General features: G+C 49.8%; 4 protein-coding genes across 5 annotated transcripts; all 4 read left to right on the top strand.

Annotated features, from left to right (window-relative positions):
• Positions 1-26,416: 26,416 nt before the first annotated feature.
• LOC146543281 (uncharacterized) lies at positions 26,417-32,607 on the top strand. 2 transcript variants are annotated; one of them, XM_085237713.1, is made up of 9 exons: positions 26,417-26,544; positions 27,818-27,889; positions 29,023-29,094; positions 29,311-29,370; positions 29,462-29,551; positions 30,776-30,847; positions 31,112-31,333; positions 31,898-32,045; positions 32,229-32,607. In XM_085237713.1, the coding sequence occupies exons 3-9, from the start codon at positions 29,091-29,093 to the stop codon at positions 32,506-32,508; spliced, it is 876 nt and encodes a 291-aa protein (XP_085093839.1). In that variant the 5' UTR covers positions 26,417-26,544; positions 27,818-27,889; positions 29,023-29,090; the 3' UTR covers positions 32,509-32,607. The 2 variants fall into 2 exon arrangements, with proteins under 2 accessions (XP_085093839.1, XP_085093840.1); XM_085237714.1 differs by lacking the exon at positions 31,898-32,045.
• A 3,153-nt stretch (positions 32,608-35,760) lies between these two features.
• On the top strand, positions 35,761-41,074 carry LOC109364995 (uncharacterized). The gene is made up of 9 exons (XM_085238028.1): positions 35,761-35,872; positions 36,214-36,357; positions 37,491-37,562; positions 37,779-37,838; positions 37,930-38,019; positions 39,242-39,313; positions 39,579-39,800; positions 40,365-40,512; positions 40,696-41,074. Exons 1-9 carry the CDS (start codon positions 35,761-35,763, stop codon positions 40,973-40,975), a joined length of 1,200 nt encoding a protein of 399 aa, XP_085094154.1. The 3' UTR covers positions 40,976-41,074.
• A 3,153-nt stretch (positions 41,075-44,227) lies between these two features.
• LOC146543280 (uncharacterized) lies at positions 44,228-49,541 on the top strand. The gene is made up of 9 exons (XM_085238027.1): positions 44,228-44,339; positions 44,681-44,824; positions 45,958-46,029; positions 46,246-46,305; positions 46,397-46,486; positions 47,710-47,781; positions 48,046-48,267; positions 48,832-48,979; positions 49,163-49,541. The coding sequence occupies exons 1-9, from the start codon at positions 44,228-44,230 to the stop codon at positions 49,440-49,442; spliced, it is 1,200 nt and encodes a 399-aa protein (XP_085094153.1). The 3' UTR covers positions 49,443-49,541.
• A 3,153-nt stretch (positions 49,542-52,694) lies between these two features.
• LOC109364699 (uncharacterized) lies at positions 52,695-58,011 on the top strand. The gene is made up of 9 exons (XM_085238026.1): positions 52,695-52,806; positions 53,148-53,291; positions 54,425-54,496; positions 54,713-54,772; positions 54,864-54,953; positions 56,179-56,250; positions 56,516-56,737; positions 57,302-57,449; positions 57,633-58,011. The coding sequence occupies exons 1-9, from the start codon at positions 52,695-52,697 to the stop codon at positions 57,910-57,912; spliced, it is 1,200 nt and encodes a 399-aa protein (XP_085094152.1). The 3' UTR covers positions 57,913-58,011.
• The last annotated feature ends 10,452 nt before the right edge of the window (positions 58,012-68,463 follow it).

Raw genomic sequence — 68,463 nt, 5'->3', positions numbered from 1 at the left:
TGTAGCAGTGGGACCGCACAGCTCACCGTGCTGAAGGGAAGCCTGACACGGCCAATTCCTCAGCGTTTGTGTGTCTCGGTACGTAATCTCTTGTGTAATTAATAAAGGATTTGAAGTTATGTGTGTTATCTGAAGCTGCTGGAGTGCAGGCTGTGTGCTGCAGTGGGTGAGCTGGGCAGGGGCAGCTTGCTGATGGGCTCAGGGTTGTTGTCTGGTAGGTGCTTAATTTCAGCACACTATTCACAGAATCACAGAATCACAGAATGGCCAGGGTTGGAAGGGACATCAAGGATCATCAAGCTCCAACCCCTGCCATAGGCAGGGCCACCAACTTCCACATCTCATAGCAGTCCAGGCTGACCAGGGCCCCATCCAACCTGGCCTTGAACACCTCCAGAGATGGACGGGGCATCCACAGCCTCTCTGGGCAGCTGTTCCAGCACCTCACCACTCTCTCTGTAAAGAACTCTTATTGAGCAGAAATCAAATTCACTTCACCAGAAGCCAGCCAGGTTGTATCCATGGCCCAGCGCTGCGTTTGGGAAGAGCCCTGCGGATTCCTATGGCTGCTCAGGCACACCAAGGAGTGAGTACGTGTGCCATGCATGTGAGTTTGGTCAGTGGCACTGTTCTGTTGGGGTGTGCACAAGCGTGTGGCTTGCAAAACTAAGCAAAGGTGTAGTCCTTGTGATCTGAGAGCATCTCACCCCTGAGTGTAATGATACAGCATGAAAAGAGTGCTGCAAGTGAGGAGGCGCTGTTAGGACAGGGACCATGACTTTGTTGTGTCACTAAGCAGAGCCATGCATGTCTTTGTGGTTCCACAGTCAATGCAACCACAGCTTCTGTTTGGACGCAAGCAAGGAGCAGCTACAGTGCCGACCCTGCAAAGAAGGTTGCTGTGTAGGAGGCGCCTTGAGGTTGTTCACGTGTTTAAAATGTTGTATAGGACTTTTTGAACTGTACTAAAACTGCTGTCAACATCAGAGGTTAAACGTACTGGGGAAAAAAAAAACACGTTTTTCGTCTGCTTTTTCAGTTCAGAATGCAGCCTTAAAGACTGTTACACTCTACTTGTATGACCAATAAGTGAATGTGTTCCCTTTAAAAAAGAAATCCTTTGAAACTATTCAAACAACCAAGAGAGCTGCATAAAGCAGTGCGTGCATGGCAGAAAGGCTGTAAAGGTTAAAATCCCATGAGTTTAACTCTGCCTGCTTGTTTGTTTTTTCCTGGGTTTTAACCAAAAGTTTTCTTCTCACTATTTCAAAGAGTATAATTTCTTCTCATGCTTCTGCTATAGAGCCAATGAGAAGAGAGATGTTTCAGTGCCTATTGAAAGCGAAGCGGTGATTCCTGGAACCTTCCTTAGGTGGAGTTCAATGCATCAGCAGGGCTGAAAGCATGACTCACTGCTTTGGGTCTGAGTGAAGTTTATCAGCAAAGGGGCACCAGAGAAGGAGCTGGCAGCGGGGCAGTGGCCTGGCTCTGCAGTGCAGCTCATGCACAGCTTCCTGATGAACACAAGTGAAACCCCACAGAAGCTGGAGACTAAGGAGGTTTCCCCATCACCCGTTTTCTATGTGCTTCTGGAACTGTTCTGTCTGGCCTAGTTTGGAACAGCCTGAGCAACAGGACTTCCCCAGAGAGGCTTCTGTAATAGTAGCATCCGTTTGCTCAGAGTTAGAGCTGTGGCTAGGGCACAGTTCAGGGAGCTGCTTGTGTGCTGGGAGCTTTTGGTCGTAAGAAAGAGAATCTTTTCCCATCTTTCTGCCTTGAGCTCTCACTGGAGCGTCCAAGCTGCATGAGGCTCTCTTGCATCTGATGAGCATTGTTTGTATGAGGGCAAAAACTGGAGAATTAGTTCACTGTCACCGGTGCTTCTTCTGGCCTGCCTTGCCAGCAGAGAGGGAAGACAAAACAGATCTCCTGATGGCCTAGTTAACTCGTTTGAAACTCATTGAAGACCTCTGCCTCCCTGCATGCGAATCAACACAGAATGAGACACATTTCATGGTGAGCTAATGCAGAACGGGCCGGGTTTCCAGGTCTGATTTCACAGAATCACAGAATCACCAAGGTTGGAAAAGAGCTTCAAGATCATCCAGTCCAACCATCCACCTATCACCAATAGTTCTCACTAAACCATGTCCCTCAACAGAACGTCCAAATGTTCCTTGAACATCTCCAGGGTCGGTGACTCCACTGCCTCCCTGGGCAGCCCATTCCAGTGCCTGATTTGCTTTTGCTTCACTGAAGTCAAATAAAGGAAGTATTCTGGAATATATCAGAATGAAAGGCCCAAAGTAACTCTGAAGATCGCTCTTGTGTTCAGAATGCAAAAGAAGTTTCGAGGTGGTTTTGTCCTTCAAAGAACTTCAGAGAAGCTTTTGACCTAAATGAAATGATTTTGGTTGTTCCACTCTCTGAATTCTGCAGTAATGGAACCTTAAACATAAAGAAATGTCAATAAAGCCAATGTAAAAACAACCACAACGTGTGCTTCTACTTAAAGTTGCTTATTTTTATCCTCCTTGCTGCTTTATAGCCACTTTCCAAAGCGATGCACTACATAAGAAGTGTGTATATTTTGCTTCCAAACTGCCAGAGCCACTTGAATTGGGTTAGCCTTATATTTTTCAGAGGAACTGAGTCTTCCTGTAACTTTGCAGGCAGCGATCTGAAGAGAAGGAAGCTGGGGTGGCATGTTTGTAACTCACATCCCTTCCTCTTGAGCTGTGGAGCAGAGCAGTGACTTTGAGGGAAGAGAGCAATTGACTGAGAGTGTCTGGAAGGACTGGATGCTGTGTTGGTGAAAGACAGCGGCACGACTGACATGCCTGGCAGACAGCAAAGCTGGGAATGGAAGGCTGGTACATGGCCTGGGTGTGAGGGGGTAGGAGAGGCTGTGGGAAAGATTTTCTTATTTGTGTAGCTGGAGGAATTCATCTCAGAGCTGCTGCAGAGCACATGGTACCTGTAAGATAGACAGGTCTGACGTTATACTTTGTTTTATTACATAGGAGCTTGTCTATAATTTTGCTGCAATTAAACCCATTGCTTCCAAGCATTGTTTTCATTAGATGTTGTAGAGGGACATGGTTTAATGGGAAATATTGGTGGTTGGTGGACAGTTGGACTGAATCACTGAATCACAGAATGGCCAGGATTGGAAGGGACCTCAAGGACCATGAATCTCCAACCCCCCGCCACTCGCAGGGCCACCAGCCTCCCCATTTAATACCAGCCCAGGCTGCCCAGGGCCCCATCCAACCTGGCCTTGAACACCTCCAGGGATGGACGGGGATCCACAGCCTCTCTGGGCAGCTGTTCCAGCACCTCACCACTTTCTTTGTAAAGAACTTATGGAACTTAAGACTGGATGATCTTATGATCTTTTCCATCTTTGTTGATTCTATGATTCTATGCAGAGCAGTTGGGTCAAATTCTAGTCCTTTTGAGTTAAATGGCTGTCTTTGTCAGCAATGTCCTGGAGGTTTCTCCAGGCTTGTAAAGGGAGGAAGACCTTTCTTCATTCTCAGAAGAGCCATTAGAAAGAAATGTCATTATGAAAGTTCTTTACTGGGGCCTCATCAGTGCCTCTAAGCAGACAGGCTCTGGTTTTGCAGGATGGAAGACTTGTTTCCATCCTTAGGCTGGGAAATGGTTGTTGCCCTGTCAGCTGCTGCTCAGGGAAGGCTGCTGGACCAGTCCACAGTGATGTCACAGCTCTTACGGCATGTGATGTTGTTTCATAGCCTGTACCCTCAGGCACCATAGCACTGTAGGTGCCCATTCAGCTCTTCATCCTTTGGTTTCATATCTCCGTGGAGACCCGAGAGCTCCAATAGGTCTCAAACAATGGCTGCAATGGAACGCTGCCAGTCTGGGCCGTCGGAAAACATGTTTAAAGCTTCTAAATGCCTTTTCCCCCCTAAAATTAAATGTTTATTCCCTGAAGTCCCTTTTAGGTTTCATCTGACAAATCTCATTGTAATTCATTTGAGCGCTCTTGTGAGTATACTTTCCAAGGGAACAGAAAACAGATGTGATAAATGCCTGAACAAGAGATTTAACCTGGCATCTGTTGTTTTAAAGAAATGTTACAAAACAAGGGAGCATAACCATGTTTTATTGAGATTTAATTGGTAGCTGATACACCTGATTTTCCACTGTACTCTTTTCAGGTCACAGTGAAAACATGTGGTGGAGATGTACACTGAGGTAAACTCATATGGCCTGTCCACAGCGGTGATGACAAATTTGTGCTGGTTTTTTGCAACAGTCAGCATATCAGATAAAATTAATCCACTAGTCAGAATGGAAAACTCTTTGTTCCAGGCAAGGAAGTAAAGAGAATCAAATGTGGTAGGCAGGATTGCTCTAAGGGTCTGGAATCCCTCAAAGCTTGTGTGATGCACTTGTATGATACTTAACTGTAGAGCTAAGGGGCTAATTCGTATGTTTAGCATAATTATATGCTTAAGTGCTTTGCCAGATTCAGGAATAAATGAGTTGGGATTGTAACATAACTACTTGATGAATACTTCTAAAGATGGAAGCTAATTCGTCCTCTCCTGTGGGGAAAAGGAACCACGTGGGATTCATGTCGTAGAGATTCTTTGCATTTCCTCTACCAAGATTTTTGGAAATTGATTGATAAAGTACTGGAATATTTGTCTTTTAACTTGTTCAGAGAATGCCATGTGGCAGTGTGCAGGCAAATGGAACATGAACTGAAAAGTTCAGCATGTGGGCAGCAGAAAAAGGAGTGAAAATAGATTAGGTTATCTCTTATTTTAAAATAATGGTACCAGTTATTTGTACTAATTATTGCAAAATTGACGCAGGGTTTTCAAATCTGGTTTAGTAGGTAATTTTTCTAAACACCTCGTTTCAGTTTAAAAAAAAAAAGAACTTTGGAATGTGTGCAAACCTCCAGTCTTCTCTACACTTGAATGCAAGAGACAATTCAAAGTGAACGTTGATCACTAGCAACACAACTGAACGTTCACATTCATCATGCTAATATTAGGTATCATCTGAGGATCAAATCACAAGGTTGTGTGCTTTGTTCTGTCCTTTAAGTTTTTTGCATGCAAATGACACGGTTTGGTTAAATTCTCCCTATACATCTCAAGATAACGGTACACAATTTTTCCTTAGATTTGGAGCTCTTCTTCACTTTAACAAATATATAATCCTTCCCCATATTTGCTCGTTGATGCATTTGGATTACTTGGGGGGGGAGGGGGAGAGGGGGAGCTAGGAGTGATGAGTACCAGCAAAATCAATGCTCCTCTTCATGAGAGCTGAGGCTATATGGAGCTGTCGTCACTGGGTGGATGCAAGGCACCCACAGAGCACGGCTTGTCGTGTGCCAGGGCTCTGCTGCTCGTGTGCTTGTCACGGGTGGGCACGAGGACAAGCTGTGCAGCTGCAGAGCTGGGGCTGCAAAGGCAGCCTTCCATCAACCCCCTGTCTGAGAGCTGAGGGAAAGGAACAAGTTGCCCAAGGAGGCTGTGGATGCTCCGTCCCTGCAGGCATTCAAGGCCAGGCTGGATGTGGCTCTGGGCAGCCTGGGCTGCTGGTTGGTGACCTGCACACAGCAGGGGGTTGGAACTGGGTGAGCTCTGTGGTGCTTTTCAACCCAGGGCATTCTATGGTTCTGTGAAAGCCGTGCTGCATCGCCTTCCTTGTGTGTGGGGAGGGCTGGGGCATGGAGAAGTGCAGCTCTGTGAACAGAGGCTGGTGCACACTCTGATCTTTTGGCCAATTAAATAGATTGCAAGGCCCCTCGTTAACTTCTGTCTGTTTCCAAGCAGGCAGCCTGAGCAGAATAAGATTACTTTCTCATTTTACATAAGGCTTTCACATTCTATCCCCCATACTAATTAACTGCATTAAAGGGTCTGGCTTCCTTGAGTTCCTCCTTTCTTGTCTGATACACTTTGAATTAGATGTAGCCATTATGAAAGATATCAGAAGAAAACCATTAATTTTTTTTTCCTGCTTTCTACACATTGTGGGTATTTTTAGATAACACACCCTTCACAAATGTAGCAAAAATACCTCTCTGCAGGCGAATGCTCTATGTGCCATTAAAACCACTGTCCAACTGGCTTTATTTCATTGATATGCAAGATCTTGTTTTAGATTTTCTGCAAGAGTAATTTATCTGTCAGTGGCCATGCATTTTCCTGCTTTTTAAAATATTTTTTTTGTTCTGGATCCAGAGAGTCGGTACTTATTCAAGAAACAGTGCCATGAGAAATGTTAACGAGCTCATACCCAGTCTTACTGCCATGTAGTACCACTGAGTGTGTCTTAATGTCTGTTGCTTTACTTCGGAGTGCACGAGGCAGAAGAAGAATCAGACTGAGTTAACCGAAGATTTACTGTAATCCAGGAAGGCGGTGAGAGCGCAACAAGGAAGCGCTACGCAGTCAGAAATCCAGCAATGCAGCCTCTCGGTGCCTCTTGTTACTGATATCTCATGTATGTCCAAGCCTTCACTGGGGGCACGGTGAGCAGTTGCCAAGGGAAAAGCAATGAGATCGGTAGTGTGTTTGAGCCCTGAGACTAAGAATGGCTTTGATTAAATTCATGTCATTTTACAGGGCTCTGATATCCTTATGTTTATTTTGCATCTCACCCACCTCTGTCTACACCGTGAGCAAAATACACTGGAACACATTGCAGAGGGAAAAAAAAAAGAAAAGGAAGGAAACAAACAGAAAATCGAACTTGCCAGTATTACCAGGGAGAGTGGTGTAACTGCAAAGGAACGGATGTATTTCAGCTCGATGGGGACAGTCGTGCAATCCTCTGGGCATGGTGCAGAGCTGCAGTCAGCCTATCTGCTGCGTGGGACCAGATTCATTAGCTTCAGTAAGATTGCTTCGCTGAGTAGGATGAGTAGGACCCGGCTTTTAGAAAACCACAGAGAGTATTATTGCAGGGTTCTCAGGTTTTTCTCCCTGTTTAAATTGGCTCAGCAGGCCTTGCAAAAATCCCTGTTGGTTTGAACAAAAAATGATTTGCAGTTTCCTAGAGGCCGACAACTGTTTCTCTTCTAATCCGATATTCCCCCGAAGGGAGGTTTGATCTCCCTGTGGACCAGGCAGCAGTAATCCAAAGGTACTTACATGGGGCCAAATCCTGCTTGCCACCACATTTAGGAGATGGTTTAGTAGTTTGTTTTACATCTAAGTCCACAGTGGCTCTGGATGATATACAGAGTGCGGTAAGATTACATGGCAAAAATGACTGTCCTCGATGATATTAGTGCTTGGGCATACTTTTGACAAAGACATATAGCTGTGATTTTCCTACCTTGAACTTGAAAGAGAAGTCAGGATTTAATTTTATGTCAGCACCCGGAGGCTCTTTATTTCTTGCCTTTGCTCTTTATTGCTCCCACACTGCAAAAACATACACCAAACTGAAGTCTCTAATAATACGGCCTATGGAAATCACAAATGCAGGGTCACACAGTGCTTGCTATTGGCCTCTGAAGTCCAAGTTGGGCGCTGCTGTAAAAGCAGAGATTCTTCTGCCATACTCTTCTCTCTTCCTGTGCTGTTGGCCTGGGAGCACAGAGCACTTAAAGAGACTACAGAGCTTTCCTTCCACGTGCATGACAAATGGAACACTGTCTTCCAAAAGGGCCACTGACCATTACCTGGAGTCTGTAGAAGCTGTCAGTGATTAACATTTCCAGGGAAACAGCCAACAGTCATGTGCCTGCTCCTGAAGGTTGATATGTAAGGGCTTTGTCGGATCAATGGCAGAATTAAATTGCTGGGTCAGTCTTGACTTCAGTTTTTTCAGTAAATTTGGGTTTATGTGAAAGGGGAAAGGAAAGCAGTCGGAAGGACTTCGCCCCTTTCCTCTCCCTCTGAACTGGCTGATGCTCCTGGGTCAGACAATAGTTGTGTTAAAGCCCTGTGGATGCACACAAGCACTGACAGAGTATTGCACCAGCACTGAGTTCCCCACAGCCATGGGTTGGATATTCACTCTTTAGTCTTTGAATGAACTTGTGTACTTGTGTACTTCTCCTGCGTGATACTGGTGGTAAATCTTAAAATATGCCTTGGAGAGACGACTGAGTGTGCCCTGTTTTGGGGAGTTTATCCTGTTTTGTAGTGGTTGCACTGTGATGCATGAAATAAGCATTTGCTTTTCAGTTTGAGGTTGCTAATGGATTTCAAAGCTATTTGCTATTGTAATATTTTGCCTAATTGTTTTCTCTCTGTAACCATACGCCTTCCCTTCTAGGATTTACTTGTACATTCCCATGCAGTTAGATTGATGTAGATTCTCTGCACTTCCACAAAATGACTGTGTTCAATAGCAACTGGGGTTGCAGGCAAAGAAGACAAAGGCTGCAAGAAGATTATTTTCATTTGCTACTTGAAATGTAATTTCTAACCTTCTTTTGGAAAAAAAAATGACACCCTGATCTCAGGAGGTGGGTGACATATCATTTTATGTGGCACTCATTTCGAAGCACTGGGCAGCTGACTAATGAAGGTGACAAACAGAGGTGACAAACAGGCTGCACGTGAGCCAAATTTTTGACTCTGCTTTACAAAGGCTTTTTTTTTTTTTTTTTTTTAACCTGGCATCAATTTACAAACAACGTGCTTTTTGGAGGATTTGGTATGGCTTGTAGGAAGGTTCTTGTAGGTTCTGCACCACATCAGAGTGGTATGTGGTTTCTGTAAATATTGATTCTCTTTAAACAGGTTGACTTTAAATTGTTCTTAATTAGTAATGGCAGATGTTCAGATGGAAGCTGGGATCATTATTCTAATAAAGTCCTATTAGCTTTTCAACTTTCCTCTTCGTGTAACTCTGTAATTAGAGTGCTCTGTCTATCTGCTGTAGCCTACCACAAATCCTGTCTGTAAGCCAATACACCGGGATGCCAAAAAGCTGCAGGGATTGTAAATTGTGTCTTATGACTGTGTTTTGGGTAATTGCACTCTGAGGACAAAGCAGAGCGACGCAGCAGAGCTGCAAAACAGCACCTACCTTCCCTGGGCCCACAGGAACAATACTGCATCCTGCAGTGACTCGGAGAGCTGCTCCAACAGCAGGGGCAGCCGGGAGAAGCGAAGGAGCCATGCCATATCCCACCACCACAAACAGACCCATATGCAGAGCAGCGCTTGGTGCTGGTGGTGGTGACCCAGCAGCCCATCCGCACCCCATTGCCGGGGGAAGCAGGGAGCAGGGCAGGTTTGGGATGGGAACAGTCTGGCCAGGTGGGCAGGGGGAGCTCCTGGCCCTGTGAGAGAAGGCTGTTGTCCTCTGGGTTTGGCTGAGGATCCAGCAGCTCCCCTGCTTCACAAGGCCCAGCTGCATGGCTGTGGCACATGTGGTGGTGTTTCCTCTGCTGGGAGCTTCTGGCTTTCTGTGCGTTTGGATGAAGCTTTTCCTCTAAGTGTTGTTTCACCTCCTCACGTGTGTTTGTGCCCCCATTCCCAGCACTGGGCACTCACTCAGTGTTTCCTTCAGGCAATTTTCCATCGGCGCAACTGCACAGAATCTCACCATGCTGTTCAGCACCAGTCTGATGGAAACCAGTGCTGAACCCAGTGTGAGATGTTCCTTCGGTGCCAGCATGTAGAACTTGGCTGGTCTTGTTACTTCATCCTTGTAACTTGTCTCTCACAAACAAGAAAATAGCCTGTTTCATTCACTGCCCTCTGGTGGCATATTCACTTTTCCTCATATTAATCCTTCTCACGTACAAACAATCATCCATTTCGTTTGTTGGTCCCAAAGGAGAAGTTAATGTCATTATTTGCACATGGCAAACGTGCAACAGAAAAACAGATGCGTAGACCTTATTAGCTGCCTGCAGTAACATCAGCAACACCCAGAGCTGTGATGCCCGCAGGGGTCGGGGAACAGCCCCATGGTCCCCTGGCTCCTCCCCACCTACTGTGAGAGATGCTCCTCCTTCCCTAAACGCTCATCCCAGTCACGTTTTCTACTGGAATAGAAAATGCCAGTTATTATCATCAGATAGGAGGGCACCGCATCTGTATGTTTGATGTTTCCCTCAGGAATAGTGTCATTAAACTCCTTCAGTGTTGAGTCTTAATTGTGTACTCACACTGAAATAAAATGGCATTCTAAAAAGCACACTCCAACTTTTCAGTCTTCTGGAATCAAGCCTGGAATGGCATAAATCTGTCATGCTGTCCAGAAGAGGCTTCTTTCTGGGCCAGCAGTTACTCAGACCTGATGGCTTACCTGCAAAGCTTTCCTTCCTTACTGTCTCCCCATGCTGATCACCGTGTCTTTCTTTTCTCCTCCTGAGGGCACATGGCTTGGTTACTGATTCCATTTAAAACAAATGAATGGTCAGACTCTTCTGGATCCCTCCAAAGCAGTTGCCTGACCCATTTCTCTATCTTACAGCCTACACCAGGCAGTCTGCCTGTTCTGATCTGTGCAAATGGACTTAACAGATGGTAAATTGTATACTGATGTGAGACAGGAGTCAACCTCCATATCTGTCTTTGCATTATTTTTACAAAACAGAAGATACTTCTGGAAAGCAGAAGGTCAGTTTGTTGGCCCACAATGCCATACTGCTATGCCCAGATTCATTCCATTAAATTCATGCTCCCTCTACATGTTGTGCAGTCTAACTTGAAGACTATGTAAACTCTTGCTTCTTTAGAGGAAAAGCTGCCAGGGATTTTTTTAATTACCTTGTATTTCTCAGTGTTTGTTTAATTTCATTCTTTCATTCAGACTGTGCTTGTAGCATATCCAGCCTGATGTGACTAAGCTGTTGACTCACTTCTTTTATGGCTGCAATAAAACTGGATCTAATGACCAGTGTCTGGATTTCAACCACCAAAAGCATTTGCAAAATAATCCAGATTGTTCCTACTCAAGATTCTGTGTCCTGGTATAACGTTCACTTAATATGAAATGCCAAGTGAGCACAGCCCACTTGTAATCACAATTTTCTCTTCTTTTCTAGAGATTATCTGCCTGGCTTCAGCGTTATCCCAAATCTTCCAGTTTAGAAGGTTTTAAACAGCATTCTTTTGGAATCTGTCCCTGCAATCATTAGCACTGGTAATTGCACTTAAAGACTTAATGTCAACAATTAGCCTTGCAAAGGGGCTCTAGGGATTTCATAACTTTAGTAATTAGCATGTTGCCTGTGTGTAGCCATCCCTATGCTGTAAGTCAGGTGTTCCTCAGCCCATGCGGGTTTTTGATGGTTGGACTGGATGATCTTATAGGTCTTTTCCAATCTTGGTGTTTCTGTGCTTCTGTGCTTCTGTGATTGTTTTTAGCCCTAAGACATCTGCAATTACAAGGCTTCCAAATTGCAATTGTATCGTAGTACCTGACGCTAAAGTCATTCAAATACATAAGATTCTCAGTCTCATTTAAAAGAAAAGGTAAATTAGCCTGCACAGATGAGTTGAACACCTAGGAGAAGCTCATGGTCCAGTGGACTGAACAGGGGAAGTTGCCCTGAAGTACATGCAGTACTGGCTTCTGCCTTAGTACTAGTATGGAAAAACTTAGCTCTGCTCAGAGTCTGGCCTCCTCTTCTCTGAATAATGCTTTTTAAAGTACTGTGTGCAATTTCATTTGCTTTAACTTTCTTATCTTGCCACAAGCTGAGTTCATCTGAACATCTCACCTTTCCAGGTGTAGTCAGCAAGGAATTAGATGCACATTAAAGCCCTGGTTCAGAATGATTTGTGAGTTTCTACTGAAGCTCTCTGCCAAGCCTAGCAATGCTAGCAGGGAACTCAGCTCCTCTTGCTGCCTCTCTCTTCTCCTCAGGGCCTTCTCTTGCACTTTCACCCCCTACAGATCCTGCCCAGGTCCTGGTGAGGGCTGGGGACAGGTCAAGGCTGCAGAGCCAACTCTGCTCTGTGCAGCACAGCCAGCACTCCATGCCTGGTGGCCCAGAATAGTTTATATCACTGCCATCACTGCCATGGTCATGTCCACTTGCTGAACAACAATGGAAGAGGCAATGGCTGTGCTATGAGCTGCATGTGTGAGAGCAGCCTTTTCTCTTTTTCTCACCCTGACTGCATGGAATGGAAGGTCTCTGGGGGCAGGGATGGGCATCTTCCTTTTGTACAGTGCTGGGAACAAACTAAAGACTTCACGCCTGATGGGTGTCTGCTTGGGACGCTGTTCCTATTAGTGCGTGAGCAGGTACATTGCCTGTGCCAGCGCTGGTACCCATTGCTTTAACTGTTGTCGTAAGCATACAGGAAACATCTGACCCCAGAGAGTACTATATATATGGTTAACCTATTTCCAGAATGATGCTTATTCTTTATCTGCATTATTTCACCTAAAGCTCAACCTCCAAGAGTCATTAAAAGCTAAATATAGCAGAGAGGCAAACAGCCTCCCAATTTGGGAGAGAAAGCAGCATCCCTCTTTCCTCTGACCAAAGCAAGCAATGGTCCCAAGGAGCCATGTGAGGAACCTCTCTGCACACCTGAGCTGCCCTTTGGGTGCCACCAACCGAAGCTGTCCTGCAGTGAGTGTGCCAGGGCTCGGGATGGCTCAGTGGAAGCCAATCCAAGGGTTTTGTCTGACCATGGCACTGCTGCAGCTAACACGGGGTCCACAATTCCTGCAAAAAGGCAGCTACCTTCTCTGGAGCTTGACAAGAAGTTGTTATGCTTGCTGCAAGAGCAGCACTGGCTTTTGCTAAGTGGTTGAGTGGTTTTAAACAATGAAAAATTAAAACAATCATTCAATTAAATGTGAGCAGATGCCCTGAAGTGAACTGGTGTGGCTAACTTTACAGTTTTATTGATGATAGGGCTTGAAAGTATTTGATCATTCTTATTTCATGACTCTCTCTTGCTTGATATTATCTATTTTTTTTAAATAGCTGAGGTGGTTTTAAAACCTGAGATAAATTTTTGTAACAGCAATACGTTTTCCAAGAAAAAATATGCAAATCTCCAAGAGCAGGTTCTTAGAGGATACTTGGCCAGAGGGGTCTTACTTGGTGCTACTTAGAGCAAGATTGTGAAAGATATTTAAGTGTTTACAGAGGAGACTGGCAGCTGGGATTACAGGCTCAGATGTGCAGCACCCCCTGAATATGTGTTCCATAGAGAAACAAAGTTCCTGTTACATGGGAGCCACTTCATGCCCCTCTGCAGGGACCAGCAGAGAAACCTGGCAGTGGAACCGACACCACAATGACAGAGAAAGGCCCCTTTTTAAAAACAAGTGTTTTATTTATCAGTTCTTCTGCATGAGTTAATACCCAGATACCCAACAGAAGGTTGAGGACTCAGAGTAGATGATTCCTCCTACTGCCAACACAGGACAGTACCAAGGTGATATCTCCTAACAGCAGTTTGTCTTGTTGCTGGATGTGACCCCTTGCTTACCTCTCTGGTCCATAATGTTGCTCTCAGTATAATTTCATCCTCATTCCTATATTTACTGTACTGTTTCTGCTTCATTTCTGAATAAACCAGGCAGTTGCTTTGCTCTTGTTGCGAATGAAGAAGACGGTGCAAGTACTGGAAAGCAGAAAGAGTGCAGATAATGTCTTCCCTGGAAAGGTGAAGCATCACTTACCTTATTACAGTAAACTAATTAAAGCTGAGCTCAAATCTTATCCCAGGGGCTATGCATTGGCACCTGGTGATAATATATCTAGGTACACATAAGTCAATCGGAAATAAAAGTCTCCGTTTTTATTAATACAAAAGAATGAACTTTATTCCTTCCGTTTGGGTTTCTAAGACTGGCTATTAACAACCCGGGGGGGTAAACAATGTTCAGATGCTGCTATCTGTCCTTCCACAGTAGCATGTGGCAGTGGGGTGGAGTCTGGAAGGAAATGTGCAGATCAGGACAAGAATTCAGTTTCCTGGAGGCAAAGCCTCTGAAGGTATCACCCCTTCTGAAAGCCAGTGCAGACTTTGGTTCTCATTGGAGCTGCCTTACCCCAGAGTGCTCCACGCTGCTTCTTCGAGTCAGACTGTCATTAAGAAGTTCCAATTCTCCTTCACTATCAGACGAGATAATGACTGGGGAGGTCCTGATTAGGAACTGAAGAGATTACCCAGTCTCTTCCTCGGTCTTCTGCCTTCATTTCCCAAATCCAATATCACAGAGATGCTAAAGATGCTTCAGCAAGTTCCCTGCACATGATGCAGCTTTCTCCTTGGGCAACAGTTGCCCATTGTGTTTATTTCTCTCTTGTCTCTTGATTTCACTGGAATTGTATTTGGTGTTGAAGCAATGTCTAATTGCACGTCCACATTGCTGTATTCGTGGCCTTGGATCCCAAAAGGATGCCGTCGTTGCTTGTTATTTACCAGTAGCAAGCTAGAAATAACTCATCTGTCTGTGCAAGTATAGGAAAATAGATGAGTTGAAGAATAGCATTGAAGCCAGCCAAGAGGTTGCATTTCTGAGAATTGCAGGTGAGCAGAAGGAGCAGCCCGACAAGCTTCTACATGTCCAGAAATGTTATTTTAAAGGTACTGCTGATATCACTGGCTTCTTAACCATGCCACCGCTTAGCTACTGCACATTAAAATGTCCCAAACCTGAGTGTTAAGTTGAAAGAGGAGAAACGGAGATGATAACTTCAAAATAGAAGACATCAGTGCCTAAGGCATCACTTTGAAAACTTGTTGAGAAGGATCATATGTGATGCCTCAGTCACCTAGGGCCAGATTGCCAACCCAGCAGCCGTCTCTCACGGATACACTGGATTCTTTACAGACAGCTGAGACAAAGCCAGGCTGCAAAACATGTGCTGGGCCAATCCACCATGGCTGTGGCACTGCTGTGGTCCGTGGTGCAGCGTTAGCTGTTGCTCTGAGAAGCTGCCTTAGCTGATGGCAGATGCTGACCAGATCCAATCTGAGCCAAGACAGGAGAAAATTAACCAGGGAAAGTGAAGAGCTGTAGAGTTCATGCAGTTCCTGACTGCTGTTCAGGAGGGGCCCTCAGCCTCGTGTGAGAGCCAAGTCCTTACAGAGGAACAGGGAATCACTTGCTCTGTCCAACAGACATTCCAGGGGATTCTTTCTGCGTTGGTAACTCTTCAGCTCCCACTTGTCATAGCTCCCATAATGGAATCATAGAAGAGATGAGGAATGTCATTTTGAATGACTGTGTTGAGGAACTATACGGAAAGATTTCTTAGTATAATTTGGGATCAGATCCTGCAAGGAAATGGAACACTCCTCTAAGGCAAAATGAAAAAGTCAACATGAAATGTAGAGTCTGAAATTAAATATTCTCATTTGTTTTTGAACTCTTTAACTCTGTAATCATCTGGTCCAGCTGGTGGATCTACCACCACCATGTTCACTAAATCATAGAATCATAGAATGTCCTGAGTTGGAAGAAACCCACAAGGATCATCAGGTCTGACTCCTGGCCCCACACAGCACCACCCAATATTTATACTCTACATCTGAGAGCATACCATGTTCCCAAGTGTAACATCTCCATGTCTTTTGAACAGTTCCAGGGACAGCCACTTCCTTGGGCATCCTGTTGGGTTCTTAGTTTTTTTACCTAGGCAGAACTGGTTTGGGTTCATATTTTTGTGAATAACTTTGTACATGTTAGCATGGTATCCTCTGTGTTTTTCCCCTTTTTTGGAATCACAGCACTGATTCCTGTGTTCAGCAGAAGAGATTTTAAAGCATCTTTCAGTGAATGAGAAGCTATAAAAGTCTTCTTGCTGCCAGTTCTTGGTTATTGAAAATGAATTCTCATGAGAAGTCATTCTCTTGGGGTAAGTATATGGGAATTTTTTGGAAATCTGGATCAACAGAGTTTTCTTTAGTTCAGGACTGATCATACTGAATGGACCTGTGTCCATAAGGAAGTACAGCCGTTAGAAATGAAAGATAGGTTAGTGTGGGAGGGAACACTGTGTTGTGAGAAGTTAGAGAACAACCTTAAGTAAGTCCCAAACCTTTCATCTCTGTGATGCATTTTACACGATTAACAGGAATGATGAAGCGACTGAAGGCAGAATCCTCCCATGCAGAGTGTAAGGTGAAATGATCCCTGTGTACTTATTGAATCTAATAATTTACATCTCATTGAATCCAATCAAGTTAGCAGTTTATCGCATTAAGATTGTATTAAGTTGGCTGTCTCCAGCGCGGCTATATTACTGCTGGAAGGGACCCTACAGCCCCAAGCATGGGGCTTTTCTGTTCCTCAGAAAAGGGTCTGACTTGACTGGGGAATGGACAGCAAGAAGGAAACAGCCTTGCAGTGTCTGACAGAGCTCCATGTCTCGTTGGGTTGCAATGGAAGCAAGCTGAGGGCCATCAGGCAGGGACAACTCCACACTGGGTCCTGTTCACACTCAGGCACCGAACTGTCTCTAAAATCAGCATGGTTGTTTCCAATTCCTGTCCTTAATGCCGATCACTGGTCACGTCTGTGCACGTTTTTAGTGGAATATTTTGAAATTCCAAACCTTAAGCTGATCAGCTGTAGTCAGAGAAAAATAAAATACAGCAACAAAACCCAAAGTGTCCAAGTTTCGAAGTGATGAAGAAGTGGCCTTCTGCTTGCAGCAAGCTGCAGCAAAGGCAGGGAATGGGGTTAATCTGAGAAACTGAATTCGGAAAATGAAATATTTTGCGTAGTGCAGCTACAGCATTCCAGATTGTACAAAAACACCAAGTATTTTTGTAACTAACTCTTGCTTATGAGGCAAAATCAAATTACTGTGCTTCTTCCTTCATCTGCAAGAACCCAACCTGTGAAACATCAAGGGCTGGGGAGAAGTGTTGGTCGGATGCCATAGAGATTTTTAGGGAGTATTTTGTCCTGGCAGCCATTCATTGCTGTCCTCTGTCCTATTTTACTTGGAGAGAAGTGAGCTGGAGAGAGATGCCCTCCTGCCCAGCTGAAACATTTCAACCAGAAGAGAGAAAAAAAAAAAGAGTGTAGTAAAAGAAAGCTAGTTCCTGTCTGTAGCATTTTTAACAGCTTGTGGGCCTTTGATCTAGGATTACTAGTGTCCTGCAAATTGGTTGTCGTTATTTAAACATCAGGCAGTGAATTCTTGCCCTAGGCCCTGGGCCAAATAAATATGGTTTTGCTGGAAAATGATTTTGCAATGATAATGAAAAACACGAGCTGAGGAGAGGGGAAGGCCCTCATTTCTTTGCCTGCATCTCGTAACAGCTCACTCCACAATAAATTGGGAGTCATCAGGAAAGACAGCTCCATTTCTATCAGATGCAGCAGCATTGGGTTTGTTTTGGAGTAGGCTGAGTAAAATAGGCTTCCACAGAGGCTGGGAAAAAAAGAACACGTATTCCTCAGTGATGATTTGGGGATTACTGGAAAGGCACTGAAATGTATACTGCGTTTTCAGAAAGCAGTGTGGATTTTCAGTAATTTCCTGTTTCAGTGCTGGAACTGTTAGAAGTCAGCAGTGTTGCCTCCTCATAGTGACCACTGCTCGTGCTGCAGCCCCGTGCCAGCAGCCGTGCAGCCTGGTGTATGCAGCACATTCTCTTGAGCTGCATCGCAGGTCCTGTAGCCCTTAAATTAACTAGATCTTTTTTCTCAATTGCCATCTTATTTGTAATCGTGTAATACTTTCTGTCCTTGCAAAGACCTTTCGAGTTTTCAGGAGAGCTCTCACCTATTGCAGTGCAGCCAGAGCTTGATGCAGAACTGGGGCTGCAGGGGCGTGCAGCAGCACACCTCGGCTGCTGTAACCAAGGTGACTTTGAGCTGCCACTCTGTGCTGGTAGTAGTGAAGTTGGGGAGCTCTGAAGGAGCACTGGGAGGGAGCAGGTTCTGTCTGACCGTGATACCTTTCTTTTCTTGGCCATCATTTACATGTCTCCGAGGCAGCAGCCCCATTGATGCTTCCAGCTGATTTTAGGTAAGGAATCATCAACTGCTATGTTTAAGTCTGACTTTTGCTACTGTGAGACAGATCCAGTGCACTAATGAATGAATTCACCATATTTAAGATTTGGCCAAGGAGCAGCTGGGCAAGAAAATCTTTAAGAAGTCATCATGCCAGTAATGATGTTTTTTTCTCAGCTATTTTTGCTTTTTCACTGGGATATAAAAAAAACCCAAAAACCCAAACATAAAAAAAGACAATAAACACCATTAATTTAGTGGATGTATTCCAAATCATCTACACTTTACGCACAGCAAAGGAATACAAAATGCTCAAAAGTGTCATTTCAGTGATTTCTCTTGGTGTGTGCTTTAAAATGGCTGTTGCATTTGGACTAGACAGAAAATCCAATTTTTGGAGCTGAGAGAGTATTTTTTTTTTAAATCAGGCTTGTTTAGTAAACTCATAAAAGTTAATGGAAACAACAACAAGCCAATACAATCTGGGGAAGCAGTAATAAGGTTTCTCTTCTTAGTAAAAGCACATGTTGGTGAGGACAGCATTCCTTGTTCCCCTCTGAAGGGAACTGGGCCCTGGGCACCACGAGGGACCTGCAGGTGTCGTAGGACAGAGCAGCCCTGGGAAACTCAATCATGGAATCACCAAGGTAGGAAAATACCTCCAAGATCATCCAGTCCAACTGTCCACCTAGCATCTTATCCAAGCAGGCACTGTGTCCCATCAAAGCACTGGCCTTTAGGAGAGATTAGCAAGTACAATTCCCACCTGAACCTATATTTAGGGTTTTCTCTCTGGTAATCTTTACTTACTGAAAACTTGGCAAATACCCCAGGGAAAAAAAAAAAAACAACATGTGGATTAACTATCCTGGCATATTGGCAATAGCAGTAGGGAGGCTCACACAATCAGAGCAGAGCCTGGTTACCTTCAGAAACAAGGACTTCTGTAAAGCAGGGCATGAGCTCCCAGATTTCCGTGAAGAGCACACATTAATCTGAACTACTAGGAGGAAGCTCACTTTCTCTTAGAAAACATCATTAACCATTTGGGTCTCAAACAGCAAGGAAAGTTTGCATTTGGTGATCTTGTTGGAGCTGTAGGAGATCTGTGGATCCCCTGGGAACAGCTGGCACACAGACTGGTGCATCCTGCAGCCACCATCAGGAGCTGCCAGGTGGGCCTCGCTGTTGGGAGAATGCTTGGCTTTGTCCAATTAATGTCATCGTGTGTAGATCTGCTGTGTGACTCCAGAGATAAAGAAATTTGATGAGCTCCACTCCAGTGCAATATATCTTTGGGCTCTGGCTGTGGGAATGCCAAATCATCAGTGTATTATTCGTACACTCATCAACTGTGTCGTGTTTGTTGCCGAAGTCCAAACACCATTGTTTTGTGTGGAGGAAAGGAAAAATCCTGCAAGTGTGAAGCCATGTTTTGCTTTCCTACACATCCTCATTTTCAGTCACATCCCTGTGACCATTCTAAGATGCTGTAATTCACTTTCCTGCCCCATGTTCACCACTGAATATTTCAGATGACTCCTACGACACGCACATGTACTCGTGTCTTGCTGCTCTCTAGTCATTTGGACCATAATGATGAGTGGATGACATGATCTGGTGACAATGGCATGGACTTGGTCTCTGCCCTGCAGCATGCTGATGGCCGGGCTCTGGCTGTGCCCAGCTCATCAGTTGGGACCATGGGGAGCTGCTCACAGATCGAAGTGCAGCTCAGGGTGGTGAAATCTCAGCCTTGGGCTCAAAGAGATCCCCTGCTCTGAAGCTTTCAACTCTTTCCTTAAATAAATCACCTGATTTTGCTGAAGAACTCAGTGTTTTGTCCAGTTGATGCCCACTGAATCAAGCACACCGTTCTGGCTGCTGAGGCATTTGTAAAAGCCATGCAGCTCCTACTGACGGACCATTTGGGACTCACTCTCATCACAAGCTTTTTTATCATTATTCTTCAAGTAGAAGCCTGCCACAAATAATGTATGTCGTGTCTGGTGTGAGCTAATTAATGGCCTGCTGGCAGGCAGCTGTTTTGCTGCCTACAGTACTTTGTGCCTGAATATTCTAGTGGGATGGGAACTGTGTGATGTTAGCTGTAGTAATAGCAGCCTGCTCTCACAGGCCTACCTCTATATCCCAGAAACCTGCTCCCTCTTGTTCTCATTTGTTCTTTAAGCACCTTATATTGCATGGGCTCTAGCAACACCACAATTTAGTATCAGAAAAATTAGAAAGAAATGAAAAATAAAACATAAAAATGCATCTAAATCCTATTATTCCGTTGTTGTTTTTTTTTTTCAGAACCGTCTTTGCTTTGTGAAGAGAGGGTGAGGGGCAGTGAGAGAAGAAATTTCACTTCTGAGCAGTCCTTATGATTATTTATGCCACATCACGATAACAGTCCCACTAAGGGATGCTGTCTTTATGGTGGCTGTATAGTGGCGTGAAGGATGATGTACTGCTGCAGGAGAGCTGTGACAATGTATTATGGTACTTAGAGAGCAAGGGAGGCAAAGTGGGTTTTGGGAAGCTTGTGAAAGTGTTCTGGTAGAGGAAACACTCAGGGAAAAAAAAGGTTTTAAAGGCAGTGGATTTTTTGCATTATTTTCTGGCTATTTAGATTAAAAAAATAATAATAATAAAAAAATCAAACCAACAGCTGATTGCTCAAAGTTTCAGCCAATTCCACGGATGAGCAGGCAACTCCCACACGTTCAATGCCATTTGTCATTAAAGTGTTGGATCTTCACCTTTTCCTCTCTTGCTTTTCCTTTAGCTTTTTCAAGAAAACAAACAAAAAAAGAGTAGTAACAATATTTGAGCAGCTGCAGGGCAAAAGTCTTCTTGAAATCATCCATTGCTGTTTGTCTATGAATACCATTAGGTTTCAGAAAGTAAAAAGTGTAAAGCTGCATGATTTTTGAGTGAGGGTGTAGGACTGGAATGCAGAGGTTTCTTTTCTGTACCTGCTATGATTTGCATTGGTTGATATTTTTTGCTCTGCTGGTGAGACAGGAAAGCACAAAGCATTGCCAGTAAAACTCATAACATCTTTGAAAGCAGGAGAGCTTCTTGGAGATGCGCTCATCCAGTCTGCAGAACGACTCAACTACACATTATCAGTGTTGGGTATGTCTTTTTATCCCATTTATCAGAAGACCCTCTGTAGCTCTTCTTCTAAATTGTTCAAAGAAAATGGGAGCAATTCATATAACGTTTTCACTCTGAATTAAATCTGCTCAAGCTCATGTTATGCAAGCGATGCAGGATCAGGTTTGTAAACTTTCTGAAGTTTCTGCTGCTTTCTGGTTTTATTTAGCCTACCTAATCAGGAATTCTACACTAAAACTGGGTGCATCAGAAGATACCACCACCATGTAAAGTTTCAGACAGCTGGATTTGCTAATGTTCTTGCTGCATTAAGGTAAAATATAGGCAACACCGTATTTTCCAATATTTGTTTAATTACCTGAATCCCTTTTTAACAAATTAGGAAGTTGTTTCCCTTCTTGTAAACATTCTATTTGCACGAAGCTCCTTTTAATCCAGGAAGCCTGTCAAACCATCTTTCTTGCTTGAATTTTGGGTGTCAATTTTTATCATCGTCAAGATGATGGAATTTAAATTGGTGATTAAAAAAAGACATCCTTAAAGATTTCATTTGCTTTTAAGAGCCCTGCAAAATACAAGTGGTTCAATTCAGAGCTGCCAGTTAAGACAAAGTCGTTGCAATTTCTGGAGCTGTGACAGATGTGGCTCGTCAGAATAATGCATTGCGGCCCCACATGATGCATTTTTTGGTTTCTTTTGCCTCCAGATAAACCCATCTTCTGAGCTGGGATCAGATTGGTTTGGGGAGGTGCTTAGGTTAGCAACAGGAGTTGGAAAAGTATAGGTTTGTGTCTTGTCTTTTTGCTCCCTGAATGAAGATGCCATGTCTCTGGCATCTGAGATGACAGAGGTGGGTTTGGCCCTTTGGAAGTGCTCTGGGACTACTCTCTTCTGAATGTACTCCACATCAAGAGGCAGACACTGGTTTGTATCCAGCTTTATTTTTACATCTTTTCACTGGCTGCTTACTCTTATCTATTGTAATAATCCCATTCTTAACAAGAAGCCATATAACCAAAAACACACACAAACAGAGATCAAATATTGATGCTATCTGGATACGTTCCTTATTCCTCTTGCAGGGATAAGGAGACTCTTTATGCCACTCTGCATAACAGCATCAATTGTAGATCAGATATTTATACTGTGTGACTGTGAGAAATAATAGGGTGAAAGTTAGCCAAAACAGACCAGTGGTAGAGCAGCAGCACTAGGTGGCATGAATTGTGAACTGAAGGGAAAGGTTCAGGTTTTCTGATGCTGGTCATGCAAACATTTGTTGCTCGGTCTTGTATCTTAATCTTGAGTCCTCTCAGTACCACAAAACTGAATTTTGGAACTTCTGGGAGGCTTGGAGGTGATGATGAATAGTCAAACTGGAGAGCACTGTGCAAGCAGGGCACTGTTGGGGCAGAAGGTTGTGATGAAGCGTTGGAGCAAACGTCTGTGAGCCCCTCCAGAGCTGACCAGCACTGCCTGATGGGGTCTGGCACCCCAGTATAGATGCACATCAGTAACCTTGTGGTTCTGGATTGAACAAAAGAAGCCTGCACAGATCAGCATAACAACATAGGCAGGCATAGATTTACATGAATTTATTGGCTTGGTTCACAAAAGCCTGCTGTATTTTGCTCTCTGGTTGTATTGCTTGTCTTTGTGCTGATATGTTTGAGTTTGCTTTTCTATGAAGGCAAAATAATAAAAGGCAAAATAATAAAAGATGAAACTGAAAGATGAAGGTATTGTCATTGTTTATAGATCTCATACATCTTTGCAAAGCAACACTGGTTATAAGGAAGCCTAGCTACAGAGCAGTGTTCTTTGCAGCTTGTAAAAGATGCTTTTCCAAACAGCACAGTAAATACACAGAGCAGTCACTGCCCAGCTGCTCTCTGCCATTCAGGAGCCTGCACAAAGCCAGGGATCTGCTCACTCTGAAACCCAGTGTAGATAGCCTTACAGATTTACAGCAGAACTTTTGAAGTAATTGAGTTATTACTGGGGCTTTTTTTCTTCTGTCTCCCTCTTTTTTTTTTTCTTGAAGTGTTTTATTCAGCAGATTTACAGTCATAAGCAACTGCAGTGAGCTGCTGCATCAGCTGGGGCAGCTCAGGGCAGCATCAGCCGCAGCTCCCCTAGGGGGGGTCCCAGCTGTCTGCACGAGTCACCTCGTGATCCACACCGTGCAGATCTCAGTGGCACCGCAGGGTCTTCACATACAGAGAAAATCCTCTGCAGTTGGTAGCTTAGCAATGACCGTAATAGAGATGCTTGTATGTGTCTATATGTCGATGTATTTACCTCTTCAGTTGTATGAGTGGCTTTAGTTGGATGCTAGATTTTATTTTATAAGTGGCTTGTAGATAGGAATCTGTTCTTCTACCTCTAGCTAGAAACAGAGTCTAACTGTAATCTGAAAACCCATCTACACAAACAACTCCAAAGCCCAGAAATGTGAACTGTGATGATTTGTTGGATTCCAGAGCGCTCTGTGCTGTACAACAAAGGTCGCTGTGATTTTTTGGAGTTAAATATACTGTAGCTCTCAGGTATTGATGTGTATCAATGTGCACCACAAAAACCGAGAATGATGTAGAGGGAAGAATTCTTAGATATATGTTGGGGGGGCTTATGGCATAGCCCAGCCCCATGCTGAGGCATCCTGTGTGCAGTGTCAGAGAGAGGGCTTCACGTGGCTGTCTCTATCACAGCACTGTCAGAGCTGTTCCTCCTCCCCATCAGTAACTGCTATGAAGACCTTTGCAGATTTGAATTTGCTTGTCCTTGAGTCACCCCTGAAGTAATATTATATCCATTTTACAAATGCGAAGCTGAAGGGCAGGGAAGCTAGATGGCTGTCTACAGCCTCATCTTCAATCAATGTGTATCAAATTACTTAATGTTCATCCGAGTGTTCAGATTTAGCTAGAAGAAAGTGTGATCATCACCAGATAATGTCATTCACGTGTCATTATGGTCAAAATGACCAGACAGCATGAGGATACGTTGCTGCTTGTCCTGAGAGCCAAGTCACTGTGTGTTGTGGGTTGAAACTAGATGATCATTCTGGTCCTTTTCAACCCAGGCCATTCTTTGATTCTGTGATTCTATGATTCAGTGGTAAAGTTTTACCCTATGTATGATCAGGTTGCGGTTGGGTTCAGCGTTCCAGCTTTCAGCTGAGGACATCATCTGTGGTATCTGTCCCCCTCCCCCCTACTCACCCCATTAGGTGCAATTTATGTAGTTTAATACAAGTGCAGTAAGGTTCTCTTTGGGATGATGAAGGCTATTTCCTGCCAAGCAGCATGCAGGCTCCCCAGTTCCTGAACTCTGCGTGACAGGTAGGTGAGTAAATGTGGTCACTCCCAGAAGGTCACCTCGGATAAATGCATGGCTTTGCCTGCTGGGACAGGGATTAGTGTGTGTCCTAATAAAATGAATGATGAAATGAAAAGAAAAGCTCATTTTCAAATCAGAAATTCTGGCTACAAAGCAATTATTCTACACGCTTATAGAAGAGTGGCTCCCAACAGGCTGTGATTTTTGCAGAGCTTTGGACCTCAAAGGCAATGCATACTTCCATGGCTCTCTGCTTATAAAGAAAATATGTATCAGCTAATCTCAGCTGTGATTTACAGCATGTGAACTGCACACCAGACACAGCAGGAATACAGCACTGAAAATCAGAATGGTTTCTTCAACATGGACAAACTGCCACTTCTGGAAAAGGGTGGATGGGAAGTGATTTCACAGACTTTCTCAAAGGCAATATTTTGAAAAGTGGACATCAAGAGAAAAGATCCAGGTATGTATTTGAATTACACTATAGGCATTCAGAGAGTGAGTGAAGCCTGTGGGGCTGCATGTCATGCTGTATGTTCTGCCTGTGAATTTCTTAACTGAAGCTTTTCATAATAGCACCTATTCTGTTTGTGCATGATGTCAAACAGACAACAGGCAAATCATGACTTTGGAAGTGAAAACATTTTGTTCCTCTGAAAGGGTTAACTCTGGCTAAGCCACGTTTCATAGTAGAGTTGAGACATGCAAATGGAAGAGATTAGGTGAGAGAAAACAAAAAAGTGTCAACAAAAGATTTATAAGAATCTGAAAAACTGCCATGTTCTTTTTGGCGAGAGAAAAATTCAGCTAGATGTTACTAGGAGGCAAACTGTCTCATCTCCAGTGTTGGGGTTATTGGGTTTTTGCTGACAAGGCAGGCATCACGCAGTCCACAGTCATGATCTTCAGATCTATGTTCTTTCAGCTATTGCATTTAAAACTTCATCATCTTCTTCATTCTTTTTTTTCCCGGATCTTCTTTGAGCCCCGTAAAACATCAAACATCATGATTTCAAATGGGAAAACAAGGAGGACAAACAGTTTATAGTAAATCCCTCAACCTTTGTATGTGCCCTGGCACCTTGCCTGAATAAAATGGAAAAAAAAATCAGCTCTTCAACCTCAAACTAGCATAAATATTTCCATGAAAATGCGTTACATGAATACGCATGTGACGTATCTGTGAAGATGAGAACAGGATAGCAGGTGATGGTAGACAAAAAGATAAGAGATGGGAAGGGTGTTGTTATCATTTGAACTGTAGATTTCGATTTTCTTTTTCAGACAGTACTGTAGGACTTGTTCAAGCTGAGGGCTGTGTTCATGGATTTCTGGGAACTCTTCCACATCTTCGAAGAGGGGTGTACTTGATGATACAAAGCCAGGAGGACTGGCTTACACACCAGAAGGCTGTGCTACCATTCAACATGAGCAGGACAGACCAGAGAATTGGGCGGGGAGAAACCTGATGAGGATTAACCAGAGCAAGTGTGGAGCCTTACACCCGGCAAAGAATAACAGCAGACATCAGTACAGGTTAGGACCTGGTGGACAGCAGGATGGCCAAAGAGCCAGCAGGGCGCCTGTCTGGCCAAGAAGCCCAATGGTATCCTGGGGCACATTAAAAAGAGCATGGCCAGCAGGGCAAGGGAGGTGATCCTCTCCCTCTGCTCTGCTATGCTGAACTGGATGAGTGGATGAATGAGGGAGAGGAAGCCAGGCTCATAGAATTAGATGGGTTAGAAAGGACGATTAGAGTTGGAACTGTGTACAGATGGGCTCATGGCAACACGTAGAAACTACAGGATTGAAAGTAACGAGGTTCCTCCTAGGAGACGCTCAGCTTGAGCTGTAAATCTCTGGACCTGCAAATAAAGGAGGATGAAGGACAGTCAATCTGATCTACGGAAAGCTGAAGCTGGGGCTTGAACCAGACTATGCTGGAGGTGGCAGCAGCGTGATTCCTCCGATGCAAGGTGGCAGGAGTGCAGCTGCTGCCGCAGTTTCCAGACAGCCAGGTGGGACCCTGTAGGTGATGGCCGTCAGACCTTCTCGCCACCAAGCGTCCGGCTGCCAGCAGTGGCTGAGCTCACTTGGACTTTGCGGCCGGGAGGTGCTAAGCGGCGAGTCTTACATTTCCACTACTAAATTCAGGTGTGGAAGCACACTAACAATGGGAAATACGCCTGGTGTAGGAAAGGGGATGCTCTTAGCCAAGGTACTGGAAAACTGAAAGAAAATAGGAGAAACTGCAGATCTACTGATTAAAGTGTAAGCACGTGACACTAGACTTGGCAGGTTTGTGGGAGGGTCTACCTCCCTGCGTTCATATTTCAGCCATCATCCTTTGTACCAGAGGGCCTTTATCCGCTTGGCTTGCTGAATTGCAGCACGTTTCACATGCGTGGGTGACCTGTGCAACAGCGTCCTGGATCCAGACCGCGTTTCTATATCACGTCTCATCCTCGGTGGCCTGAGGTGTCATGGGCATACCGAGATGGAATGCATTCCCTCTTGGGGCTGTCGAGGCACTATAGAAGTTTGCCAAGCAAAGTTGTGGATGCCCCGTCCCTGGGAGCGTTCAAGGCCAGGCTAGAGGGAGCTCTGGGCAGGCTGACTCAGCGGGTGGTATCCCTGCCCGCGGCAGTGGGGTTGGAGGTGAAAATTCTTTGACGTCCCTTCCTACCCCAGCCATTCCATGAGTCCGTGTTTCTATGATGTAAGCACCGGCCCCAGCAGCCCTGGTGCAGCGCATCACAAGAGGGGCGGGGAGCCTCCACCCAGCTTCACGGGGCCGTGAGGTCACAATGTCCCACTGCGATGCTGTCCCATGACACAGGCATTGCTCTGCGCCTGCCCCAACTGCAACACTTGCTGTGGCTGCAGCGGTGGTGGTGGCAGCATGGCACGAGTGTGGGGGGCCACGGCCCCTGCCCGCCTTGTCGTGCTCCTCCTACTGATGTCCTTGCATTCCTGTGAGATTTGTGCTGCTCCGCTCCGAGCACAAGGAGCAGGTGAGTGGGCAGAGACGAGGCCAAAACTGGGCGGCACGGGGGGCCTGAAGTCAGGCTGCATCGCCATGGCCCTACACCACCCTTCCCTGGGGCCACCCTCCGTGGTGGACGTTAGGCAGAGGGTGATGGGCAGCACCGCAGGAGCCGGGCAAGAGCCCCGTGAAAGTGCTGTTCCCCAGCCATGCCGGGCCACGGCTCTGCCGCTTGCTGGCTGGCGCACAGCCTTCACCCTGGGTGATGTCCTGGGGGAGAGCTCTGAAGATGTGTGCTAGGAAAAGCGTGAGCATTTCCGCTCCAGCCTCGTGGTCTTTCTTCCGCCCCGTTCACTGACCTACCTCCAGTTTCTAAGGGAGAAGAAGATGACAGCATCCCCAGCAATGGGAACTTCTCTCATCAGTTCTCCTTGATCCTAGATGCTGACATTGGTGCGCCCTATTCCGATGTTAGTCTGAATCCGGGTCTTGTGCCTTGGGATCAACCCAGAGGTAGGTTCTGAGTGCCTGTTTCCTTGAAGGCAGAAAAATGTGTGCCCCAGTAGCATACAGTTTTATCTCAGATCCTCTCAAGGTCTTCCTAACCTGCTTGTACCTTGGAGGTCTTACACAGATCTACCATGAGTAGTTTGTTACTGGGAGAGCTGCCACATTTCAGTGGGAAGGTCACCTCTGCCTCTCTTCAGCTGAGAGAACCCAGACCTTCTTTGGGCCATGTCATTCCCTGACCCGCCAGCACCCTGCAGGTCACTGAGGAAGAAGAAGGCCCCGACATGCAGAGGAAGCTCTGCTCTGCTCACCCGTGTCTGATCTCACTTGTCCCTGCAGGCCCTCGAGGTCAATGGGCAGAGTGGAATCCTGTCCCTGAGCCTGGGGTGTAAGTCCCCAGTCTTCATTTCCTTGTTACTTGCTCATACTTGGTGGTGATAGCTCAGCAATCTTTCAGCTCTCCACCAGCCAGCCAGCCACCAGTGACAGTGCTGGGTGAAGTGCATGGTGTGCACTGATTCTTGGGTGCCGCGTGCTCCAAGTGCTGCCTTTGTCTCTCTGACTCACAGGTCTCCCAGTAAGAAAGCCTCAAGGGGCTGAATATTGTTCCATCAGGTCTCTGAGGGCTCTTTCACGTGGCCTGGAGAAAGTATTTTGAAAGCTGCTGAATGCCAGCCAGCAGCTCACCTGGCCCCTCTGCAACTTGGGGCCTTTTGTCCTGCATCTGGCTCGCGTGTCACTACCTGAGCCCCTTGTAGTCACTGTAGGTTGCTAAGGAAGAGAGAGGTGGCCACGTGCAATGGGAACCTTTCTCTTCTGCCCTTGATGACAGCTGTGTCCGTAGGCAGTGGCTTGTCGAAGCCTCAGCTTCATCTGCTCCATGAGATCAGGGCAATCCCACAGTTAAGTCACTGGAAGGGAAGGCTCTCTAGGTCTTCCCTTCCCCATTCCCTTTCCCTGTGCAGTTCCACACATGGCTATCTTTTAATAGCACGGAGCCACTGCAGGCACCCAGCAACTGTTTTCAAGGTGCTCCTGCGTTGAAGAGGCTTGTAAAGCAGTCCCCTGTCACTCCCATCTGAAGAAGTATGTGGACAGGTTTGACAGCAACTGCTCTGTCCTGTGTGTCCTTACAGATGTGAATGGCGGAGAATGGGATCCAGCTTCCCAGCTGGCTTCCAGCTCAGAAGCTCTGGCGGATCGCATGGGTATGTCATGGCTTTTTACTTCCTTTGAGAGCTGCCAGCTCAAAGCTCTAATGTCAGCCAGGCACGTCTGAAGGTATGAGAATCCAGACGTGCCTTTGCGTGCCCTGCCACTGCATGATTCCCCGATACCAGCTGCCCCTCAGTGATGCCGTTATGCAGTTGTAGTATGTAGATTGCAGTGTATGATGGAAAGTTCTCGTGGTTCTTGGGTTGCAGACGAGCCTGCGCTGAGGGCATTGCCAGATCCTCGACTGGCGTCCCGCTGGCATCCCGGAGGTGGGTAGTCTGCCTTCATTGACTTCACCAGAAAGAGCTCTCACATCAGAAATCAGTTTGCCTGAAATGTATCTTAAAACTTTCCGTGAAGGTCCTGCGAGATGGAACGAGGAATTGAAGACAGGAAAATATTTCCCTGTCCTCGAGGGAAGGAAGAAGGATTTGGAGAAGGCAGTCCCTGGTGCGTATATTTCCATCCGTTCACCAAAAGACTTGGGAAGCTGAGATTCTATGTATATTCATGGAGAAACTGTAGCATGCACAGCAGGAAGGGACGGACCAGAGCCTTGCTGTGGTGCTGCTCCTGTCTCTGAACCAGCTGCAGCTTTTTCCCATTCCCTTTGAAAGAAGGAACTTAGCAGCATCTTGCAGCTTGTCAAAAATGCACAGCGTGCACTGACAACCACAAACTCACCTGCAACCCACCGGTCTCCCAGCAGGCCAGGTTTTGCTGTCCGTGCAACAGAACTGGAAAGTGTGTAGCATTTTTTTTTTTTTTTTCAATGAATGGCACTTTCAGACTGGTGACGAAGAGCCCCGCAAAAAGCCCAGGCTGCTGTATCTTCGGAAGTAGTGCCTCCTGAAGATACCATCATCCTGATGAGGAGCAGTTACTTACAATCCCGTGCTCCTGCCTTCTTTCGAAAGAGGCAGGCGGAGAGCCTGTGCAGATGAGGAAGGCAGCAGTCTCACGCTGCCCATCTCTCGGAAAGAAACAGAGGACACGCAAGCAACTGGTCATGCAGTTAAAGGTCACTCACAGAGCTCGGTGTCTGTGGTGACACGCTGTACAACTCCCACTGCACCCAGTTCCCAGGAGCTTGTCCCATGAGGCACAAGGCGTAACAGAAGCCTAGAGTGGGATCCCTCCTGTGAACCGAGGCCCGGGGGGATACACTGACCCACCCAGATGGGGCACTGGCATTGAGGGATCCTTCTGTTCCTTCTCATGGATCATGAGATGATGGTCGCCGAAAGGGAGGAGCTTTCCGGTTTTAGTTTTCTTTCCAAGTGAATTGTGACTTCATAGTTCCTTGGCAGAAGAGAAGGGAGGTTATGGGTCAGGCTGAGTGAGGTACGTGAAGTGCCGTGCCTTGCAAAGTTGTCTTTGCCGGCCACTCCAGCCGTGAGCTGCTCCCAGTGCCTTCTGCAGAGTCGGCAGCCACGGTGCAGATGAGTGTAGAGCTGGCGTGAGCTCCAGGAGGACGTTCCTCCGGGTAGCTCCACACTGTGTTAGATTTGTACAATCGTGGTTCCCCATGTGGGCACCCAGGATCTGTTTCCAAGCTGCTCCTGTGTGGAAGGGAGAGAACAGCGTCGCAAAGGAATCTCCTGTTTTAATTGCATGCTCTGTCATTCTGACTGGCAGAACGTCTGAGTCGCTCTGTCCTGTGCTTGTTTGCAGGTGCGACTGGAAGTGAAGGTCATCCAGCTTCCCCTGCGAGTTCCAGGAGTGAAACTCCGGCAGACCACACGGGTATGCCATGGCTTTTTAGTTTCTGTGAGAGCTGCCAGCTCAAAGGCCAAATGTCGGCCAGATCTCTCGGCCGGCAGGTGTGAGAGCAAAGTGCTGCACGTGTATGGCCTTTCCTTGCACGATCCCCCGGCATGCTCACTGTGCTCCCCAGCGATGCCGTCGTGTACGGACACTTTTCCTGGGTCTTTGGTTGCAGAAGTGCCCCCAGGGAGGGCCTTGCCGTGCCCTCGGCACAGGAGATTTAACTTTGTGCATTCTGTTCAGGTCCGGAAAGACGAAAGTTTACACCTAGAGGAGGGTATTACGCCTGGTGGTCATCCCGTGTCCCAAGGAAACCCACGAGAAAAATGGGGAAGGCAGTGCCTGGCGGGACTAAAGGCACTGAGCAAGAGACTGTGCAGAAGGAGCTGTTGCAGAAAGGCAGCAGTGACGCGCAGCCAGTCTCTGACCGGAAAACTCAGGCAGAACAAGCAGCTGGTTTGCCAGGTAATTTCAGACCCGTGGTCATCCGGTGTCCCCAGCCAGAATCACCGTGTGCCACCAGGCTCTTCCTGCCTGCTCTTGCGCAGCAGGCCAGCAGCCAAACCTGAGCGTGTTACTAGAGAGCACATGCTACAAAGGAGCCGGAGGGCGATGAGCCCTGTGTGGCAGGAGCCTGCAGGAGCGTTTCTCCACTGGGCTGGCTCCAGCTGTGCCTTGTGCTGGCTGGAGGCCGACCTTCAGCCTGGGGGATGTCCTGGGGGAGAGCTCAGGACATGAAATGTGGGGAAAGTGTGAGGGTTTCCGCTCTGCAGTGCTCCCCACGGACAAAGGCCAGACCCCAGGGCAGAGCCCGGCCCTCAGCCCAGAGGAACAGATGGGCAGTGCCGGTGCAGCCTCTCCCTACCCAACGGGAAGTGGAAGCAATCCTCCTTGTCCTCTGATGCTTACACACCAGAGACGGAGGTACCCACTGATGAAAAGGGAAATCTCTTGGCTCCATGAAGCGTGCTGTGAGATCATCTGCACTGCAGATGACAGTAACCTGCGGCACTGTCTCGGTTCTTCCAGGGGTGGATCTTGGGAAAATCACAAAGGCTGCTGTTGGCAAGGAGCTGCAGAAACGCCACATCCCAGTGGTTGCTGTGGTCTCAGCTGCGCTGCTGTCCGTGCTGACGCTGGCCTGTATTCCTATGCTATGGATGTGGAAAAAATATCTGTGAGTTGACTTTTCCCCAGGACACTGTATCGCTGCATTTGGCTACAAAGCACTTGTGGTGACAGGATCCCGATGGCCAAATCAGCTGCTGGCAGTACACTGCCAGGATTTACGTTGCAAGGCCTTCCAAGCGTCCCTCGATTGCTATCGGTGAGCAGTGCTTTCTGAAACTCATTCCCACAGGGCGCGCAAGAGAGAACGGGCAGCTGCAGGACAAGCTCCTCCTGACACCGACTGGGAGAGAGATCAGAACGGAGGCAGAGGCGGAGCGGAGCTGGGGGAGGCTGCAAAGGAGGATGGACTCGACCAAAGAAACAATGTCTCCATCCCATTCTCCTGGTCCTTTGAAGAAGAATTTGCCGAGCTGTGCAGCAGAATCAGCACAGACCCCTCCCTTCAGCCCACACATCGCAGCAGCTCTCCCACTGACAGCGTCTCTTCCGTTGATAGCTGCAGTCCTTAGGATTCCCCAGAGCCACCCAGTGCCCCTGTTACCGGCGCTGAGGGCTCAGGTTCATTGCAAGCTCCAACTGTGTAACCAATAAAGACATCCTATTCCAAAGCTGCTGCTGTGACCATTTCCATTGGGTTATAGGGCACAGGGCTGGGGCCAGCACTTGGTGCAAGGGAAGCAGTCGGAGAGCCGCACGCCAGGGAGGGCCTCCTTGGGCCCAGCCTCAGCTTGCTTGTCTAACTGGGCGGTCACCCGAGCTCCCACCAGAGCAGGGAAGTGCTGGGGAGACTTGATAGGCGAAGAGTTGTCCTTGAGCTCTTGTTCAGAGCTACTGCCTCTAATGAGGGCACACAGGGAGGGAAGGAGGCACTTGGAAGGATGGGCTGCCAGCACTGAGCACATCCAGGAGAACCAACGTGGCAGCAGAGGCTGGCAGTACAGCGAAACTGTACAGTGAAGCTGCAACAAATGGAGCAGTACAGAGAAACTACACGGGGTAATTGTTGGTGCCTTCAGGAGAGCAGACGACAGCAGTGCTGTCCAGCTGGACAGTGAGGGCAGCGAGTGCAGCTGGAGTGCTGAGAGACTGCCTGAGAGAGCGCACTTTGGGTTCGGCTCCTCACAGCTGAGGAGATGCAGGGTTGCGGCCTGCGGCACCTGCAGCAGCCGTCTCCTGTGCCTTCCCCGCGCTCACAGGAAGGCCGGAGCCGGGAAGGATTCTGCACCTGGGGCAGGACAACGCTGGATATATGTATGGACCGGGGGGAGGGGGGCTGCAGAAGAGCTCTGTGGAAAGGCACCTGGGGCTTCTAGTTGGTGACAAGTTGAACGTGAGTCAGGGGCATGCCTTGGTAAAGCAGTCGGTAATACAGGCTGACTGTATCCTGTTGGGCAAAAGGCAGGGCACTGCTAGCTGATCAAGAGAAGAAATTATCTTGCTCTGCCCTGTGCTGGGCGGCCTCCGTTCAACTACAGTGTGCAGTTTTGGGTGCCACAATATAGGCAAGACTGAAAACTTGAGGGAGTGCCCAGAGGAGGGCATCAAAGATGGTGGAAGTCTAGAGGGCAATACGTGTGAGGTCACTCGGTGATCCTCTCCCTCTGCTCTGCTCTGCTGAGGCCACATTTAGAGCACCGTGTCCAGTTCTGGGCTCCCCAGTTCAAAAAAGGCAGGGATCTCCTAGAAGGAGTCTGGCAGAGGGCCTCAAAGACGACAAAGGACCTGGAGCACATCCCTGATGAGGAAAGGCAGAGTAAGCTGGGTCTGTTCAGCCTGGGGAAAAGAAGCCTGACGGGAGATCTGATTCATGTTAATTAACACCTAAGGGGAGCTGGGAGGCAAATGGATGAGGCCAGGCTCTTCTCGGTGGTGTGTCGCAGTAGGACAAGGAGCGATGGCCCAAAACTTGAACATAGGAAGTTCCATGGGGAACCTGCTTTGGCAGAGGGATTGGACTCTGGGATCCCTCGAGGTCCCTTCCAACCCCTGCGATTCTGTGATATGAAAAGAGCTAATCTCAGGGTGGCCTGCAGCTTCCTCACAAGGGGAAATAGGGACGAAGACACTGATCGCTTCTCTCTGGTGACCAGCGGTAGGACCCGAGGGAACTGCAGGAAGCTTCAACGGGGGAAATTCAGGACGGATATTAGGAAAGGGTTCTTCACTGAGAGGGTGGTCACTCTTCTGGGAGCTGGCATGAGCTGTCAACTCCAGGATTTTCCTTCAGGGGATGACCCATTGTCAGGGCTTCCCTCAGGCTGCCGGGAACAGCACGTGCAGCAGCAACGGTCACAACCTGCGTGGCTCACGCAGCCTCAAGAGTAGAGGCCTTGCAGAGAGATCTTGTCAGATCAGAGGGCACTCACCAAACATAGGAAATTTAACAAGAGCAACTACCGGATTCTGCGCCTGGGACAGGGCAATCCTGCGCGTATTCTGAAGAAAGGGATGTAGCACTACTGACTGAAGTACATGAGGCATTAGGCTGTGCGGAAATGTAGCTTTCCCCGCATTGCTAGATGCCACCCAAGAAGCTCCACCTAGAACTGGAACTGGATGAAGGAGGGAGATGAAGCCAGGCACATAAAATTCGATGGGTTAGAAAGGACGATTAGAGTTGGAACTGTGTACAGATGGGCTCATGGCAACACGTAAAAACTACGGGATTGAAAGTAACGAGGTTCCTCCTAGGAGACGCTCAGCTTGAGCTGTAAATCTCTGGACCTGCAAATAAAGGAGGATGAAGGACAGTCAATCTGATCTACGGAAAGCTGAAGCTGGGGCTTGAACCAGACTATGCTGGAGGTGGCAGCAGCGTGATTCCTCCGATGCAAGGTGGCAGGAGTGCAGCTGCTGCCGCAGTTTCCAGACAGCCAGGTGGGACCCTGTAGGTGATGGCCGTCAGACCTTCTCGCCACCAAGCGTCCGGCTGCCAGCAGTGGCTGAGCTCACTTGGACTTTGCGGCCGGGAGGTGCTAAGCGGCGAGTCTTACATTTCCACTACTAAATTCAGGTGTGGAAGCACACTAACAATGGGAAATACGCCTGGTGTAGGAAAGGGGATGCTCTTAGCCAAGGTACTGGAAAACTGAAAGAAAATAGGAGAAACTGCAGATCTACTGATTAAAGTGTAAGCACGTGACACTAGACTTGGCAGGTTTGTGGGAGGGTCTACCTCCCTGCGTTCATATTTCAGCCATCATCCTTTGTACCAGAGGGCCTTTATCCGCTTGGCTTGCTGAATTGCAGCACGTTTCACATGCGTGGGTGACCTGTGCAACAGCGTCCTGGATCCAGACCGCGTTTCTATATCACGTCTCATCCTCGGTGGCCTGAGGTGTCATGGGCACACCGAGATGGAAAGCATTCCCTCTTGGGGCTGTCGAGGCACTATAGAAGTTTGCCAAGCAAAGTTGTGGATGCCCCGTCCCTGGGAGCGTTCAAGGCCAGGCTAGAGGGAGCTCTGGGCAGGCTGACTCAGCGGGTGGTATCCCTGCCCGCGGCAGTGGGGTTGGAGGTGAAAATTCTTTGACGTCCCTTCCTACCCCAGCCATTCCATGAGTCCGTGTTTCTATGATGTAAGCACCGGCCCCAGCAGCCCTGGTGCAGCGCATCACAAGAGGGGCGGGGAGCCTCCACCCAGCTTCACGGGGCCGTGAGGTCACAATGTCCCACTGCGATGCTGTCCCATGACACAGGCATTGCTCTGCGCCTGCCCCAACTGCAACACTTGCTGTGGCTGCAGCGGTGGTGGTGGCAGCATGGCACGAGTGTGGGGGGCCACGGCCCCTGCCCGCCTTGTCGTGCTCCTCCTACTGATGGCCCTGCGTACCTGTGAGATTTGTGCTGCTCCGCTCCGAGCACAAGGAGCAGGTGAGTGGGCAGAGACGAGGCCAAAACTGGGCGGCACGGGGGGCCTGAAGTCAGGCTGCATCGCCATGGCCCTACACCACCCTTCCCTGGGGCCACCCTCCGTGGTGGACGTTAGGCAGAGGGTGATGGGCAGCACCGCAGGAGCCGGGCAAGAGCCCCGTGAAAGTGCTGTTCCCCAGCCATGCCGGGCCACGGCTCTGCCGCTTGCTGGCTGGCGCACAGCCTTCACCCTGGGTGATGTCCTGGGGGAGAGCTCTGAAGATGTGTGCTAGGAAAAGCGTGAGCATTTCCGCTCCAGCCTCGTGGTCTTTCTCCCGCCCCGTTCACTGACCTACCTCCAGTTTCTAAGGGAGAAGAAGATGACAGCATCCCCAGCAATGGGAACTTCTCTCATCAGTTCTCCTTGATCCTAGATGCTGACATTGGTGCGCCCTATTCAGGTGCTAGTCTGAATCCGGGTCTTGTGCCTTGGGATCAACCCAGAGGTAGGTTCTGAGTGCCTGTTTCCTCGAAGGCAGAAAAATGTGTGCCCCAGTAGCATACAGTTTTATCTCAGATCCTCTCAAGGTCTTCCTAACCTGCTTGTACCTTGGAGGTCTTACACAGATCTACCATGAGTAGTTTGTTACTGGGAGAGCTGCCACATTTCAGTGGGAAGGTCACCTCTGCCTCTCTTCAGCTGAGAGAACCCAGACCTTCTTTGGGCCATGTCATTCCCTGACCCGCCAGCACCCTGCTGGTCACTGAGGAAGAAGAAGGCCCCGACATGCAGAGGAAGCTCTGCTCTGCTCACCCGTGTCTGATCTCACTTGTCCCTGCAGGCCCTCGAGGTCAATGGGCAGAGTGGAATCCTGTCCCTGAGCCTGGGGTGTAAGTCCCCAGTCTTCATTTCCTTGTTACTTGCTCATACTTGGTGGTGATAGCTCAGCAATCTTTCAGCTCTCCACCAGCCAGCCAGCCACCAGTGACAGTGCTGGGTGAAGTGCATGGTGTGCACTGATTCTTGGGTGCCGCGTGCTCCAAGTGCTGCCTTTGTCTCTCTGACTCACAGGTCTCCCAGTAAGAAAGCCTCAAGGGGCTGAATATTGTTCCATCAGGTCTCTGAGGGCTCTTTCACGTGGCCTGGAGAAAGTATTTTGAAAGCTGCTGAATGCCAGCCAGCAGCTCACCTGGCCCCTCTGCAACTTGGGGCCTTTTGTCCTGCATCTGGCTCGCGTGTCACTACCTGAGCCCCTTGTAGTCACTGTAGGTTGCTAAGGAAGAGAGAGGTGGCCACGTGCAATGGGAACCTTTCTCTTCTGCCCTTGATGACAGCTGTGTCCGTAGGCAGTGGCTTGTCGAAGCCTCAGCTTCATCTGCTCCATGAGATCAGGGCAATCCCACAGTTAAGTCACTGGAAGGGAAGGCTCTCTAGGTCTTCCCTTCCCCATTCCCTTTCCCTGTGCAGTTCCACACATGGCTATCTTTTAATAGCACGGAGCCACTGCAGGCACCCAGCAACTGTTTTCAAGGTGCTCCTGCGTTGAAGAGGCTTGTAAAGCAGTCCCCTGTCACTCCCATCTGAAGAAGTATGTGGACAGGTTTGACAGCAACTGCTCTGTCCTGTGTGTCCTTACAGATGTGAATGGCGGAGAATGGGATCCAGCTTCCCAGCTGGCTTCCAGCTCAGAAGCTCTGGCGGATCGCATGGGTATGTCATGGCTTTTTACTTCCTTTGAGAGCTGCCAGCTCAAAGCTCTAATGTCAGCCAGGCACGTCTGAAGGTATGAGAATCCAGACGTGCCTTTGCGTGCCCTGCCACTGCGTGATTCCCCGATACCAGCTGCCCCTCAGTGATGCCGTTATGCAGTTGTAGTATGTAGATTGCAGTGTATGATGGAAAGTTCTCGTGGTTCTTGGGTTGCAGACGAGCCTGCGCTGAGGGCATTGCCAGATCCTCGACTGGCGTCCCGCTGGCATCCCGGAGGTGGGTAGTCTGCCTTCATTGACTTCACCAGAAAGAGCTCTCACATCAGAAATCAGTTTGCCTGAAATGTATCTTAAAACTTTCCGTGAAGGTCCTGCGAGATGGAACGAGGAATTGAAGACAGGAAAATATTTCCCTGTCCTCGAGGGAAGGAAGAAGGATTTGGAGAAGGCAGTCCCTGGTGCGTATATTTCCATCCGTTCACCAAAAGACTTGGGAAGCTGAGATTCTATGTATATTCATGGAGAAACTGTAGCATGCACAGCAGGAAGGGACGGACCAGAGCCTTGCTGTGGTGCTGCTCCTGTCTCTGAACCAGCTGCAGCTTTTTCCCATTCCCTTTGAAAGAAGGAACTTAGCAGCATCTTGCAGCTTGTCAAAAATGCACAGCGTGCACTGACAACCACAAACTCACCTGCAACCCAGCAGTCTCCCAGCAGGCCAGGTTTTGCTGTCCGTGCAACAGAACTGGAAAGTGTGTAGCATTTTTTTTTTTTTTCAATGAATGGCACTTTCAGACTGGTGACGAAGAGCCCCGCAAAAAGCCCAGGCTGCTGTATCTTCGGAAGTAGTGCCTCCTGAAGATACCATCATCCTGATGAGGAGCAGTTACTTACAATCCCGTGCTCCTGCCTTCTTTCGAAAGAGGCAGGCGGAGAGCCTGTGCAGATGAGGAAGGCAGCAGTCTCACGCTGCCCATCTCTCGGAAAGAAACAGAGGACACGCAAGCAACTGGTCATGCAGTTAAAGGTCACTCACAGAGCTCGGTGTCTGTGGTGACACGCTGTACAACTCCCACTGCACCCAGTTCCCAGGAGCTTGTCCCATGAGGCACAAGGCGTAACAGAAGCCTAGAGTGGGATCCCTCCTGTGAACCGAGGCCCGGGGGGATACACTGACCCACCCAGATGGGGCACTGGCATTGAGGGATCCTTCTGTTCCTTCTCATGGATCATGAGATGATGGTCGCCGAAAGGGAGGAGCTTTCCGGTTTTAGTTTTCTTTCCAAGTGAATTGTGACTTCATAGTTCCTTGGCAGAAGAGAAGGGAGGTTATGGGTCAGGCTGAGTGAGGCACGTGAAGTGCCGTGCCTTGCAAAGTTGTCTTTGCCGGCCACTCCAGCCGTGAGCTGCTCCCAGTGCCTTCTGCAGAGTCGGCAGCCACGGTGCAGATGAGTGTAGAGCTGGCGTGAGCTCCAGGAGGACGTTCCTCCGGGTAGCTCCACACTGTGTTAGATTTGTACAATCGTGGTTCCCCATGTGGGCACCCAGGATCTGTTTCCAAGCTGCTCCTGTGTGGAAGGGAGAGAACAGCGTCGCAAAGGAATCTCCTGTTTTAATTGCATGCTCTGTCATTCTGACTGGCAGAACGTCTGAGTCGCTCTGTCCTGTGCTTGTTTGCAGGTGCGACTGGAAGTGAAGGTCATCCAGCTTCCCCTGCGAGTTCCAGGAGTGAAACTCCGGCAGACCACACGGGTATGCCATGGCTTTTTAGTTTCCTGTGAGAGCTGCCAGCTCAAAGGCCAAATGTCGGCCAGGTCTCTCGGCCGGCAGGTGTGAGAGCAAAGTGCTGCACGTGTATGGCCTTTCCTTGCACGATCCCCCGGCATGCTCACTGTGCTCCCCAGCGATGCCGTCGTGTACGGACACTTTTCCTGGGTCTTTGGTTGCAGAAGTGCCCCCAGGGAGGGCCTTGCCGTGCCCTCGGCACAGGAGATTTAACTTTGTGCATTCTGTTCAGGTCCGGAAAGACGAAAGTTTACACCTAGAGGAGGGTATTACGCCTGGTGGTCATCCCGTGTCCCAAGGAAACCCACGAGAAAAATGGGGAAGGCAGTGCATGGCGGGACTAAAGGCACTGAGCAAGAGACTGTGCAGAAGGAGCTGTTGCAGAAAGGCAGCAGTGACGCGCAGCCAGTCTCTGACCGGAAAACTCAGGCAGAACAAGCAGCTGGTTTGCCAGGTAATTTCAGACCCGTGGTCATCCGGTGTCCCCAGCCAGAATCACCGTGTGCCACCAGGCTCTTCCTGCCTGCTCTTGCGCAGCAGGCCAGCAGCCAAACCTGAGCGTGTTACTAGAGAGCACATGCTACAAAGGAGCCGGAGGGCGATGAGCCCTGTGTGGCAGGAGCCTGCAGGAGCGTTTCTCCACTGGGCTGGCTCCAGCTGTGCCTTGTGCTGGCTGGAGGCCGACCTTCAGCCTGGGGGATGTCCTGGGGGAGAGCTCAGGACATGAAATGTGGGGAAAGTGTGAGGGTTTCCGCTCTGCAGTGCTCCCCACGGACAAAGGCCAGACCCCAGGGCAGAGCCCGGCCCTCAGCCCAGAGGAACAGATGGGCAGTGCCGGTGCAGCCTCTCCCTACCCAACGGGAAGTGGAAGCAATCCTCCTTGTCCTCTGATGCTTACACACCAGAGACGGAGGTACCCACTGATGAAAAGGGAAATCTCTTGGCTCCATGAAGCGTGCTGTGAGATCATCTGCACTGCAGATGACAGTAACCTGCGGCACTGTCTCGGTTCTTCCAGGGGTGGATCTTGGGAAAATCACAAAGGCTGCTGTTGGCAAGGAGCTGCAGAAACGCCACATCCCAGTGGTTGCTGTGGTCTCAGCTGCGCTGCTGTCCGTGCTGACGCTGGCCTGTATTCCTATGCTATGGATGTGGAAAAAATATCTGTGAGTTGACTTTTCCCCAGGACACTGTATCGCTGCATTTGGCTACAAAGCACTTGTGGTGACAGGATCCCGATGGCCAAATCAGCTGCTGGCAGTACACTGCCAGGATTTACGTTGCAAGGCCTTCCAAGCGTCCCTCGATTGCTATCGGTGAGCAGTGCTTTCTGAAACTCATTCCCACAGGGCACGCAAGAGAGAACGGGCAGCTGCAGGACAAGCTCCTCCTGACACCGACTGGGAGAGAGATCAGAACGGAGGCAGAGGCGGAGCGGAGCTGGGGGAGGCTGCAAAGGAGGATGGACTCGACCAAAGAAACAATGTCTCCATCCCATTCTCCTGGTCCTTTGAAGAAGAATTTGCCGAGCTGTGCAGCAGAATCAGCACAGACCCCTCCCTTCAGCCCACACATCGCAGCAGCTCTCCCACTGACAGCGTCTCTTCCGTTGATAGCTGCAGTCCTTAGGATTCCCCAGAGCCACCCAGTGCCCCTGTTACCGGCGCTGAGGGCTCAGGTTCATTGCAAGCTCCAACTGTGTAACCAATAAAGACATCCTATTCCAAAGCTGCTGCTGTGACCATTTCCATTGGGTTATAGGGCACAGGGCTGGGGCCAGCACTTGGTGCAAGGGAAGCAGTCGGAGAGCCGCACGCCAGGGAGGGCCTCCTTGGGCCCAGCCTCAGCTTGCTTGTCTAACTGGGCGGTCACCCGAGCTCCCACCAGAGCAGGGAAGTGCTGGGGAGACTTGATAGGCGAAGAGTTGTCCTTGAGCTCTTGTTCAGAGCTACTGCCTCTAATGAGGGCACACAGGGAGGGAAGGAGGCACTTGGAAGGATGGGCTGCCAGCACTGAGCACATCCAGGAGAACCAACGTGGCAGCAGAGGCTGGCAGTACAGCGAAACTGTACAGTGAAGCTGCAACAAATGGAGCAGTACAGAGAAACTACACGGGGTAATTGTTGGTGCCTTCAGGAGAGCAGACGACAGCAGTGCTGTCCAGCTGGACAGTGAGGGCAGCGAGTGCAGCTGGAGTGCTGAGAGACTGCCTGAGAGAGCGCACTTTGGGTTCGGCTCCTCACAGCTGAGGAGATGCAGGGTTGCGGCCTGCGGCACCTGCAGCAGCCGTCTCCTGTGCCTTCCCCGCGCTCACAGGAAGGCCGGAGCCGGGAAGGATTCTGCACCTGGGGCAGGACAACGCTGGATATATGTATGGACCGGGGGGAGGGGGGCTGCAGAAGAGCTCTGTGGAAAGGCACCTGGGGCTTCTGGTTGGTGACAAGTTGAACGTGAGTCAGGGGCATGCCTTGGTAAAGCAGTCGGTAATACAGGCTGACTGTATCCTGTTGGGCAAAAGGCAGGGCACTGCTAGCTGATCAAGAGAAGAAATTATCTTGCTCTGCCCTGTGCTGGGCGGCCTCCGTTCAACTACAGTGTGCAGTTTTGGGTGCCACAATATAGGCAAGACTGAAAACTTGAGGGAGTGCCCAGAGGAGGGCATCAAAGATGGTGGAAGTCTAGAGGGCAATACGTGTGAGGTCACTCGGTGATCCTCTCCCTCTGCTCTGCTCTGCTGAGGCCACATTTAGAGCACCGTGTCCAGTTCTGGGCTCCCCAGTTCAAAAAAGGCAGGGATCTCCTAGAAGGAGTCTGGCAGAGGGCCTCAAAGACGACAAAGGACCTGGAGCACATCCCTGATGAGGAAAGGCAGAGTAAGCTGGGTCTGTTCAGCCTGGGGAAAAGAAGCCTGACGGGAGATCTGATTCATGTTAATTAACACCTAAGGGGAGCTGGGAGGCAAATGGATGAGGCCAGGCTCTTCTCGGTGGTGTGTCGCAGTAGGACAAGGAGCGATGGCCCAAAACTTGAACATAGGAAGTTCCATGGGGAACCTGCTTTGGCAGAGGGATTGGACTCTGGGATCCCTCGAGGTCCCTTCCAACCCCTGCGATTCTGTGATATGAAAAGAGCTAATCTCAGGGTGGCCTGCAGCTTCCTCACAAGGGGAAATAGGGACGAAGACACTGATCGCTTCTCTCTGGTGACCAGCGGTAGGACCCGAGGGAACTGCAGGAAGCTTCAACGGGGGAAATTCAGGACGGATATTAGGAAAGGGTTCTTCACTGAGAGGGTGGTCACTCTTCTGGGAGCTGGCATGAGCTGTCAACTCCAGGATTTTCCTTCAGGGGATGACCCATTGTCAGGGCTTCCCTCAGGCTGCCGGGAACAGCACGTGCAGCAGCAACGGTCACAACCTGCGTGGCTCACGCAGCCTCAAGAGTAGAGGCCTTGCAGAGAGATCTTGTCAGATCAGAGGGCACTCACCAAACATAGGAAATTTAACAAGAGCAACTACCGGATTCTGCGCCTGGGACAGGGCAATCCTGCGCGTATTCTGAAGAAAGGGATGTAGCACTACTGACTGAAGTACATGAGGCATTAGGCTGTGCGGAAATGTAGCTTTCCCCGCATTGCTAGATGCCACCCAAGAAGCTCCACCTAGAACTGGAACTGGATGAAGGAGGGAGATGAAGCCAGGCACATAAAATTCGATGGGTTAGAAAGGACGATTAGAGTTGGAACTGTGTACAGATGGGCTCATGGCAACACATAAAAACTACGGGATTGAAAGTAACGAGGTTCCACCTAGGAGACGCTCAGCTTGAGCTGTAAATCTCTGGACCTGCAAATAAAGGAGGATGAAGGACAGTCAATCTGATCTACGGAAAGCTGAAGCTGGGGCTTGAACCAGACTATGCTGGAGGTGGCAGCAGCGTGATTCCTCCGATGCAAGGTGGCAGGAATGCAGCTGCTGCCGCAGTTTCCAGACAGCCAGGTGGGACCCTGTAGGTGATGGCCGTCAGACCTTCTCGCCACCAAGCGTCCGGCTGCCAGCAGTGGCTGAGCTCACTTGGACTTTGCGGCCGGGAGGTGCTAAGCGGCGAGTCTTACATTTCCACTACTAAATTCAGGTGTGGAAGCACACTAACAATGGGAAATACGCCTGGTGTAGGAAAGGGGATGCTCTTAGCCAAGGTACTGGAAAACTGAAAGAAAATAGGAGAAACTGCAGATCTACTGATTAAAGTGTAAGCACGTGACACTAGACTTGGCAGGTTTGTGGGAGGGTCTACCTCCCTGCGTTCATATTTCAGCCATCATCCTTTGTACCAGAGGGCCTTTATCCGCTTGGCTTGCTGAATTGCAGCACGTTTCACATGCGTGGGTGACCTGTGCAACAGCGTCCTGGATCCAGACCGCGTTTCTATATCACGTCTCATCCTCGGTGGCCTGAGGTGTCATGGGCACACCGAGATGGAAAGCATTCCCTCTTGGGGCTGTCGAGGCACTATAGAAGTTTGCCAAGCAAAGTTGTGGATGCCCCGTCCCTGGGAGCGTTCAAGGCCAGGCTAGAGGGAGCTCTGGGCAGGCTGACTCAGCGGGTGGTATCCCTGCCCGCGGCAGTGGGGTTGGAGGTGAAAATTCTTTGACGTCCCTTCCTACCCCAGCCATTCCATGAGTCCGTGTTTCTATGATGTAAGCACCGGCCCCAGCAGCCCTGGTGCAGCGCATCACAAGAGGGGCGGGGAGCCTCCACCCAGCTTCACGGGGCCGTGAGGTCACAATGTCCCACTGCGATGCTGTCCCATGACACAGGCATTGCTCTGCGCCTGCCCCAACTGCAACACTTGCTGTGGCTGCAGCGGTGGTGGTGGCAGCATGGCACGAGTGTGGGGGGCCACGGCCCCTGACCGCCTTGTCGTGCTCCTCCTACTGATGGCCCTGCGTACCTGTGAGATTTGTGCTGCTCCGCTCCGAGCACAAGGAGCAGGTGAGTGGGCAGAGACGAGGCCAAAACTGGGCGGCACGGGGGGCCTGAAGTCAGGCTGCATCGCCATGGCCCTACACCACCCTTCCCTGGGGCCACCCTCCGTGGTGGACGTTAGGCAGAGGGTGATGGGCAGCACCGCAGGAGCCGGGCAAGAGCCCCGTGAAAGTGCTGTTCCCCAGCCATGCCGGGCCACGGCTCTGCCGCTTGCTGGCTGGCGCACAGCCTTCACCCTGGGTGATGTCCTGGGGGAGAGCTCTGAAGATGTGTGCTAGGAAAAGCGTGAGCATTTCCGCTCCAGCCTCGTGGTCTTTCTCCCGCCCCGTTCACTGACCTACCTCCAGTTTCTAAGGGAGAAGAAGATCACAACATCCCCAGCAATGGGAACTTCTCTCATCAGTTCTCCTTGATCCTAGATGCTGACATTGGTGCGCCCTATTCAGGTGCTAGTCTGAATCCGGGTCTTGTGCCTTGGGATCAACCCAGAGGTAGGTTCTGAGTGCCTGTTTCCTCGAAGGCAGAAAAATGTGTGCCCCAGTAGCATACAGTTTTATCTCAGATCCTCTCAAGGTCTTCCTAACCTGCTTGTACCTTGGAGGTCTTACACAGATCTACCATGAGTAGTTTGTTACTGGGAGAGCTGCCACATTTCAGTGGGAAGGTCACCTCTGCCTCTCTTCAGCTGAGAGAACCCAGACCTTCTTTGGGCCATGTCATTCCCTGACCCGCCAGCACCCTGCTGGTCACTGAGGAAGAAGAAGGCCCCGACATGCAGAGGAAGCTCTGCTCTGCTCACCCGTGTCTGATCTCACTTGTCCCTGCAGGCCCTCGAGGTCAATGGGCAGAGTGGAATCCTGTCCCTGAGCCTGGGGTGTAAGTCCCCAGTCTTCATTTCCTTGTTACTTGCTCATACTTGGTGGTGATAGCTCAGCAATCTTTCAGCTCTCCACCAGCCAGCCAGCCACCAGTGACAGTGCTGGGTGAAGTGCATGGTGTGCACTGATTCTTGGGTGCCGCGTGCTCCAAGTGCTGCCTTTGTCTCTCTGACTCACAGGTCTCCCAGTAAGAAAGCCTCAAGGGGCTGAATATTGTTCCATCAGGTCTCTGAGGGCTCTTTCACGTGGCCTGGAGAAAGTATTTTGAAAGCTGCTGAATGCCAGCCAGCAGCTCACCTGGCCCCTCTGCAACTTGGGGCCTTTTGTCCTGCATCTGGCTCGCGTGTCACTACCTGAGCCCCTTGTAGTCACTGTAGGTTGCTAAGGAAGAGAGAGGTGGCCACGTGCAATGGGAACCTTTCTCTTCTGCCCTTGATGACAGCTGTGTCCGTAGGCAGTGGCTTGTCGAAGCCTCAGCTTCATCTGCTCCATGAGATCAGGGCAATCCCACAGTTAAGTCACTGGAAGGGAAGGCTCTCTAGGTCTTCCCTTCCCCATTCCCTTTCCCTGTGCAGTTCCACACATGGCTATCTTTTAATAGCACGGAGCCACTGCAGGCACCCAGCAACTGTTTTCAAGGTGCTCCTGCGTTGAAGAGGCTTGTAAAGCAGTCCCCTGTCACTCCCATCTGAAGAAGTATGTGGACAGGTTTGACAGCAACTGCTCTGTCCTGTGTGTCCTTACAGATGTGAATGGCGGAGAATGGGATCCAGCTTCCCAGCTGGCTTCCAGCTCAGAAGCTCTGGCGGATCGCATGGGTATGTCATGGCTTTTTACTTCCTTTGAGAGCTGCCAGCTCAAAGCTCTAATGTCAGCCAGGCACGTCTGAAGGTATGAGAATCCAGACGTGCCTTTGCGTGCCCTGCCACTGCGTGATTCCCCGATACCAGCTGCCCCTCAGTGATGCCGTTATGCAGTTGTAGTATGTAGATTGCAGTGTATGATGGAAAGTTCTCGTGGTTCTTGGGTTGCAGACGAGCCTGCGCTGAGGGCATTGCCAGATCCTCGACTGGCGTCCCGCTGGCATCCCGGAGGTGGGTAGTCTGCCTTCATTGACTTCACCAGAAAGAGCTCTCACATCAGAAATCAGTTTGCCTGAAATGTATCTTAAAACTTTCCGTGAAGGTCCTGCGAGATGGAACGAGGAATTGAAGACAGGAAAATATTTCCCTGTCCTCGAGGGAAGGAAGAAGGATTTGGAGAAGGCAGTCCCTGGTGCGTATATTTCCATCTGTTCACCAAAAGACTTGGGAAGCTGAGATTCTATGTATATTCATGGAGAAACTGTAGCATGCACAGCAGGAAGGGACGGACCAGAGCCTTGCTGTGGTGCTGCTCCTGTCTCTGAACCAGCTGCAGCTTTTCTCCATTCCCTTTGAAAGAAGGAATTTAGCAGCATCTTGCAGCTCGTCAAAAATGCACAGCGTGCACTGACAACCACAAACTCACCTGCAACCCACCGGTCTCCCAGCAGGCCAGGTTTTGCTGTCCGTGCAACAGAACTGGAAAGTGTGTAGCATTTTTTTTTTTTTTTCAATGAATGGCACTTTCAGACTGGTGACGAAGAGCCCCGCAAAAAGCCCAGGCTGCTGTATCTTCGGAAGTAGTGCCTCCTGAAGATACCATCATCCTGATGAGGAGCAGTTACTTACAATCCCGTGCTCCTGCCTTCTTTCGAAAGAGGCAGGCGGAGAGCCTGTGCAGATGAGGAAGGCAGCAGTCTCACGCTGCCCATCTCTCGGAAAGAAACAGAGGACACGCAAGCAACTGGTCATGCAGTTAAAGGTCACTCACAGAGCTCGGTGTCTGTGGTGACATGCTGTACAACTCCCACTGCACCCAGTTCCCAGGAGCTTGTCCCATGAGGCACAAGGCGTAACAGAAGCCTAGAGTGGGATCCCTCCTGTGAACCGAGGCCCGGGGGGATACACTGACCCACCCAGATGGGGCACTGGCATTGAGGGATCCTTCTGTTCCTTCTCATGGATCATGAGATGATGGTCGCCGAAAGGGAGGAGCTTTCCGGTTTTAGTTTTCTTTCCAAGTGAATTGTGACTTCATAGTTCCTTGGCAGAAGAGAAGGGAGGTTATGGGTCAGGCTGAGTGAGGTACGTGAAGTGCCGTGCCTTGCAAAGTTGTCTTTGCCGGCCACTCCAGCCGTGAGCTGCTCCCAGTGCCTTCTGCAGAGTCGGCAGCCACGGTGCAGATGAGTGTAGAGCTGGCGTGAGCTCCAGGAGGACGTTCCTCCGGGTAGCTCCACACTGTGTTAGATTTGTGCAATCGTGGTTCCCCATGTGGGCACCCAGGATCTGTTTCCAAGCTGCTCCTGTGTGGAAGGGAGAGAACAGCGTCGCAAAGGAATCTCCTGTTTTAATTGCATGCTCTGTCATTCTGACTGGCAGAACGTCTGAGTCGCTCTGTCCTGTGCTTGTTTGCAGGTGCGACTGGAAGTGAAGGTCATCCAGCTTCCCCTGCGAGTTCCAGGAGTGAAACTCCGGCAGACCACACGGGTATGCCATGGCTTTTTAGTTCCTGTGAGAGCTGCCAGCTCAAAGGCCAAATGTCAGCCAGGTCTCTCGGCCGGCAGGTGTGAGAGCAAAGTGCTGCACGTGTATGGCCTTTCCTTGCACGATCCCCCGGCATGCTCACTGTGCTCCCCAGCGATGCCGTCGTGTACGGACACTTTTCCTGGGTCTTTGGTTGCAGAAGTGCCCCCAGGGAGGGCCTTGCCGTGCCCTCGGCACAGGAGATTTAACTTTGTGCATTCTGTTCAGGTCCGGAAAGACGAAAGTTTACACCTAGAGGAGGGTATTACGCCTGGTGGTCATCCCGTGTCCCAAGGAAACCCACGAGAAAAATGGGGAAGGCAGTGCATGGCGGGACTAAAGGCACTGAGCAAGAGACTGTGCAGAAGGAGCTGTTGCAGAAAGGCAGCAGTGACGCGCAGCCAGTCTCTGACCGGAAAACTCAGGCAGAACAAGCAGCTGGTTTGCCAGGTAATTTCAGACCCGTGGTCATCCGGTGTCCCCAGCCAGAATCACCGTGTGCCACCAGGCTCTTCCTGCCTGCTCTTGCGCAGCAGGCCAGCAGCCAAACCTGAGCGTGTTACTAGAGAGCACATGCTACAAAGGAGCCGGAGGGCGATGAGCCCTGTGTGGCAGGAGCCTGCAGGAGCGTTTCTCCACTGGGCTGGCTCCAGCTGTGCCTTGTGCTGGCTGGAGGCCGACCTTCAGCCTGGGGGATGTCCTGGGGGAGAGCTCAGGACATGAAATGTGGGGAAAGTGTGAGGGTTTCTGCTCTGCAGTGCTCCCCACGGACAAAGGCCAGACCCCAGGGCAGAGCCCGGCCCTCAGCCCAGAGGAACAGATGGGCAGTGCCGGTGCAGCCTCTCCCTACCCAACGGGAAGTGGAAGCAATCCTCCTTGTCCTCTGATGCTTACACACCAGAGACGGAGGTACCCACTGATGAAAAGGGAAATCTCTTGGCTCCATGAAGCGTGCTGTGAGATCATCTGCACTGCAGATGACAGTAACCTGCGGCACTGTCTCGGTTCTTCCAGGGGTGGATCTTGGGAAAATCACAAAGGCTGCTGTTGGCAAGGAGCTGCAGAAACGCCACATCCCAGTGGTTGCTGTGGTCTCAGCTGCGCTGCTGTCCGTGCTGACGCTGGCCTGTATTCCTATGCTATGGATGTGGAAAAAATATCTGTGAGTTGACTTTTCCCCAGGACACTGTATCGCTGCATTTGGCTACAAAGCACTTGTGGTGACAGGATCCCGATGGCCAAATCAGCTGCTGGCAGTACACTGCCAGGATTTACGTTGCAAGGCCTTCCAAGCGTCCCTCGATTGCTATCGGTGAGCAGTGCTTTCTGAAACTCATTCCCACAGGGCGCGCAAGAGAGAACGGGCAGCTGCAGGACAAGCTCCTCCTGACACCGACTGGGAGAGAGATCAGAACGGAGGCAGAGGCGGAGCGGAGCTGGGGGAGGCTGCAAAGGAGGATGGACTCGACCAAAGAAACAATGTCTCCATCCCATTCTCCTGGTCCTTTGAAGAAGAATTTGCCGAGCTGTGCAGCAGAATCAGCACAGACCCCTCCCTTCAGCCCACACATCGCAGCAGCTCTCCCACTGACAGCGTCTCTTCCGTTGATAGCTGCAGTCCTTAGGATTCCCCAGAGCCACCCAGTGCCCCTGTTACCGGCGCTGAGGGCTCAGGTTCATTGCAAGCTCCAACTGTGTAACCAATAAAGACATCCTATTCCAAAGCTGCTGCTGTGACCATTTCCATTGGGTTATAGGGCACAGAGCTGGGGCCAGCACTTGGTGCAAGGGAAGCAGTCGGAGAGCCGCACGCCAGGGAGGGCCTCCTTGGGCCCAGCCTCAGCTTGCTTGTCTAACTGGGCGGTCACCCGAGCTCCCACCAGAGCAGGGAAGTGCTGGGGAGACTTGATAGGCGAAGAGTTGTCCTTGAGCTCTTGTTCAGAGCTACTGCCTCTAATGAGGGCACACAGGGAGGGAAGGAGGCACTTGGAAGGATGGGCTGCCAGCACTGAGCACATCCAGGAGAACCAACGTGGCAGCAGAGGCTGGCAGTACAGCGAAACTGTACAGTGAAGCTGCAACAAATGGAGCAGTACAGAGAAACTACACGGGGTAATTGTTGGTGCCTTCAGGAGAGCAGACGACAGCAGTGCTGTCCAGCTGGACAGTGAGGGCAGCGAGTGCAGCTGGAGTGCTGAGAGACTGCCTGAGAGAGCGCACTTTGGGTTCGGCTCCTCACAGCTGAGGAGATGCAGGGTTGCGGCCTGCGGCACCTGCAGCAGCCGTCTCCTGTGCCTTCCCCGCGCTCACAGGAAGGCCGGAGCCGGGAAGGATTCTGCACCTGGGGCAGGACAACGCTGGATATATGTATGGACCGGGGGGAGGGGGGCTGCAGAAGAGCTCTGTGGAAAGGCACCTGGGGCTTCTAGTTGGTGACAAGTTGAACGTGAGTCAGGGGCATGCCTTGGTAAAGCAGTCGGTAATACAGGCTGACTGTATCCTGTTGGGCAAAAGGCAGGGCACTGCTAGCTGATCAAGAGAAGAAATTATCTTGCTCTGCCCTGTGCTGGGCGGCCTCCGTTCAACTACAGTGTGCAGTTTTGGGTGCCACAATATAGGCAAGACTGAAAACTTGAGGGAGTGCCCAGAGGAGGGCATCAAAGATGGTGGAAGTCTAGAGGGCAATACGTGTGAGGTCACTCGGTGATCCTCTCCCTCTGCTCTGCTCTGCTGAGGCCACATTTAGAGCACCGTGTCCAGTTCTGGGCTCCCCAGTTCAAAAAAGGCAGGGATCTCCTAGAAGGAGTCTGGCAGAGGGCCTCAAAGACGACAGAGGACCTGGAGCACATCCCTGATGAGGAAAGGCAGAGTAAGCTGGGTCTGTTCAGCCTGGGGAAAAGAAGCCTGACGGGAGATCTGATTCATGTTAATTAACACCTAAGGGGAGCTGGGAGGCAAATGGATGAGGCCAGGCTCTTCTCGGTGGTGTGTCGCAGTAGGACAAGGAGCGATGGCCCAAAACTTGAACATAGGAAGTTCCATGGGGAACCTGCTTTGGCAGAGGGATTGGACTCTGGGATCCCTCGAGGTCCCTTCCAACCCCTGCGATTCTGTGATATGAAAAGAGCTAATCTCAGGGTGGCCTGCAGCTTCCTCACAAGGGGAAATAGGGACGAAGACACTGATCGCTTCTCTCTGGTGACCAGCGGTAGGACCCGAAGGAACTGCAGGAAGCTTCAACGGGGGAAATTCAGGACGGATATTAGGAAAGTGTTCTTCACTGAGAGGGTGGTCACTCTTCTGGGAGCTGGCATGAGCTGTCAACTCCAGGATTTTCCTTCAGGGGATGACCCATTGTCAGGGCTTCCCTCAGGCTGCCGGGAACAGCACGTGCAGCAGCAACGGTCACAACCTGCGTGGCTCACGCAGCCTCAAGAGTAGAGGCCTTGCAGAGAGATCTTGTCAGATCAGAGGGCACTCACCAAACATAGGAAATTTAACAAGAGCAACTACCGGATTCTGCGCCTGGGACAGGGCAATCCTGCGCGTATTCTGAAGAAAGGGATGTAGCACTACTGACTGAAGTACATGAGGCATTAGGCTGTGCGGAAATGTAGCTTTCCCCGCATTGCTAGATGCCACCCAAGAAGCTCCACCTAGAACTGGAACTGGATGAAGGAGGGAGATGAAGCCAGGCACATAAAATTCGATGGGTTAGAAAGGACGATTAGAGTTGGAACTGTGTACAGATGGGCTCATGGCAACACGTAAAAACTACGGGATTGAAAGTAACGAGGTTCCTCCTAGGAGACACTCAGCTTGAGCTGTAAATCTCTGGATCTGCAAATAAAGGAGGATGAAGGACAGTCAATCTGATCTACGGAAAGCTGAAGCTGGGGCTTGAACCAGACTATGCTGGAGGTGGCAGCAGCGTGATTCCTCCGATGCAAGGTGGCAGGAGTGCAGCTGCTGCCGCAGTTTCCAGACAGCCAGGTGGGACCCTGTAGGTGATGGCCGTCAGACCTTCTCGCCACCAAGCGTCCGGCTGCCAGCAGTGGCTGAGCTCACTTGGACTTTGCGGCCGGGAGGTGCTAAGCGGCGAGTCTTACATTTCCACTACTAAATTCAGGTGTGGAAGCACACTAACAATGGGAAATACGCCTGGTGTAGGAAAGGGGATGCTCTTAGCCAAGGTACTGGAAAACTGAAAGAAAATAGGAGAAACTGCAGATCTACTGATTAAAGTGTAAGCACGTGACACTAGACTTGGCAGGTTTGTGGGAGGGTCTACCTCCCTGCGTTCATATTTCAGCCATCATCCTTTGTACCAGAGGGCCTTTATCCGCTTGGCTTGCTGAATTGCAGCACGTTTCACATGCGTGGGTGACCTGTGCAACAGCGTCCTGGATCCAGACCGCGTTTCTATATCACGTCTCATCCTCGGTGGCCTGAGGTGTCATGGGCACACCGAGATGGAAAGCATTCCCTGTCGGGGCTGTCGAGGCACTATAGAAGTTTGCCAAGCAAAGTTGTGGATGCCCCGTCCCTGGGAGCGTTCAAGGCCAGGCTAGAGGGAGCTCTGGGCAGGCTGACTCAGCGGGTGGTATCCCTGCCCGCGGCAGTGGGGTTGGAGGTGAAAATTCTTTGACGTCCCTTCCTACCCCAGCCATTCCATGAGTCCGTGTTTCTATGATGTAAGCACCGGCCCCAGCAGCCCTGGTGCAGCGCATCACAAGAGGGGCGGGGAGCCTCCACCCAGCTTCACGGGGCCGTGAGGTCACAATGTCCCACTGCGATGCTGTCCCATGACACAGGCATTGCTCTGCGCCTGCCCCAACTGCAACACTTGCTGTGGCTGCAGCGGTGGTGGTGGCAGCATGGCACGAGTGTGGGGGGCCACGGCCCCTGACCGCCTTGTCGTGCTCCTCCTACTGATGGCCTTGCATTCCTGTGAGATTTGTGCTGCTCCGCTCCGAGCACAAGGAGCAGGTGAGTGGGCAGAGACGAGGCCAAAACTGGGCGGCACGGGGGGCCTGAAGTCAGGCTGCATCGCCATGGCCCTACACCACCCTTCCCTGGGGCCACCCTCCGTGGTGGACGTTAGGCAGAGGGTGATGGGCAGCACCGCAGGAGCCGGGCAAGAGCCCCGTGAAAGTGCTGTTCCCCAGCCATGCCGGGCCACGGCTCTGCCGCTTGCTGGCTGGCGCACAGCCTTCACCCTGGGTGATGTCCTGGGGGAGAGCTCTGAAGATGTGTGCTAGGAAAAGCGTGAGCATTTCCGCTCCAGCCTCGTGGTCTTTCTCCCGCCCCGTTCACTGACCTACCTCCAGTTTCTAAGGGAGAAGAAGATGACAGCATCCCCAGCAATGGGAACTTCTCTCATCAGTTCTCCTTGATCCTAGATGCTGACATTGGTGCGCCCTATTCAGGTGCTAGTCTGAATCCGGGTCTTGTGCCTTGGGATCAACCCAGAGGTAGGTTCTGAGTGCCTGTTTCCTCGAAGGCAGAAAAATGTGTGCCCCAGTAGCATACAGTTTTATCTCAGATCCTCTCAAGGTCTTCCTAACCTGCTTGTACCTTGGAGGTCTTACACAGATCTACCATGAGTAGTTTGTTACTGGGAGAGCTGCCACATTTCAGTGGGAAGGTCACCTCTGCCTCTCTTCAGCTGAGAGAACCCAGACCTTCTTTGGGCCATGTCATTCCCTGACCCGCCAGCACCCTGCTGGTCACTGAGGAAGAAGAAGGCCCCGACATGCAGAGGAAGCTCTGCTCTGCTCACCCGTGTCTGATCTCACTTGTCCCTGCAGGCCCTCGAGGTCAATGGGCAGAGTGGAATCCTGTCCCTGAGCCTGGGGTGTAAGTCCCCAGTCTTCATTTCCTTGTTACTTGCTCATACTTGGTGGTGATAGCTCAGCAATCTTTCAGCTCTCCACCAGCCAGCCAGCCACCAGTGACAGTGCTGGGTGAAGTGCATGGTGTGCACTGATTCTTGGGTGCCGCGTGCTCCAAGTGCTGCCTTTGTCTCTCTGACTCACAGGTCTCCCAGTAAGAAAGCCTCAAGGGGCTGAATATTGTTCCATCAGGTCTCTGAGGGCTCTTTCACGTGGCCTGGAGAAAGTATTTTGAAAGCTGCTGAATGCCAGCCAGCAGCTCACCTGGCCCCTCTGCAACTTGGGGCCTTTTGTCCTGCATCTGGCTCGCGTGTCTCTACCTGAGCCCCTTGTAGTCACTGTAGGTTGCTAAGGAAGAGAGAGGTGGCCACGTGCAATGGGAACCTTTCTCTTCTGCCCTTGATGACAGCTGTGTCCGTAGGCAGTGGCTTGTCGAAGCCTCAGCTTCATCTGCTCCATGAGATCAGGGCAATCCCACAGTTAAGTCACTGGAAGGGAAGGCTCTCTAGGTCTTCCCTTCCCCATTCCCTTTCCCTGTGCAGTTCCACACATGGCTATCTTTTAATAGCACGGAGCCACTGCAGGCACCCAGCAACTGTTTTCAAGGTGCTCCTGCGTTGAAGAGGCTTGTAAAGCAGTCCCCTGTCACTCCCATCTGAAGAAGTATGTGGACAGGTTTGACAGCAACTGCTCTGTCCTGTGTGTCCTTACAGATGTGAATGGCGGAGAATGGGATCCAGCTTCCCAGCTGGCTTCCAGCTCAGAAGCTCTGGCGGATCGCATGGGTATGTCATGGCTTTTTACTTCCTTTGAGAGCTGCCAGCTCAAAGCTCTAATGTCAGCCAGGCACGTCTGAAGGTATGAGAATCCAGACGTGCCTTTGCGTGCCCTGCCACTGCATGATTCCCCGATACCAGCTGCCCCTCAGTGATGCCGTTATGCAGTTGTAGTATGTAGATTGCAGTGTATGATGGAAAGTTCTCGTGGTTCTTGGGTTGCAGACGAGCCTGCGCTGAGGGCATTGCCAGATCCTCGACTGGCGTCCCGCTGGCATCCCGGAGGTGGGTAGTCTGCCTTCATTGACTTCACCAGAAAGAGCTCTCACATCAGAAATCAGTTTGCCTGAAATGTATCTTAAAACTTTCCGTGAAGGTCCTGCGAGATGGAACGAGGAATTGAAGACAGGAAAATATTTCCCTGTCCTCGAGGGAAGGAAGAAGGATTTGGAGAAGGCAGTCCCTGGTGCGTATATTTCCATCTGTTCACCAAAAGACTTGGGAAGCTGAGATTCTATGTATATTCATGGAGAAACTGTAGCATGCACAGCAGGAAGGGACGGACCAGAGCCTTGCTGTGGTGCTGCTCCTGTCTCTGAACCAGCTGCAGCTTTTTCCCATTCCCTTTGAAAGAAGGAATTTAGCAGCATCTTGCAGCTCGTCAAAAATGCACAGCGTGCACTGACAACCACAAACTCACCTGCAACCCACCGGTCTCCCAGCAGGCCAGGTTTTGCTGTCCGTGCAACAGAACTGGAAAGTGTGTAGCATTTTTTTTTTTTTTTTCAATGAATGGCACTTTCAGACTGGTGACGAAGAGCCCCGCAAAAAGCCCAGGCTGCTGTATCTTCGGAAGTAGTGCCTCCTGAAGATACCATCATCCTGATGAGGAGCAGTTACTTACAATCCCGTGCTCCTGCCTTCTTTCGAAAGAGGCAGGCGGAGAGCCTGTGCAGATGAGGAAGGCAGCAGTCTCACGCTGCCCATCTCTCGGAAAGAAACAGAGGACACGCAAGCAACTGGTCATGCAGTTAAAGGTCACTCACAGAGCTCGGTGTCTGTGGTGACATGCTGTACAACTCCCACTGCACCCAGTTCCCAGGAGCTTGTCCCATGAGGCACAAGGCGTAACAGAAGCCTAGAGTGGGATCCCTCCCGTGAACCGAGGCCCGGGGGGATACACTGACCCACCCAGATGGGGCACTGGCATTGAGGGATCCTTCTGTTCCTTCTCATGGATCATGAGATGATGGTCGCCGAAAGGGAGGAGCTTTCCGGTTTTAGTTTTCTTTCCAAGTGAATTGTGACTTCATAGTTCCTTGGCAGAAGAGAAGGGAGGTTATGGGTCAGGCTGAGTGAGGCACGTGAAGTGCCGTGCCTTGCAAAGTTGTCTTTGCCGGCCACTCCAGCCGTGAGCTGCTCCCAGTGCCTTCTGCAGAGTCGGCAGCCACAGTGCAGATGAGTGTAGAGCTGGCGTGAGCTCCAGGAGGACGTTCCTCCGGGTAGCTCCACACTCTGTTAGATTTGTACAATCGTGGTTCCCCATGTTGGGCACCCAGGATCTGTTTCCAAGCTGCTCCTGTGTGGAAGGGAGAGAACAGCGTCGCAAAGGAATCTCCTGTTTTAATTGCATGCTCTGTCATTCTGACTGGCAGAACGTCTGAGTCGCTCTGTCCTGTGCTTGTTTGCAGGTGCGACTGGAAGTGAAGGTCATCCAGCTTCCCCTGCGAGTTCCAGGAGTGAAACTCCGGCAGACCACACGGGTATGCCATGGCTTTTTAGTTCCTGTGAGAGCTGCCAGCTCAAAGGCCAAATGTCGGCCAGATCTCTCGGCCGGCAGGTGTGAGAGCAAAAGTGCTGCGCGTGTATGGCCTTTCCTTGCACGATCCCCCGGCATGCTCACTGTGCTCCCCAGCGATGCCGTCGTGTACGGACACTTTTCCTGGGTCTTTGGTTGCAGAAGTGCCCCCAGGGAGGGCCTTGCCGTGCCCTCGGCACAGGAGATTTAACTTTGTGCATTCTGTTCAGGTCCGGAAAGACGAAAGTTTACACCTAGAGGGGGGTATTACGCCTGGTGGTCATCCCGTGTCCCAAGGAAACCCACGAGAAAAATGGGGAAGGCAGTGCATGGCGGGACTAAAGGCACTGAGCAAGAGACTGTGCAGAAGGAGCTGTTGCAGGAAGGCAGCAGTGACGCGCAGCCAGTCTCTGACCGGAAAACTCAGGCAGAACAAGCAGCTGGTTTGCCAGGTAATTTCAGACCCGTGGTCATCCGGTGTCCCCAGCCAGAATCACCGTGTGCCACCAGGCTCTTCCTGCCTGCTCTTGCGCAGCAGGCCAGCAGCCAAACCTGAGCGTGTTACTAGAGAGCACATGCTACAAAGGAGCCGGAGGGCGATGAGCCCTGTGTGGCAGGAGCCTGCAGGAGCGTTTCTCCACTGGGCTGGCTCCAGCTGTGCCTTGTGCTGGCTGGAGGCCGACCTTCAGCCTGGGGGATGTCCTGGGGGAGAGCTCAGGACATGAAATGTGGGGAAAGTGTGAGGGTTTCCGCTCTGCAGTGCTCCCCACGGACAAAGGCCAGACCCCAGGGCAGAGCCCGGCCCTCAGCCCAGAGGAACAGATGGGCAGTGCCGGTGCAGCCTCTCCCTACCCAACGGGAAGTGGAAGCAATCCTCCTTGTCCTCTGATGCTTACACACCAGAGACGGAGGTACCCACTGATGAAAAGGGAAATCTCTTGGCTCCATGAAGCGTGCTGTGAGATCATCTGCACTGCAGATGACAGTAACCTGCGGCACTGTCTCGGTTCTTCCAGGGGTGGATCTTGGGAAAATCACAAAGGCTGCTGTTGGCAAGGAGCTGCAGAAACGCCACATCCCAGTGGTTGCTGTGGTCTCAGCTGCGCTGCTGTCCGTGCTGACGCTGGCCTGTATTCCTATGCTATGGATGTGGAAAAAATATCTGTGAGTTGACTTTTCCCCAGGACACTGTATCGCTGCATTTGGCTACAAAGCACTTGTGGTGACAGGATCCCGATGGCCAAATCAGCTGCTGGCAGTACACTGCCAGGATTTACGTTGCAAGGCCTTCCAAGCGTCCCTCGATTGCTATCGGTGAGCAGTGCTTTCTGAAACTCATTCCCACAGGGCGCGCAAGAGAGAACGGGCAGCTGCAGGACAAGCTCCTCCTGACACCGACTGGGAGAGAGATCAGAACGGAGGCAGAGGCGGAGCGGAGCTGGGGGAGGCTGCAAAGGAGGATGGACTCGACCAAAGAAACAATGTCTCCATCCCATTCTCCTGGTCCTTTGAAGAAGAATTTGCCGAGCTGTGCAGCAGAATCAGCACAGACCCCTCCCTTCAGCCCACACATCGCAGCAGCTCTCCCACTGACAGCGTCTCTTCCGTTGATAGCTGCAGTCCTTAGGATTCCCCAGAGCCACCCAGTGCCCCTGTTACCGGCGCTGAGGGCTCAGGTTCATTGCAAGCTCCAACTGTGTAACCAATAAAGACATCCTATTCCAAAGCTGCTGCTGTGACCATTTCCATTGGGTTATAGGGCACAGGGCTGGGGCCAGCACTTGGTGCAAGGGAAGCAGTCGGAGAGCCGCACGCCAGGGAGGGCCTCCTTGGGCCCAGCCTCAGCTTGCTTGTCTAACTGGGCGGTCACCCGAGCTCCCACCAGAGCAGGGAAGTGCTGGGGAGACTTGATAGGCGAAGAGTTGTCCTTGAGCTCTTGTTCAGAGCTACTGCCTCTAATGAGGGCACACAGGGAGGGAAGGAGGCACTTGGAAGGATGGGCTGCCAGCACTGAGCACATCCAGGAGAACCAACGTGGCAGCAGAGGCTGGCAGTACAGCGAAACTGTACAGTGAAGCTGCAACAAATGGAGCAGTACAGAGAAACTACACGGGGTAATTGTTGGTGCCTTCAGGAGAGCAGACGACAGCAGTGCTGTCCAGCTGGACAGTGAGGGCAGCGAGTGCAGCTGGAGTGCTGAGAGACTGCCTGAGAGAGCGCACTTTGGGTTCGGCTCCTCACAGCTGAGGAGATGCAGGGTTGCGGCCTGCGGCACCTGCAGCAGCCGTCTCCTGTGCCTTCCCCGCGCTCACAGGAAGGCCGGAGCCGGGAAGGATTCTGCACCTGGGGCAGGACAACGCTGGATATATGTATGGACCGGGGGGAGGGGGGCTGCAGAAGAGCTCTGTGGAAAGGCACCTGGGGCTTCTGGTTGGTGACAAGTTGAACGTGAGTCAGGGGCATGCCTTGGTAAAGCAGTCGGTAATACAGGCTGACTGTATCCTGTTGGGCAAAAGGCAGGGCACTGCTAGCTGATCAAGAGAAGAAATTATCTTGCTCTGCCCTGTGCTGGGCGGCCTCCGTTCAACTACAGTGTGCAGTTTTGGGTGCCACAATATAGGCAAGACTGAAAACTTGAGGGAGTGCCCAGAGGAGGGCATCAAAGATGGTGGAAGTCTAGAGGGCAATACGTGTGAGGTCACTCGGTGATCCTCTCCCTCTGCTCTGCTCTGCTGAGGCCACATTTAGAGCACCGTGTCCAGTTCTGGGCTCCCCAGTTCAAAAAAGGCAGGGATCTCCTAGAAGGAGTCTGGCAGAGGGCCTCAAAGACGACAAAGGACCTGGAGCACATCCCTGATGAGGAAAGGCAGAGTAAGCTGGGTCTGTTCAGCCCGGGGAAAAGAAGCCTGACGGGAGATCTGATTCATGTTAATTAACACCTAAGGGGAGCTGGGAGGCAAATGGATGAGGCCAGGCTCTTCTCGGTGGTGTGTCGCAGTAGGACAAGGAGCGATGGCCCAAAACTTGAACATAGGAAGTTCCATGGGGAACCTGCTTTGGCAGAGGGATTGGACTCTGGGATCCCTCGAGGTCCCTTCCAACCCCTGCGATTCTGTGATATGAAAAGAGCTAATCTCAGGGTGGCCTGCAGCTTCCTCACAAGGGGAAATAGGGACGAAGACACTGATCGCTTCTCTCTGGTGACCAGCGGTAGGACCCGAGGGAACTGCAGGAAGCTTCAACGGGGGAAATTCAGGACAGATATTAGGAAAGGGTTCTTCACTGAGAGGGTGGTCACTCTTCTGGGAGCTGGCATGAGCTGTCAACTCCAGGATTTTCCTTCAGGGGATGACCCATTGTCAGGGCTTCCCTCAGGCTGCCGGGAACAGCACGTGCAGCAGCAACGGTCACAACCTGCGTGGCTCACGCAGCCTCAAGAGTAGAGGCCTTGCAGAGAGATCTTGTCAGATCAGAGGGCACTCACCAAACATAGGAAATTTAACAAGAGCAACTACCGGATTCTGCGCCTGGGACAGGGCAATCCTGCGCGTATTCTGAAGAAAGGGATGTAGCACTACTGACTGAAGTACATGAGGCATTAGGCTGTGCGGAAATGTAGCTTTCCCCGCATTGCTAGATGCCACCCAAGAAGCTCCACCTAGAACTGGAACTGGATGAAGGAGGGAGATGAAGCCAGGCACATAAAATTCGATGGGTTAGAAAGGACGATTAGAGTTGGAACTGTGTACAGATGGGCTCATGGCAACACGTAAAAACTACGGGATTGAAAGTAACGAGGTTCCTCCTAGGAGACGCTCAGCTTGAGCTGTAAATCTCTGGACCTGCAAATAAAGGAGGATGAAGGACAGTCAATCTGATCTACGGAAAGCTGAAGCTGGGGCTTGAACCAGACTATGCTGGAGGTGGCAGCAGCGTGATTCCTCCGATGCAAGGTGGCAGGAGTGCAGCTGCTGCCGCAGTTTCCAGACAGCCAGGTGGGACCCTGTAGGTGATGGCCGTCAGACCTCCTCGCCACCAAGCGTCCGGCTGCCAGCAGTGGCTGAGCTCACTTGGACTTTGCGGCCGGGAGGTGCTAAGCGGCGAGTCTTACATTTCCACTACTAAATTCAGGTGTGGAAGCACACTAACAATGGGAAATACGCCTGGTGTAGGAAAGGGGATGCTCTTAGCCAAGGTACTGGAAAACTGAAAGAAAATAGGAGAAACTGCAGATCTACTGATTAAAGTGTAAGCACGTGACACTAGACTTGGCAGGTTTGTGGGATGGTCTACCTCCCTGCGTTCATATTTCAGCCATCATCCTTTGTACCAGAGGGCCTTTATCCGCTTGGCTTGCTGAATTGCAGCACGTTTCACATGCGTGGGTGACCTGTGCAACAGCGTCCTGGATCCAGACCGCGTTTCTATATCACGTCTCATCCTCGGTGGCCTGAGGTGTCATGGGCACACCGAGATGGAAAGCATTCCCTCTCGGGGCTGTCAAGGCACTATAGAAGTTTGCCAAGCAAAGTTGTGGATGCCCCGTCCCTGGGAGCGTTCAAGGCCAGGCTAGAGGGAGCTCTGGGCAGGCTGACTCAGCGGGGGGTATCCCTGCCCGCGGCAGTGGGGTTGGAGGTGAAAATTCTTTGACGTCCCTTCCTACCCCAGCCATTCCATGAGTCCGTGTTTCTATGATGTAAGCACCGGCCCCAGCAGCCCTGGTGCAGCGCATCACAAGAGGGGCGGGGAGCCTCCATCCAGCTTCACGGGGCCGTGAGGTCACAATGTCCCACTGCGATGCTGTCCCATGGCACAGGCATTGCTCTGCGCCTGCCCCAACTGCAACACTTGCTGTGGCTGCAGCAGTGGTGGTGGCAGCATGGCACGAGTGTGGGGGGCCACGGCCCCTGACCGCCTTGTCGTGCTCCTCCTACTGATGGCCCTGCGTTCCTGTGAGATTTGTGCTGCTCCGCTCCGAGCACAAGGAGCAGGTGAGTGGACAGAGACGAGGCCAAAACTGGGTGGCACGGGGGGCCTGAAGTCAGGCTGCATCGCCATGGCCCTACACCACCCTTCCCTGGGGCCACCCTCCGTGGTGGACGTTAGGCAGAGGGTGATGGCTGCACCGCAGGAGCCGGGCAAGAGCCCCATGAAAGTGCTGTTCCCCAGCCATGCCGGGCCACGGCTCTGCCGCTTGCTGGCTGGCGCACAGCCTTCACCCTGGGTGATGTCCTGGGGGAGAGCTCTGAAGATGTGTGCTAGGAAAAGCGTGAGCATTTCCGCTCCAGCCTCGTGGTCTTTCTCCCGCCCTGTTCACTGACCCACCTCCAGTTTCTAAGGGAGAAGAAGATCACAACATCCCCAGCAATGGGAACTTCTCTCATCAGTTCTCCTTGATCCTAGATGCTGACATTGGTGTGCCCTATTCCGATGTTGGACTTCTCGTGGTCCCTTTCAACCCCTGCAATTCTGTGATGCTGTGTTGTTCTGTGATCCCCTTCGGGGCATGCCATGCAGTCAACTTGTGATCCCAGTAAAATGGGAGGAAGGCAACCTCACTTACACACCTCTCTCTTGAGAGAGATTTTTCCTGAGTTGTGACATGGTGTCTTCTCAGTGCTGTACCACAGCTCTGACATCTTAAGCATAGGTGTGGAATTCTATGTTTTATCGCCATGTGAGTTCTGTTTTTCTGCCATTAGATTCTCCACAGCATTCATCTAGGGAAGGCTGACCATTTAGTTTGTTCAGGAGGATTTTATATTCCAGGTAAGCCCTGGGCATGATAAAATGTTTGGAGTATAGCAAATGGGTTGCAGGAATCCTGAAGAAAGAGAAATTTGTGTCTCACATCAATTGCACCAGGCAGGGGCAATCTCTGAACTACTGATCATCTGAAGCTCGATGAAGTGCAGTGCTCCACCACCTGAGCTCAGCTGCCTTTCCTGTCTACTGCTGTATCTTCAATAATTGAGTAATCCTTAATATGCTCAGGGGTGCAGAGGGCTGACTGCAGCACCATTGTGAGATGGGTGAGTGGCTGTGTTTATACACTTTTTCTCACTGGATTTGGTCAGCTGTGAAACAGCAGCACAGGGTCATCACTCAGTGCTCAGCACTGTCCCCTGGGAGATGTGGGCTATTGCTGCTACTCTGGGCCCTGTAATGTGGACTGTGTGATTCGCTGTTATTCAGACCCAAAGGACTGCTTCAATCTGTATTCCTGGAGTGTGAATGAGATTCTGATCTACAAAGTGAGTTTGAATACATAGAAAAGGAGTCAGTCTTTCCTGAGAAAACCTCTCATGGTGAGCAGAGGGAGAAGTGACCACTGTCAGCCTCCTGGGGAGGAGAGACTTGTGCAGCTTGAGATCAGAGCATTTTCTGCTTGGGGATTCCTGATCAAGCACAGAAGACATGAAGATCAATACTAAGATGTGAAGTTCAAGATTGGCAGCAGTGTGTGAATACCACGAGCACCAGCCTGACAATACATACCATCAAATAAACAAAAGGCAGTGCATTTAAACAGAGTGTTGATCTGATCTCTGATTGTGTTTATTTTGCCAAATCCTGTTTGAAGAATGCAAACAAAAACAGAATAGCTGAAGAATTTTCAAATGGAAGAAAGACTGCTGCAGATGTGCCTTGTAATTGCTGCTATATATTCAGCTTGAGTTTCTCTGCATTGAGACATATGTATAAAGATCTGAAGGGGCTGCAGTAACATCTGGATGCTGTTTTGACAGCCTAATGGGTTGGCAAATAGTGTTTTTGAAAGCAAGGAGTGATGCTCTGCATATCTTTTTTTTTTCTTTTTTTTTTCTTCTGTGATTCTTCACTCACAGTAGCTGCCAAACAGTGCTGAAGCAAAGATCCCAATCAACCATCCATCCAAGCTCCTGTAGCAGATTTCTCAAGGACAACATTGGTTAGTAAATAATATTTGCTCTATACAGTTTCCTAAAGTCTCAGTCACAATGGTGGAATCACAATGCTGAGCAAGGGCACTGCTACATTTCACAGAGATTTTGTAGCAATGATGATATTGACTGATATACAAGGGAGATTTTTCAAAGCTGGAAAAACGCAGAAGGAAGTAAGTGGAAGCATTCACTTTAAGTAAGGCTAATGAGATGACGACAAGATCAGTTGTCATTAGCCCAGAACTGAAAGTACACAATGGGAATTCCAGTGATTACCTCTCCTGATTTCTATGGCCGGCGCTCTGGAGGGATAACCCAACTGGAGTGAGTGCAGTTGTACCTCCTACTGGTAGAGGAGAGCTTGGTCCTATAGAATCATAGCATGGCCTGGATTGAAAAGGACCACAGTGATCATCTGGTTTCAACACCCTGCTATATGCAGGGTCACCAACCACCAGACCAAGTTGCCTAGAGCCACATCCAGCCTGGCCTTGAATGCCTCCAGGGATGGGGCATCCTATACTCACATCAAACAGCAAACATCGAATCTTACATGTAGAAATTTAAAATTTGGTGCTCTACTGTGATGCACTGAATGATCTTCAGCTCTTAATCTACTTAATAAACCAGGAATAATAGGAAGTTTGGCAAACTCTAACACCTTCATTTTCCTTTCTCGGGGAGAGTGTTGACTTTCCCTGAGATCCCTGTACTAGTGAATTTTTACCACTGTGAGTAAAGGGAAAACGAATGACAGTGACTGTGTTACTTGCTTATGTTTTCCTATCACATAATATGAAGATAATCCCAACTATTCATATGAAGAATATGTCTTCAAATGCTTCACTGCATTATTTTATTAGCATTCTGCTGAGACATTCCCTATGTAAGCAAGGACTACTTTACAGTTGCTGGCAGTGACAGGGCTTTATTTTTTAAAAAACAGGATATGAGTACAGTACCATAATCTATTTATAAAGCTCAATAAAGTTCAGTTGAGTCTTGAATAAACGAAACTCCATAGTTCCAGTTAGTTTCATCCCATATGTATTTTCTTCTAGTCATTATACCTTTGCAATACAAAGTGTAGTGTTCCTCTCCTTTATCTATAAGATAGACCGTGACTCTAATGTAATTCTTTCCTGCACTATCTCAATCTCTGCCAAGAGCCAGTCACCACGATTGAGATCCTCCAAAGCTTTGAAGAGATTTCTTTTCCTCTCCATTTTTATTTACCCTCCTTAAAGGCTCTGGCTCTGAGGCAAAGAGAAGAGGAGCTCTCTGATACTGCAAAGGTTGGACGCAGCCAGCACAGTGAACAGGAATCCTCTTTGGTCTATGGAGTGAGCAGTGCCTATGGTATACTCAGGGAATTTTGGCATCACCAGATACAAGGCAAATATGCAGAAACCACCCTACCTAAGAGCTATGCCATATGCATATCTGATCACACAAGTGGTATCGATGTATTTCTAAACATGGGTGCAGAGGCTGCATATTATGATTCAAATGCAGAAGCAGATACAATCAGTGGAAACTCGAGGAATACGTCATTAGGAAGCCAATCAGGTAGATTTTATGCAAACACAATTAGTCCTGCATGACTCAGTAGCTGCTGTTCTTGCTATCACCTTCCTACATTTATTCAGAACCCACTCTTAGTGCAGCTGAGCATGTACCAGATACTGAGACATGCAAATATTGACTCTGTTTATATAAAGTCACTTTTAGGCAAACTGGTTTCTTAAGCCCTGATTATGCATTGGTGGTGTAAAGCCCAGCAAAATCTAAAATATAGAGACAAGTAATGCATTTTGAATTGAAAGATTGCTGAGAGATGACATTGGTATGAGTAAGCATGAGAATGTTTCATTAAAGAGGCTTAGATTTTGCTGAACTCATTAAATACTTCTCTGAACTGCTGCTCTGAACCTGTCATTGAATGATTTCTAGTATCGGCTTCAGGACCCCTGCAAGTTAGTGAGAGAGGATCTTTTTAGCACTTATCCTGGCAGCATTTAAGAATTGAGACTTTCTGGACAGGCAGAAGGCTGAAGAAGAAGAAAGATCAAGACTAGTTCTAATGTAATATGAAATCAAAGTACTTAAAGGTTTCTTGTCCATTATGGTGCATTTTTGGTGCTCCTTCTGCCACCCTCCATCTCAGGAGGAAGAGCAGCAGGGCAGTGTCCTTGTCACTTGGCAATAAGCCTTCTCCCTTCCTTTGTAGATGCAAGCAGCCCTTTTGCAGTAGCATAAGTTTAGTTTAGATCTTGCCACACTGTAAGGATGTCCATGTCCTTCATGGGGACCCCTGGAGAGTTTGCTCTCAGCCCTGCTCTGGTGCTGCAGTATTTGCTGGGCCTGCTGCATGTACAGGTGTTGAGAGCAGGGCCAGGTGATCTGCCAGCAGAAGTTGTCCTGGTGCTCTGTGGCTGGTCTGCAGGACATGGGCTTTGTGGCAGGGAGGAGCCTTTGTTCTTCATTGCTGGGGCTAGCATGAGTCCTGTGCAAAATGAGGACTTAAGTCTGGATGTGCAAGAATTTGGATGAACCTGAGAATACCTGAGTGCTTGGAAAACCTCTTAACATCTGTGCTGAAAGGCATATTGGGGAGCAGTGGCCATGACCAGTGTCTTTTAGGGTGTACAACTGGGGAGTAGGTGTGCAAGTAGATTCAGGCGTGCCAAGCCCAGCAATTTGTTTATTTGCTGCTCACAGTTTGCCTTTACATCTGAACTTAGGAAGAGCATTGAGGTGGATGTAGAATAACCAGAGTATTGGAGCCAATGCAGATGCCAATGTGGTCAGGCTCATCATTGAGGAGAGCATAGGCTGAGTTTGCATCTCAGTGCAATAGGCAGACGTAGGTCGGATACTGCAGTGGCTTTTGCTGCAAACTGCAGACGTAGCAGCTGGAGACAGAAAGCTGGAGTACTTTTGTTATGTGTAAGTAACGGTGAGATGCCAGCATGCTCAGTCTGGAGAGGGATGGCACAGTTCTCGATTACATCATTTAAAATTTTCTCTGTGATGATGGGAAAGAGTTTATACTGAAGACACCAGCAGGTTCTCATTTAGAATAATCCCAAATGCAACAAAAACTGCAAAGAAGATCAAGCTTAAGAACATCAGTGTAAATAAACAAGGTCAAGACTGTTAAACACTTGTATGTCAAGGACAAGGTCCATCCACAGCCACTGGGCTCTGTCCAGAAGTCCACACTTCTCATGTGCTACAGAACAGTTCTCAGCTCCAGTGAATTACCCTCCAATGGCAGATCACCTTTTTTAGAAATTAAGCATTCCTAGGGGAAAAAAAAAAAAAGGCAACTTACAGTAAATCATCAGACAAATATGGAGGAAACAACAATTTTTTCCCTATGAGTGGGAAATATTACAACAATTTGTCTTTTTGTGTCATGGTGAACCTCTAGGAAAGATGTAAGGCGAAGAAAAATAATGGAGATGCCAGATATTAAGTTTAGATTTGTAGCACTTCATTTATTAGATGGCAGAAATCAAAATGTTACAAAATGCCTATTTTGTCTGGAGGCAAATGACTTAAAACAGTCTCTGTAATGGTCTATTGCACTGGTAAACATTTTGGGAAGCTCTGTATGGAGAGTTTTATAAGGATATTAGTTAAATTTAATTTTGCATAGAGAACTCATCATTTAATGACTCTCCAGAGAGCCTACACACTGCGGAATTTTAATAAATTTGAAAAATAGATGTTTTTTTAAATCCTGCTTAATGCTCAGGGCCTGATTCATACCTTGCTCCCAAGGAACAGCTATCGCAATGGGAGATGTGCCTTTTCAGGAAGACAGAATAGTCCACAGGATCCATCTCCTAAGCACACATTTCCAAGGAGGAACATGAGAGGACAGTGCCTGTGCAGCTCACGTCCACACCTCTTGCTGCTCACACAAAATGTCTGCACATGTCATTCATGTCCATCCCTTTAAAATTGTTTATAGACATTTCCATCAGAAGAGGGATGGCCAGCAGGGGCAGGGAGGTGATTGTCCCCTTCTACTCTGCTCTTCTGAGGCCCCATCTGGAGTACTGTGTCCATGTCTGGAGTCCCCAGTACAAGAAAGACAGGGAGTTGTTGGAGAGGGTCCAGAGGAGGACCACAGAGATCAGGGGGGTGGAGCACCTCCCTGCAAAGACAGGCTGAGGAAGCTGGGCTTGTTCAGCCTGGAGAAGAGAAGCTGCGGGGTGACCTCATTGCAGCCTTCAGTACCTAAAGGGAGCCTACAGACAGGAGGGGAATCAACTCTGTGAAAGGGTAGATAACTGCAGGACAAGGGGAAATGGTTTGAACTGAAGGAGGGAAGATTTAGGTTGGATGTCAGAGGGAAGTTCTTTAGAGAGAGAGTGGTGAGGTGCTGGAACAGATGCCCAGAGAGGCTGTGGATGCCCCGTCCATCCCTGGAGGTGTTCAAGGCCAGGTTGGATGGGGCCCTGGGCAGCCTGGTCTCGTATTAAATGTGGAGGTTGGTGGCCCTGCATGTGGCAGGGGATTGGAGCTTCATGGTCCTTGAGGTCCCTTCCGACCCTGGCCATTCTGTGATTCTGTGATTCCGTGATTTGTGTGCTTCTATCAGAGCACAAATATGTATTGTCAAATCACGCATATGCGTGATTTGCAATACGAAAAGTTGCTTGCATGGGAAATTCTTAATCTTACATGTGGGTGAGGATGTCAAGTGCATTAAGAACTGTTTTTAGGCCTCCGTCTATCAGATCAAAATGAACAAATGTAGTCACGAATTCTCATATCCAGTATGACACAACTGTAAATATTAATGACTCATTTACTAGGGAGGGAAATATTTTACTTCGTGATTTCAGAGAGCTTGGTTTGTATGCAATTGATTTTGCATTTCTGATGATAGTGCTGCACTTACACGAACCACGCTGAAAGGCTTAAACTACTGTATGTCCTTTGAGCACCAGAACCATTAACAAACTCGAGTCAAGAAAGTACTAGGGACAGTTTTTGGTTCTTAGGTCCAACAACCAAGAGGAACAGACAGAAAAAAAACTAATTTTAAATCAAGAGTTGTAAGGGAAAACTACATGCAGCTGCAGGAATACTTCCAATAAAAAGATAAGGCGAAAGCAGAAGCCAAGAAAAACTGTTGTAATGGTATAACGTCCAATTACCACACATCAGGACAATGGCATTGTACACATTATTTAGGCAGAGCAAAGGCATGAGCCATTAAGCTGTATTCAGAG

The sequence above is a fragment of the Meleagris gallopavo genome, chromosome 16, assembly GCF_905368555.1.
Source record: "Meleagris gallopavo chromosome 16, MGAL_WU_HG_1.1, whole genome shotgun sequence".
Taxonomy (NCBI): domain Eukaryota; kingdom Metazoa; phylum Chordata; class Aves; order Galliformes; family Phasianidae; genus Meleagris; species Meleagris gallopavo.
This window is presented reverse-complemented; position numbering and strand designations above follow the sequence as displayed.

What these genes read in the sequence shown, in the direction of transcription:
- LOC146543281 (XM_085237713.1), top strand. An exon ending in GTCCCGCTGGCATCCCGGAG is followed by an intron (nt 29,371 to 29,461) that starts GTGGGTAGTCTG and finishes CTTTCCGTGAAG; the next exon opens with GTCCTGCGAGATGGAACGAG. An exon ending in TGGATGTGGAAAAAATATCT is followed by an intron (nt 32,046 to 32,228) that starts GTGAGTTGACTT and finishes TCATTCCCACAG; the next exon opens with GGCGCGCAAGAGAGAACGGG.
- LOC109364995 (XM_085238028.1), top strand. Translation starts at nt 35,761, where the DNA reads ATGGCACGAGTGTGGGGGGCCACGGCCCCTGCCCGCCTTGTCGTGCTC. An exon ending in GCTCCGAGCACAAGGAGCAG is followed by an intron (nt 35,873 to 36,213) that starts GTGAGTGGGCAG and finishes ACCTACCTCCAG; the next exon opens with TTTCTAAGGGAGAAGAAGAT. An exon ending in GTCCCGCTGGCATCCCGGAG is followed by an intron (nt 37,839 to 37,929) that starts GTGGGTAGTCTG and finishes CTTTCCGTGAAG; the next exon opens with GTCCTGCGAGATGGAACGAG.
- LOC146543280 (XM_085238027.1), top strand. Translation starts at nt 44,228, where the DNA reads ATGGCACGAGTGTGGGGGGCCACGGCCCCTGACCGCCTTGTCGTGCTC. An exon ending in GCCTTGGGATCAACCCAGAG is followed by an intron (nt 44,825 to 45,957) that starts GTAGGTTCTGAG and finishes GTGTCCTTACAG; the next exon opens with ATGTGAATGGCGGAGAATGG. An exon ending in TGGATGTGGAAAAAATATCT is followed by an intron (nt 48,980 to 49,162) that starts GTGAGTTGACTT and finishes TCATTCCCACAG; the next exon opens with GGCGCGCAAGAGAGAACGGG.
- LOC109364699 (XM_085238026.1), top strand. Translation starts at nt 52,695, where the DNA reads ATGGCACGAGTGTGGGGGGCCACGGCCCCTGACCGCCTTGTCGTGCTC. An exon ending in GTCCCGCTGGCATCCCGGAG is followed by an intron (nt 54,773 to 54,863) that starts GTGGGTAGTCTG and finishes CTTTCCGTGAAG; the next exon opens with GTCCTGCGAGATGGAACGAG. An exon ending in TTTGGAGAAGGCAGTCCCTG is followed by an intron (nt 54,954 to 56,178) that starts GTGCGTATATTT and finishes GCTTGTTTGCAG; the next exon opens with GTGCGACTGGAAGTGAAGGT.